This window comes from Dipteris shenzhenensis, chromosome 15, assembly GCF_047967505.1.
Source record: "Dipteris shenzhenensis isolate YYH24624 ecotype China chromosome 15, Dip_SZ_1.0, whole genome shotgun sequence".
NCBI classification, from domain to species: Eukaryota; Viridiplantae; Streptophyta; class Polypodiopsida; order Gleicheniales; family Dipteridaceae; genus Dipteris; species Dipteris shenzhenensis.
Window position 1 is genome coordinate 37,142,312 of NC_141610.1, and position 72,089 is coordinate 37,214,400.

The 72,089-nt window shown below is 41.9% G+C and overlaps 1 protein-coding gene and 1 pseudogene across 2 annotated transcripts; both read left to right on the plus strand.

Annotated features, from left to right (window-relative positions):
* Positions 1 to 5,920: 5,920 nt before the first annotated feature.
* On the plus strand, positions 5,921 to 12,032 carry LOC147893755 (BTB/POZ and MATH domain-containing protein 1-like). 2 transcript variants are annotated; one of them, XM_087386492.1, is made up of 5 exons: positions 5,921 to 6,526; positions 6,620 to 6,968; positions 11,045 to 11,324; positions 11,439 to 11,623; positions 11,774 to 12,032. In XM_087386492.1, the coding sequence occupies exons 1-4, from the start codon at positions 6,108 to 6,110 to the stop codon at positions 11,621 to 11,623; spliced, it is 1,233 nt and encodes a 410-aa protein (XP_087242618.1). In that variant the 5' UTR covers positions 5,921 to 6,107; the 3' UTR covers positions 11,774 to 12,032. The 2 variants fall into 2 exon arrangements, with proteins under 2 accessions (XP_087242618.1, XP_087242617.1); XM_087386491.1 differs by having other exon boundaries at positions 11,439 to 11,619.
* A 41,666-nt stretch (positions 12,033 to 53,698) lies between these two features.
* LOC147893756 (BTB/POZ domain-containing protein At2g24240 pseudogene) lies at positions 53,699 to 55,119 on the plus strand (annotated as a pseudogene).
* Positions 55,120 to 72,089: the final 16,970 nt, after the last annotated feature.

The following is a 72,089-nucleotide window of genomic DNA, read 5'->3' on the forward strand; positions in this document are numbered from 1 at the left end:
GTACATGAGAGAAGGGAGGCTTGTGGAGGTCGATGGAGGCATTCTGGAGGTTTGGAGGGAGTGGAGGCATTCTGGAGGTTCCGAGGAAGCGAAGAGAGGTTCGGAAAGAGGCGGAGGTTCAGAGAGAGTGCAAGGAGTGGAGACTGCCACACATCACACAAGATGTGTTCTGCAAGAGCTGCGAATGACGCAAGGGCAGAGGGTGGGACAGACAAAAAGTGGGACTGGCAGAGCACACAAAGGAGACGACACGTGGTGATGGTTGGGTGGAGATGATGGCGTGAGGACTGGGCAAAGTAAATGCTCCCCACCTAGATATGATGGTGGCCAGAGGCGTGGACTACGAGAGGCGAACACGTGGCAAGCATCGCGGTAGATGCGGGCAACATACTGCACGTTCGTGGCACAAGCAAGGAGGCTCAAAGGCAGGATGCTTGAGAGCCACGTGGCACAGACTCCAGTCGCACGGGTTGTGTAAATGTTGAGTGTAGACCCCAGAGCTGCGAAATGATGAGCCTCAATCACTCAGTGCTCACTGACAACTATTAATTCTGAGGCTCACTGACAGCACTAGTCCAAGTTCTGTGGCTGCACTGAAAGGCCACGTGTACACGCAGACGTAGGCGCAAGCGCGTGCACATGACATGTGGCAACAAACACATAGACGGGTCGTAGATAACATGTGGCGATTGGCATGACAAATGACATGTGGCAACTCGAGACGGGACAAAGGATATAGTAGAGAGAGAGAGAGTGTGTGTGTGTGTGGGGGGGGGAGAGATATATATATATATAATATACTATATGTATATCAAAATATATAATATAATATAATATATGTACTATACATATACATATCTATATCTATATATCTATGTGTGTGTGTCCTCTTTCAGTCTCTCTCACCTCCCTTATGTAGAGAGAGGGGGGCCAAGTGGCCACCTGGTCATTGGGAAGTGCAACAAGTGAACACGAGGGCCACATGGCGGATCGACATGCGGGGTAGGAGTCAGGACAGAAGTGCCATTAGAGAGAGAGAGAGAGAGAGAGAGAGAGAGAGGGGGGGGGGGGGGGGAGAGGGAGAGCGAGAGGGGGAGAGAGAGGGGGGGGGAGAGAGAGAGAGAGAGAGAGAGAGAGAGAGAGAGAGAAGTGTGTGTGTGTGTGTGTGAGTGAGTGAGAGAGAGAGAGAGAGGGGGGGGGGGGAGGGGGCAGAGAGGGAGAGAGAGAAGTAGGGGGAGACAGAGGGAGAGAAGTAAGGTGGGGGGGGAGAGAGAGAGAGAGAGAGAGAGGGAGGGAGAGAGAGAGGGAGGGAGAGAGAGAGAGAGAGAGAGAGAGAGAGAGAGAGAGAGGGAGAGAGAGAGAGAGAGAGAGAGAGAGAGAGAGAGAGAGAGAGAGAGAGAGAGAGAGAGAAAGAGAGAGACGTTGGGCAACCTTTGCATGGCTGCCATGTGTTGAATAGCATTGAGTGTAGGGGGTCTCAATCCCCAAATAATCCGATGAGGGATGCTTTGGAGGGAGAGAGAAAGAAAGAAAGAAAGAAAGAAAGTATTATTATCGTCCTCTGGGGGCCTGAAATCGACCCATGGGACCCAATGGAATGTTACAACAAGTCTCCTTCTTTGAAGAAGGGTGGAGTGGACAGCTAGCATGTTGCTACCTGTCTAATACATTGGTCACGATATGCAAGGACCTTGGTAATGTAATTGCCCAAGGCTGCGAGGTGAGGATGGGAAAGCAAGCTCTCCATACTGTTGTGATGCTGCGTGACATTGCTGAAATCTTCTCTTAGATGCTCATATCGCGGACATGTCAAAAGAACATGTGCCTCATTTTCCACTTCCTCTAAGTTGCATAGCTGGCAAAGTCTTTGTTCCCTTGATACTCCTTCCCATGCTTTTTTCTCCACTTCTAGGGAAGAAAAAAGCATGGGAGGGAGAGAGAGAGAGAGAGAGAGAGAGAGAGAGAGAGAGAGAGAGAGAGAGAGAGAGAGAGAGAGAGAGAGAGAGAGAGATGTTGGGCAGCCTTTGCATGGCTGCCACGTGTTGAATAGCATTGAGTGTAGGGGTCCCAATCCCCAAATAATCGAGGGAGGGATGCTTTGGAATTAATCCCCTTCCACTAATACACTTGTAATTAGCACATGAGACCCTTCATGAGTTTCCACACCCACAAGGGGGTTGGCCCATATTCTAGCAAGGTAAAGAGAGAAGGAGAGAGAGAAAAGTAGAGAGAGATAGAGATAGAGATGGAGGGAGAGAGAAAGAGAGAGAGAGAGAGGGGGGGGGGATTTTTTACGTAAATGCTTTGCCCCTCTATCACCATCACATAGCTACTCATCTACCTGAATCCTTGAGCAAATTAATCATAAAGTGAAGCGAGCAATCCATTCGAAACTTGAAATTTTATTTTGTGAAATACAAGCCATTTTAAAATCTCACCTTAAGACCGAGTAGAGCAGGTCTTTAACCCGGCATAGACGGGTTAGGCTACTCATGTATTGAATGGGCAGGCATACCCACTGATTATGGGATCACTGTCTTGACTGGGACAAAAAACGTCACCAGTGCCTCACGCTGGTGTCTGTACAAAACAACAATGCCTCTAAAGGGATGCAAAGCAACATTACTCTCAAGCTCACCAAGATTTGTGGTGAAAGTCGATCAGTCAAGGCAGACTACTCCACTGACTACAATATTGGATCAATGTATACCACAATATGTTCGATCTCATTGCAGGTGACTGGCGTAGCATATTGAATTTGCAAAATATGACCAATATAGGATGAGCAGTTGCTGCCATAACTGTGAAGAGGCAGCTTGAGGATTCTAGCCTATCTTAAAGAGTTCCAAATAAAACTATATTTGCATTTCTCCAAACAAATATAACACCTGACTTGAAAGGCATCACTGCTCACACAATAGTCAGATGAACCATTGTGGGAACCTATTCTAGTAGGCCTTTATGGCTAATTAGCATCTCGAAAGCCTTTTATAGCGCCTTATTTGTTATAAACGTAGGATGTTTGATAACTTTTGACAGGTTCCTTAACCAAAAATTGAAGAGTTTGACACCCATTATGACATATAGAACCCCTTTGGTTCTGAGTTATATTTCCCAGAACTTTCTTTACTCATAGCACTCGTATATTTTTGGCCAGTATGATTGCTTCTACCTGACATACCTTTCACTTGAAGATATATATGCTATCTTCTCCCCTTATTCATGGAAAGACCCTCTAGGATATTATGGAAGAGATCCTATAAGTTAGGAAGAACTCATGGGTTTCATTATATGCATGTGTTGATTAGGAGTCATGATTGTTTAAGCTATATTGCTTTATGCTCTTATGAAACATAAATTCATTCTAAAATTATTGCTTTTAAATTTATCCTAACACTTCTTATGCAGGATAATCCTCATGATGTAGAAAATGGGTGACTTTGTGGGATTACACTGTAGATTTATTAGCCTAACCTTTGGAATTCCCCTTGATATTTTTAAATCCTTTGTGGAGAGGCAAGTTTTCCATGACATGAAATTTATTTATAAGGTGCCATGGATACTTGTTTCACATGAAGGTTTCACTCGGCTCCCCTTTCATGTGCCACTCTTCTTGCTTTTATACTTTATGCCATCCCCCTAGCCTTGGTTGGATAAGGATAACCAACCATGAAGATTCCCTTAGAGATGTGAAAAGAAAAAGATCTTACTGGCCGTGTGAGATTGTATGGGGATTGATTAGAGAATACCTTTTCTAAAATGTGTATGAAAGCTCTTTATATTTTGGTGGATCTATAATAGGGATGCATTTAAAGTTTAATGGAGATACTCAAGCATTTTTGTTATGAAGGATGCATTTATGTGTTGGATAGAGGGGACTGAGCATTCTCATTATAAAAGTTTGATGGAAATATAGAAGGAAATAAGGATAATTGTGATATAGATTAGAGTCAAGGAGGAATATTGGCACTTTCCTTTAATAATATTTCATTTAAATAGGAAGTGTGTGTGTGTGTGTGTACACACATACACACACACACACACACACACACATGAAGGCCCTCACGCACGCACACATGCACGCATGTGCACACACAGGCACACATGCACGCACGCACGTACGCACGCACGCACGTGCGCACACACACACAGCCATCATCTATGTGGATAGATGAGAGGGGGAGCACATTAAAGGCCAAAATTTGCCAAATGCCACCCACTTGTTGCATGGCGCAAGTTAGTTGGCCCCTTTACCTTGCTAGTTCCACACTATGGGTGTGCCTATGGATTCTCAAAATTCTTTATGAATTGGGAGATTGCATCATGCAACTTAGAAAACATAAACGAGCTAATATTGGTCCTTGGAATGCTGAGGTGCTCTAGCAATGGCATCGATATGTTTCGTATCATTGGAAAGGGATGTTTTTTGTTTTTTTTAGAAACACATTCAAGGACTTGGTAACTCTTTCGATTTTTTGACACCTTTTCGCTTATGGGAAAGTAGTTTCCATGGCCTTACACTTGATCCATAGTTTAATGTTGGCCTGTGAACTTCTCCCTCTCCAACTTGGGTTTGTCCTGGACGTAGTTTGCGAATCCACACACACGCGCGTGCATGCGCACGCACGTGCACACACACACACGCATGCACACACACACACAAAGGACCAACTACGAGGGACCAACCGCTTGTGGCTGACATGCAATAGGTGGGCAGATGCCTAAGCCGCCTAAGCTGTCGCCCACTGCTCCGTAGCCTATAGTTTGTGTTCTCCGGCCGTACACACACATGACCTACTATGAGGGGCCAACCGCTTGTGCCGTACATTGACAGACTTCTCGAGGAAATTGAACGCAGGCATTCACCTCAGTGGGCGAATGCCCCAACTACCTTAAGCTGCTGCCCTGCTATGCTATAGCTTGGAAGGCATGGAAGGGGATATATTCTTTGTACTCCTTTACTTTAGCTTGGAAGGGGATGCAGTCTCTATTCTCCAATGTGAGTACTCCCACATGCAAACATGGCCAACTAAGGGCCAGTGCACACGCTCCACATTATGCGCAGCCAGTCATGGTTTGCGCAAAATTCGCGGAGAAGTGGTGGCACACAAATGTGCGAAATGAGCGCTTGACTTTTGAAGGTGCCAAAACAAGCACTAGAGTGCAATTACTCATTCAACCAATCAGGTGCCACTGCATAATGATTTAGAACCTTGCAGCTCCCACTGCACACAGGTCCATAAACGTGCACATGTGACAGGGAGACTAAAGAGCCAATCTATTAATGCCAACTAAGGCTTAGCAAAGGCTATCTAAGTCCTCACCTATTGCTATCTACATTTAACGATCTTCTCTGGCTCTTTAGAAATAAAACACGTGAACTGAAACTCCATTTCTCTGCCGGGCACCATGACTAGCTTGTGCAATGGCCCTAGGAGGTGCCAACCGCCCGTGGCCTATGATGAGAGGCAGCTCCCGAGGGAATTGGATGTGGGGAGAGATTCCGGGAAGGGGATGTGCTCGAGTACCACACACACAACTACTTATGCCAGGAAGAAGGTTGGAAGGAAAGCACCAAGGGAAGCCTGTAGGCGATCGACGATAGCCGGGAGCCTGTTAGGCGGCTGACCAAGGTCTGCCAAGGTCAGCCGCTACGTGCGAGGGGTATTTTCTAATGTTGACAGGGAGGCCGTTCTTCCGGCAGTGAAAGTGATGAGAAAGCCAATTCTCCCGAGGTAGAAGGTTGCACGGGCTAATGGCGACCTCGACGAAGGTTGACCAAGGTCCGTCAAGGTCAGCCGCCGCGTGGCAGGGGTCTCTTTTGATGCTGACAGGGAGCCCGTTTGTTCGGCAGTGAAGGTGACGAGAAAGCCAATTCTCCCGAGGTAGGCGGTGGCAAGGGCTAGTGGCGACCTGGCATAAAGTTGCTTGTTGGCCAATCTTGTTTGCTTGTGTGCATGTGAGCTTGTGAAGAAATATATACACAAGCTCTGTCTCTTCTTTTCTTCTTCCTGTGTCATCATCTTCTTCTTGAGTGCAGGGAAGAATGTTAGGGTTTACCATGGATCCTTCTCCAGAGTAAGCTATCTTGTCTTGATCATCCATTTATGGCCCTGCTCGATCCCTCTGCTGCACCAGCTCCCTTGCCAGACTCCGCTTCCTCTGTAGCTCCCCCTTCCCGCTCTCGCTCCATCACCGAAACCATCAATGGCTCTCACCATTTCACCATCCATGGCTATTCCCTTGCCAAAGGCATGGGTATCGGTAAATACATCGCCAGTGAAACCTTCTCCGTCGGTGGCTTCCAATGGGCTATCTATTTCTACCCCGATGGCAAGAATCAGGAGGATCAGTCCCTCTACGTCTCCGTCTTCATCGCCCTCGCCAGCGATGGCACCGACGTCCGTGCGCTCTTCGAGTTGACGCTGCTCGACCAGAGTGGCAAGGGCAAGCACAAAGTGCACAGCCATTTCGACCGGGCCTTGGAGAGCGGCCCTTACACCCTCAAATATAGGGGCAGCATGTGGTAAGCGAGGATTCTGTAATGTTTTGTCCATTCTGCACATTTTTTTCATGCTCTGTTGCTAATGGTTTTGCGCCCAATGTTGCGGACTTCCAGGGGCTACAAGCGTTTCTTCAGACGCGCCGTATTAGAGACGTCTGACTATCTCAAAAACGATAGCCTAGCCATTAGCTGTACGGTAGGCGTGGTAGTATCTTCTACTCAAGGCCCAAAGAGGTATTCCATTCCTGTGCCAGAGTCGAACATGGGACAACATTTTGGTGCTCTCTTGGACGACGGCGATGCTACGGATGTAACATTCGTAGTGGGATCGGAGATTTTCCGGGTTCATAGACTCGTATTGGCTGCTCGATCGCCCGTTTTCAAGGCACAACTCTATGGGCCGCTTGCGGATCGCAGCAAAGATACTCTCCAAGTCGAAGATATAGAAGCTCCGGTTTTCAAGGTCTTGTTTCTGTTGATGCATTTTCCGTGGATGCTCTGCGTATTGCTTTCATGTGGAAGGCTTTTAAAAAAGGCATCTTTTCTTTTTCAGAAGATTACTTTGTGCGGTAATGTCTTCGACGTTTAGGATTTTAATCAGGAAAGAAAACCGTGTGATGAGAATCGAGATGTGCGTTAAAGCACGTAAGACAGCAGTATGCGAATCACTCTCTCAATCGTGTGCAGGAGCCATACTCAAAATTTCCCTTTAATTCACAGTTACTCGGTTAAGGATAAGTGGGGAATAAGCCACATTTTGCTTTCGCCGGCTATCAAACACAGTGGATAGAAGAATGTCACCCTTGCTCTTCCTTGTGGTGTAAATTCTTTGGATGATGCATTGTAAAGCCCAAGCCCCTTGGTCCTTCAGCTTGCACAGTCTAGATGTAGTAGGTTCTTCCATGCTTGTATGCATTAATGCTCTTGTTTCTGAATGTCTGCACATCATAGACTCGGTAGGACACCCCTTATTTGTGGAAATTTTGATTAGACCCAAAATTGTGGCTACTTCACACTATAAATTTACATGTGACGGTTCATCAATTCATCTCATCAAAGACGCCTCAACCATCCAGCCTCATGAACTTCCATACTGGCTGTCTTGTACTCAGCTTCAGTAGATGCTTTCTGCTGCACCATGTCAAAGCACCTGAACCAAGAGAGGTTGAGGCATCCATCACGTCGGCAGGTTTTGATCCATGGCAGGATGTAGTAAACCTGATGCCCTCAATCCTTTTTCTGCTCTCACTGCAAGACAAACAACATGCCTGAATGTGGAAGCTCCTCCTTTCTCGGCAATGAGACAACCCGTCTGTTTGAAGACGGTAACTTGGTCTCAGATCTCCTTGACTCCGACTTAACGAGCTTTACTTGAAATTCTTAGCTATCTTTGGTTGACAACCGGGTTCTGATACCATGTCAGAGAATAGTCATTTGCTACAGCCAACTTCTCTTGCACAGTGGAATATGCATTTGTGGGAGAGAGCACACTACTTTACTCCAAATACCAACTTGCTCCATAGGCATTCGGTTTTGATATGGAGAAAGCGCACACAGATGTACATCAGAAAACAGTCTCATGTATAGATGTCCAAAACCAAGCACAAAACCTGCCAATTTTGTACCAATGCCAACGAGAAACACACATCAAGTTAGGGCACCAAAACTCAGGCCCTGTTTGCTGAACCTCCTGCTATAGACTTCTCTTAGATCACCACGTGCCTCAAGCAGGAATCATTAGCTGCTCTAGTTTGGTCCTCCTGCTCACCCTCCTGCTTTGCTGTGCTGGGGAAGATCTGTCTCTGTTTTATCCTCTGGATGGCCCAAGTCTCCTGGAGTTTGAACTAGTGAATGCCCCCCGAGGGGGCCTGTAATAGGCTTGGGCTCTTTTATAGGGCTGGAAGCGTTCGGACCAGATCTCTGTGTCAGCTGACCTGTCCAAAGACGGGACAGACCCTGTCTCCATACTGCTGCCTCTGCCATGTGGCAGCCTGCCACTATTCCAGTCCGTGCTGGACTGTTCTGACGCTACCTATTGTACTGCCGACCAGTACATACTATACTACTGGCCAGTACATGCTGTACTACCGGCCAGTATTGTTGTAGTGTTGTTGTACTGGTGTGTTCAACCTGTACGGCTGGCTGACTAATTCTGTAGACTGAGTCTGCCCTTCACCTCCGGAGTGCCGACAGAAACTCAGTACGAAGACTTTGTATAAATGGATGCTCAAGTATGTGTGGGTGTGTGGATTTGTATGTGTGAGAGCATATTTTTATACTATGGTCTACACCCACTGTTGGGCGCTGATGACGTCAGTGGGGATGTCATAGTAGCTAGTCCCTGCTATGCATGATGGAGTTTATGGTTTTCAACCTTGTGAGTGACTATCATGAGATTGAAACTGCACTATGTTGTGTTTTTAGAGGATGAGTTTGGGAATGTTCCTGGATTCATCTAGGTATATGCTTCTGCCGTATTAGCGGACATGCAAATTTCACCTTGTGAAGTTTTCGTCCAAGTTGCGGCCTGCCGGTATTGTGATAATTCTTTCTATCTTAAATGGTGCGTTGCCCTATCAGCTAGATTTAGATTTAGATGCTCGTTGGGGAGAGACTAAAATGAAAATGTTTAGACTTCACAAGCAGTTGTAGCTTGAATGAAGAGATTTTGGACTACCTTTTGATTAGCCTTCTCCTTTAGTGCTAGCCTTCATCATGGCTGAGTCTGCCCTTCACCTCCGGAGTGCCGACAGAAACTCAGTACGAAGACTTTGTATAAATGGATGCTCAAGTATGTGTGGGTGTGTGGATTTGTATGTGTGAGAGCATATTTTTATACTATGGTCTACACCCACTGTTGGGCGCTGATGACGTCAGTGGGGATGTCATAGTAGCTATTCCCTGCTATGCATGATGGAGTTTATGGTTTTCAACCTTGTGAGTGACTATCATGAGATTGAAACTGCACTACGTTGTGTTTTTAGAGGATGAATTTGGGAATGTTCCTGGATTCATCTAGGTATATGTAGCTGCTGCTGTATTGCGAACTAGAACATGAGCTATTGCCGACGAGTACTGTACCTTCTGTACCAGCCCAAGTACCTGGTGCTCCACTTACCATACCTCCTGTGCAGCCCACCTGGATGCCTACGAGCAGCTGCCTACAAGCAGCCCTATGAAGGATGTTCTGTCCATGCCCACATGGCAGCCTGCCTGCTGACCCCATGGCCAAACCGGCCGACCTGTAGCTGAGCACCCAGCCAACTTGGCATGCCCCTGTCAACAATCAGCGACCATACCATGACATGCATCAGTAGCCACGTCAATAACAATGTAGGATGCCATGTCAATGCTGTACAGGTCTACGTAACTATTTGACGCTAGGCCCACATGGCTGTCTGCCACATCAGTACCCCCTGTAACTCTGCCATGTTGTCTGGCATGCTATGTCATCGCCTCGATCTGGACAGCGATATGGTGTCTTGAACATGCAGCCCTTCATAGACTAGCCCAATCCATGGGATCTTATAGACTGTGACTAGTACATGAAGTATTGCCAACTTACTGCTGTTGTTGGCTGCCCCTGCCCAGCCTGCTACTGGCTCAATCCCTGCTGGACTGCTGACCCTGCAATTCTGATGCTACCATTTGTACTGCCAACCAGTTACTATACTGCTGACCACTGTTTTATCGCTGTGTTGCTGTCCCAGCCTGTACGACTTGTTGACTAACTGTGTAGACTGTACCCACTGCTATTTCACACAGGCTGGAGGACGGTAGTATATTGCAGGCTGACCACAGAGTAATGAAGCTGATTGGACTCCTCAAAGTATCACTGGAAGGATCGATTGCAGTCTGATGACTGTGTGACATTGATCGGTACGAAGAATTTGTTGCATCACACAGCAGCCAGGTGAAAAGTGTAATAGCTGGGGTATTCCTAGTCCTGTTTAGGACAGGCCATAAGCTTGCATATAGGGTAGCTTGCGGATGAATGGAGCTGAATCTGGAAGACGTTGCGCGGGCCCTGCTTGAGAAAGTTGGAAGCTTAAGCCCCCATTTTTTCCGGAGTTATAACTCTCGGCAGATAGCCGAGTATGCAGCAGACAGACCTTTTTGATCACACATTTTTGTGTGGTGTGCATGTAAGGGTACAAGCTCCTTTTGAGACATGCATTGGTGTTTAATGCCTACATGATTAGTTCAATTACATTTGCTTTAGTCAAGAAACTTGTGCCTGCGGTATGCATGTCAATTTGCATGCTTATATGTTGGCTGAGACATTATGCATGCGCGAATTATGATTTTACTGTTAGGTACATGTGACCTCTTTTGTTGCATGTGCTAGTTTTAGAGTTGTGTGAGGGTATACAATGGTGCATGGTTCCTTAGTCTTCAGTTCATCTCCTTCATGTGGAATACTAGAGTGATTTGACTCCCTTGAACCTATACTTGTCTTGGATTTTATATTCTTTGTACATGCTGGGTGATCATATTTTGTTTCGTGACGGTTTGGAGCGTCCATGCTTTTTTTTGCAGGCGATGCTGCACTTTATATACCGAGATAGTCTCCCTGATACCATAGAGTTGACAAGTACCTCATCTCCTTCCAGTTGCAAAGTCGACACCATGATGGCACAGCACTTACTAGCTGCAGCAGATCGGTATGGATTAGATAGACTGAGGTTTATTTGTGAGTCAAAACTGTGCAAGGATGTTAGTGTAGAGAATGTGGCCACAACTCTTGCCCTTGCTGAGCAGCATCGTGCGGTACAACTCAAAGCAGTCTGCCTCAAGTTTGCTGCTGCAAATCTTGCAGGTACAGATCGATCTTACACTTCTTTAAGTTCTAACCAATCAAGATAAGAACTATGCTTTGACGTTTGGATTCTTGTCTTTGCTTGTTAATATAGTTGTCTTTGTTGTGGCACAGCTGTGATCCAATCTGATGGTTTTGAATATCTGCGAGAAAGCTGTCCTTCTTTGCAAGCAGAGATTCTCCGCACAGTTGCTGGAGTTGAAGAGGATAGAAGTAAGAGTGCATGGGCTCAGCTCTCAGATGGAACAGATATTAGTGGAAGAAGGGTGAGGCAGAAGACATCTTCTGACAATTGGTAGGTATGTGTTGCGATGGAAGAGGGAGTGCCTCATAAATTGTTCTGAGTCTGAAAGCTTGGACAAGGCATGCATCGTTCTGTATAGCACTAGCACTAAATATACGTTGAATGTGAGTAAACTCTTTCTGAACAAGGCCTGGATGAATTTCAGGTTTAGATGTTTGAAAGCCTAAGGCTATTCCTGCCAGTAAGACATTTGGAAATAGCAGAAGGGCCATGTTTGGAAATTCAGCAGCTATTATGAACTTGTGTAAAATGTCCACGCTCATGCCCTATTGTTTTTATCCAAAAGAAGGAACCGAATGGCATCTTTGGAAGATCTGGTATGTTTTGCAGAGGCTATTCCCAATATGAAGACATTTGGGAATGGCAAAAGGGCTATGATTGGTAATTTACTCAGCTGTTGTGAATTTGTCCAAGGTGTCCATGTTAATACCCTGTCATCTTTAAGTATATTCATCCAAAAGAAGGAACTGAGTGGCATGTGTGGAAGATATTTGTGTTTGTAACTCGAGAAACTATTTGTCTGACTTGATGATAAATCTCAGAGTAGTGCTGCTTTGTCACATGGTGCCTGCTAAACCTATGCAGGTGCTTTCCCTGCTATGGTTATGTAATTCTGCTTGATGTTACCAGTGTCACAAGATATTCCTCCTGTTTGAGGTTTAGCTTAAGTATTTCCATCCATGGCATTGCTATCACTCTTTTATGGTTTCAAATTTCTCATCACGTCTGTTGTGACAGCATTTGTTTCCTTAATATCCTTTGAAGCATGTATTTTGTGGGCTGTGATGGAGCACAACTTGATTCACCATGAAATCATGCGTCAAAGCATTTCAAACAACTTCTATAATGATACTCATCCGAAGTGTTCCGGAGGACATCTCATCGTCCTTGCTCCTTTAAATTTGCCTTGGTCTCAATTGTGTTTACTGCAGGATCGGAGGGTGCAGTCTTGGTACGTCTCTTGGTCGTAACTCTGCGTCGAAGTAGGGCCACTGTGATCCCTGTCGATCGGGGGCTCCGACCCTAAACAAGGAGGGGATGTCCCCAAGTATGATCTATGAGTCAACCCTCTATCTGAGCTGTCAGGTCACAAGCTCCGGGTCAAGGTCATGTCAACGTCTCGCCTCGTGGGCGTCTATGTGATCTGGCTGAAAGAACTCCGTGATAGAACTCTGAGAGGTATCAGTCAAGGAAGAAGTCTACTCTTGTCTCCATGGGAGTATCCTATCTCGGTGTCTAAGCACCTCATGAATGAAACCATCCAAACATTGTTGGTTTGGGTAGGAGAGGAATTGGGCTAGAACCCCATCACTATCTTTGAAGAGGCACTACAAATGCCCTCTTTAGAGAAAGCAAACAACCAAAACAAGAGGTAGGGTTCTTTAGCACATCCATCAATATATATCGATGGAGCAAGGGATTTTGCATATACCGATGGAAATAGGGTATGCAGTCGGTATATATCGATGAGACAAATGATTTATCTAAATTTGATGAGAGCGTTTGAGTTATTTCTGAACTTTTTGGATCTTGACTTGGTATTGTGTTGTGGTTTTGGAGGTGTATATATGGAGAGGATGAGTGGAAGTTGATCGGATGAGGGGCCAATGCACGGGAGCATGGAGTGGCTTAAGGGGAGGTTGCATTGTCCTTGCACACGTTGCAAGCGAGAAGTTTGACATTAGCATCATATTGTCATATGCCACGTGCAAGCGTATGGGGAGTCATCAAAAGTACCAACTGTTGGTGGTGCTAGTGGATCATCGGTAAGTCAAGAGTACTTGAGTTTGTGACTAATATTGCATAAGTATTGCACACGCTAACCTTGTATTTACATGAAACCATTATATAGGATGAGGAAGGCAATGATGGAGCACGTGCACCTGCACACCTGGAGCCTGAGGATAGTCTCCCTAATGTGTCAGATGATGACGAGGGTATGGTGGGCATGATGGAATCTATTTTTAGAGGCACGAAAATAGAAGATGTTATAAAAGATATCTACAAGATCAATTGCTTGAGAACTACCACTATAGATGAGAATGGTTTGAACACTTCCATTGGAAAAACGAGCCCAGAATTGCAAATTTGTGATTTGTACATAGCAAATTTGTGATTAAACCACTTCTAAAATTTCCCCCCTCTTTTAGCATCCAAGAGAACATGTCTAACAAAGTCCCTATATAGCTACATGATCTACCTTTGCATTACAATTGCAAGGTGGGCTCTAACTTAAATTATATTTGTGATTTCCTTAGATGTGCTTCTAATAGTAGCCTCTCTTAAAATTTCTTATCATCCAGAGCATTAGAAATTTTCTCTTCCATTTCATTTTAGAAGATCATAGATATCCCCTAACATAGATACTAGTTGTAGACTAAACCATCATGTGTTGTCATGTGAGATATCTTTGTCAATTCTAAGATGAGTTCAAAGAAATTCGTGTTTCTCGACATTGCCAAAACACTCCACCAAGTCAGGCTATAAGCATGGTAAGGTGCTAGAAATAGCATGTCCCAGACACACTATTGTGATTTGAGTAGTAAAGCATGCATATAAAGAGTCTTCTATTATAATGTCCCATTACTAAAAGATGATTTGTAAACTCTTTAGTATCTTTCTTTTATGAAATTGTATCATCAACTCATAGATTGATTTCTTATGATAGATATCACATACTACATACTATTTGTATCTAAATAACTAGCCACCTTACCTTGCTTTCACCCACCATCAATCATATAAACATAGAAGTTGTCAAAGAGTATTGCCATTAAGTCAAGAAGATGGTCTCTAAAGATCTCAATCATGAACCTCCAAATGGGTTTATGTGTATATGCTCCACAATTGATGAAGAATGACATCTCTTGTTGATTTGCTTCACTGATCAAGATTTCATTCTACCTATTTAAACCCATCCATGGATGTTTACTGTATAATGAGTTTTTTTATAGCGAGTTTACGAGTTTTTCTAGAATAACAATAAAAAGAAGGTCATGCCATAGCTTGTACCAAGTCCTCAAGTGTGCGATGCCATCACCATCTTTTTGTTCTACCCACAATTCTTTCATTCTTATTGCCAATTTGATGAAGATGTTGCACAGTTTCGAGTGGCACTCAGTTTTTGTACACCAAATCTTTGAGCACTTGTTACATCAATTCTCATCGAAATCCAATTTGCCTCAAATATTGAGTTTTTGGAGTGCCTTCTTCCATTGTAGGTCCAAATTTTCCTTCTTAGCTTTGCTCTTCTTCAATATCATTAAAACTCCTTTCATCATCCTTCTTGCTCCAGGTGACATCTTCTTAGCTTATCCTCTGCTTGAAGTGTGGGCAAGTTCTCAAGTCACACTTCTCTCAATTTGTATTGACTTTATAATTGTTTCTTGAGCTACAGTTATCACTGCAAGGTGCTTGAGACCATAAAAGCTCAATTCTTGTTTCCTTTCTTCTCATAGGTAGATTATGTCTATGGTCTTCTCCTAACACGTGGATTTTTTGTTCTTCTTGGCCTTTACTTGTCACCATCACGGGTGGGATCTTTAACCCTTCTTGGTCTTCTCTTACCATGGGGATTTCTTTCTCATCTTCTTCAAGATTGCCTACAAGCTGCTAGAATTCTTCATAGCCTTCTCCAAGGCTATTGCATCCTTAGCAAGCTTTTATCTATCGCCACCAAGATCAATGAGGATTTGCCAAGATACTACACCTCCCAAAGATCTCTCCATGGGCCTAGGTTCTGCCTTGTCGCCACTTGCCCTTGTTATTTCTCCTACTCTAGAGTGGTTGCAATGTCTTTGGGAACTTCAAGCATTGCAATTTCATGTCATCCATGACCTCAAACAAGAATGCAACACATCAAGCTGAGTATCTTTACCTTGTCCGTTGCTCATCGACAAGAAGAGCTAAAAACCATTTCACTATCCGAGTCCATGCATTTGTCCATTTGTTAAACCCTGAGTAACCTGTTATCATCTAATCTAATTGAGCAACTTATGGAATCAATCAACACAATAATCAACAATTCCTAGTCATCAATGCACTTCTAGCTTCATCACACCATAAATGCAACTCAAAAAATCATCCCTTTGTGATCTCCAAATGTTAATAAATTATTCCTCCATAAGTTCTACTCTTATCTATAATCGTCTCACTCGTGCTCTCGATGCAACTCCTTGCCTTGGAAGAAAGCAAGGCAAGAAAATCATGGACAAGGAGACTCATTAAATAACATCTATGAATTCATCCTAAATAGACAAAGTGCTTAATGAGTGCATGCGTCATAATGAAGGAGAAGTTCTATTCTACTCATCATTGCTTGTCTTTTGTTGCTCATTCTCTATTGCTTCATGCTAATTGAGATATAAGTGAACAAAACGTGATGAGAAACTATCACTAGATTAGTAAAACTTCCCTTTCACCGTGATGCTTGAAGTGCACCATTTTGTGTAGACCAAATATTCAAAAAGTTATTTGCCAAGGTTTTTTGTTAACAAATTCTTTTCAACCTTCTCTCCAAAAAAAAGCTATGTACACAAGGTTGAGGGTATTAGATGCAAAAGCAAATACTATTGAGGGTATTAGAGGCAAAAGCGAATACTGACCAATTAGGGATAACCCTTTTTATACTAGTTCCTTTTTCCCAAGAAACATGGGATGTGGAAAGCTAGGTTAAGGGCGACAACACTCTATTGCTGACCTCATTCCTCCACTTCCACAGCCTCATCCATCTTGATGCCCTGCTGCTGATGCTGATGATGATGACGGTTATGATGATGTTGATGTTGATGCTGAGATTGATATATATAGTCGAGATGTTGTACTTAGGATTTAGTATTGCCATTTTGTATTTTTTTGCATTCTGCATTAGTATGGATGCTCGTTTAGTAGCTCCACTACCACAGCTCATTGTATCAGGTTTTTCATAGTCTCATAAACCCATCGGTCTTTTGAAGACTTTAATATACTTTCTTTCTTTCTTTCTTTCTAGTTTTGGTTGTTTGCTTTTCTCTTTTGCTCTAGTTTCTTTCTTATAGTAGGGCTTTCTCTTGCAAAGTTGCTCTTGCTTTGTTTTATAAGGGGAGCCGGTCGAAACCGCAATCTTACGCTCCGAGGTCATCTCTCATTATTGAGCTCCACGTAAGGTACTTTTATTTTTCTCTCTTATTATTTTATTTTACGTTACAATGGACATTTGCTAGCACCTTAAGTGCTAGCAAATGTGATGGGCATAGGAAACACTTATCTTCCTCTCTCTCTTTGTCTCTTTCTCTGGTTCTTCCTCTCTTTCTCTCTTCCCCTTCTTCCTCTCTTTCTCTCTTCTTTCTCTTTTCTCTCTTCCTCTTTCCCTCTTCCTCTCTTTCTCTTTCTCTCTTCCTCTCTTTCTCTCTTTCTCTCTTGCTCGCTCTTTCTTCGCTTCTCTTTCTCTCTCTTTCCCCTTCTTTTCCCTCTCTTTCTCTCTTTCTCTCTTCCCGTTCATTCTCTCTGTCTCTCTTCCTCTCTTCTCCTTCTTCTACATCCTCTCTTTCTCTGTTGCTAGCTTTCTTTCTTTCTTTTCTTCTCTCTTTCTCTCTTCTTACTCTCTTTCTTTCTTCTTTTCCTCTATTCTTTATCTTTTCTACTTATACTCTTCTCTTATTCTTTCTTTCTCTCTTGATTCTCTCTTCAACTTCTCTTCGTTATATTTCTTCCTACTTTCTTTCTTTCTTGCTTCTTTCTTCTTCTACCTCTACTCTCATTACTCTTCTTATACTCCTTGTTCTCTCTTTTCTACTCTCTTTCTCTATTCTTACTCTCTTCTTTCTTCTTTCCCTCTCTTCTTCTCTCTTTCTTTCTTCTTTCCCTCTATTCTTTATCTTTCTTCTACTCCTTTCTTTCTTTCTTTGTTCTTTCTTTTCTACCCTCTCTCTCTTCTTACTCTCTTTATTTCATTCTCTCTTTGACTTCTTTCTTTCATTCTTCTTCTACTTTCATTCTTTCTTCTACTTTCAATCTCTCTTCTACTTCTCTTCCTTCTTTCTTCTTCTACCTCTACTCTTCTTACTCTAGGCTTTAGGTAGGGAGAGTTTTTCTCACCCAAGGACCTCCACTACTAGATCAATGAGATGCGCAAGATTATTGAGGATGTGAAGGGACTTAAATTCATTGCTCATAGGAGGCACCCAATGATCTCATATTTTCCCAAGAGGATATTCGTAGATTGGCATAGGTAGGTTAATACAATGAAGGATGCTCTCATAGTGGCACTGAAGGAGATATTTCCAAACCCCAAGATACAAGTTTGATGACGATACATGAAAACTCGCATTGGCCTGATAGTGTGACATTGTAGGTCGGAGATAAGAGATAGGCTTAGGGATGGAAAGGGTAGGCCTTTGTGGGTGCATAAAGAGGTTTGGATGCTTGCCAAAAAAGAGTTCAGAGAAATGCCAGACATGTGGGAAAATCAAAAGAGGGTGTCAAGGAGATGTTTGGAACACTATAAATGCTTCGCACCTCCGGAGTGGCAGAAGGGCAAGCCATTAGTCATGGCTGGTAAGCTATTTCTCTTATATTTTATTGTTCTATTTGTTTAATTACCTATGTATGGCACTTCATCAACTCTCTTAATTTGGATCCATAAGAATCTATGCTTGGCTGACATCCTACAGACAAGAGTATAGACAAGCATGGGGAGTAGGAGCAAAGACATTCTTTAAAGACATGGACCATAGGGGATACAATGTCGATTGAGCTGTGGTGGCCACTCATCATGTAAGTCTAGCCCAATCATCATTGTTCTCAAGCATGTTTGATCATACCATTGATCTTACATGTAAGATGTAATCTCATTTTTAAATTGTTTCATTCTTAGGGTGGCCAGTTCAACCCACAAAAACCTCAGGCACACTGAAGAGGAGGAGGTTGTAGGTAAGAGCGTGGGGGGGAGAGAGGCTGAGGGATCAGGCAGAGGCAGGGACGTGGGTGAGGAAAGACCAAGTGGTTTGAAGGAGGATACGTAGTAGTTTACCTTGTATTTAGCATACCTTTGGCAATTTTGTACTACCCTCTTCGAAAGGGAAATTTGTATTAAGACATGATTTGAGAGTTTTAGGCAATTTGGCACGTTTCTACCTTAGATGGCATGTTGTAATACTTACCTTCTAATAGAACACATATAATAGTAAGGCAAAATGGGGCTAAAACAAGCCATGTTCTGCCCCACCAATTTTTTCAAAAGCTTCTGTTAGTGTTGATATATAACGATGGCTTACCAGTGTTGGTATATACTGATGTTTTACTAATTAAGCTATCTTTAAATCTTACAATAATTTCTCAGAGGACTAGGTTGGAACTAATTAATGGGAATTTCCCATTTTTTGCTATATGGGGGACATATCCCATTTTTTGCTATATGGGGGACATATTCATATTGCAATAGCTTATTTGTGCTGGTACTTTGATTGCTCACATTGTCATGATATAACTTAGATATAAGGAAAAGTTCTTAGATAAAAGTTGATACACAATACAAAGGATCGTAATTACTACATGCATTCCATGGCCTTATTTTTGGCTTCTTTGCCACAATTCCTTTCTTGAGATATAGTATGGTCAATGGTCAAGGAGAGTTGCAAGATTCACACAAAAAGTGCACTCAGGTAGACTGAATGAGATGCTAGATTCTTTGCAACATTTTTGCCCACTTAAATGGGGTGGGCCTCTTGGTTATATATACACACAAAATACTGGTAATGGCCACAAACTTTTTGATAGTGTTTGAGACAATGGGTGATACTATCCTTACTATCCTTTCTATTTTTCATGCATTAGAAAAGCTCTGTCTATAATATCTAATGCATTCACAAAGGCATGAAAATCAAGCATCCAATCTGGTGGTTGCAATACTCGTTATTCAACTAGCATTTTTTTAAGGATTAAAATGTTTGTTCTTGTTATGCCTTGTATATATCTATTATGTCCATGTCGACTGTGGCATGTGGAGGTATTTATTCTCCTAAAATGGATGCTATATTTATTGCAATTGGAGGATGACATCCCTATGATGATAAAACACAAGATCAAAGAGATTTGCTTCAAAATCAATAGATGAGTGAATATGATCTACATGCACAAGTGACAAAACCAATGGTGGTTTCTAAAAAATTGTGACTAAAAGCGCAACCAAATAAGGCCAAAATTTCTCTACATGGTGGAAGAGGTTAATGGGAAGCTATAGGGACTGAATTTAGACATCCCATTCAGATACGACTCTCTTGTATCAGATGAAACAACTATCAATGATCTCATGAACCATCAGTACTTACTACTAAGAAAGAAGTTGATCCATAGGGTAGGGTCACATTTACAATATTGAGACGATATTCATTGTCATAGCAAAGTAAAAAACTACATGAAATAATAGACATCTATCCAAGAATGTAAATTGTAGTACACAAAAGTAGATAGGAGCTAAGCATAAAGTTTCTACTAAATTGTCCTACATTTAGACTCTATAGTGCCCCCTATTGATCTCTATTGGGCTTGGAGGGTCACATAGTGAAAAGCATAGGATCAACTCCTTGTCAAGGACAATGACCCATATGTATAGAACTTGGAGCAAGAAAACAGTCATGTGGTGAGTAGCCACTAGAGCAATAAATCATGGGAGGAAGAGTAGCCACTAGAGCAATAAATCATGGGAGGAAGGTTGAAGCCACCCAATGTGAGTTTTTAGCCACAAATTAGTTGAACTCTAAACTCCAAGAGCTCACCAAACAAGTCATTTAGATCCAACCCAAAGCTCAGCACTCACAGTCCAAGGCTTGCTACTTGCTACAACATCAAGTATCGACCAACAAAGTAGCCACTACAAGAGCGAGTGTCAATTAAAAAGCTTCATGCAACAAAGCAAAAGCCAAGGACAACAAGAAGATGAGCCTCACCATGATCTCCATCCAAGATGTTCGATAAATAGTGAAGACTATAGGCATATTCATATATCATAAGCCCTAAAAGAATAACCTAAAAATAGATAACCACAACTTAATGCTAAGACGTGACCATTAAAACCCTTACACGATCCCCATAAAGAGAAAAATCACTCATCGAACACCTAGGCTTGTCTCTGGTAGGCCAAAAATGGATGCATGAAGATGAGCCTTGGAGAAGAAGTCGCTCTATCAACCTATGGCAACAAATGAGGTTTCAACTAGCTGAAGGGGTTCCAAATCCATCAAGGAATCTATACAAAGTTTTGGTTATGGTAACGAGAATCATTTTCATACTCTTTGTGATGCAGACAAAGTTTTTGCCTAATAATGGAGTGAGTATGAGCAGAGAGTCAAGGAAGAATGCTCCACCATTGTCAGCTATTTTATCCTGGAACCAAAGCTGTGCAATAATAAGAATAAATAAAAGGGGTGTTTAGTAGTCATTATGGAGGTAAGGCCCTAAAAGTTATATTGCTATAGGAAATGAATTGCTATTTCATTAAACTTTTAATCACCCATTTCTTGGACCATGTCCTTGACATTAGTGACATGGCTCCATATAACTTATCTCAACAGCATCAAATATCGTTGAGATGGAGGGGTCAAACAAAGTCAAGGGGCATCTATTCTCCAAGATCTCTAACATATAGGTAATGAATGTTGCAATAAGAGAAAACCATGCTAGGGTCTCTTGGGTTAGCATAGAATGAAGGGGTGAGTATGCTTGTGAGTACGTGGTAGTTAACATGGGTAGTTGGGCTACAACTACACCCAGGGGGGCCACTATGTACAAACACCATATAGCATGTGCGATCAAGGGGTATTAGAAAAAACCCCCACCTATGGGTTTTTATAACCTATATACACCCCTTTTGTAAAATTTAAGATGATTAAAGTATCCCTTATGTATGAAAATTCACTTCTTGAATTAAAAAATCGCTAATGTTTGTATATTTTCTGTAACCCCATAAAAATATAAAACCCCTTTTGTTGATCGCACGTGCTATCTTACATATTTCTTAGTGACCCGAGTCTTTATGTTATGTAGAGGAGTCTTTTTCAATTTAGAGGATTCTAAATTTATTCAAATTTTCTTGAAAAGTGCATATAAAATGAGTTTTGGAGAGCATAGTAGTCTAAAATTAGTGAAATATGTGTTATTAGTCTCCTTGATGCTTGCATGTTTGGTTTCAAGCTTTGTCTTTATGTGAAGAAACCATGATAGAGAGAGAGAGAGAGAGAGAGAGAGAGAGAGAGAGAGAGAGAGAGAGAGAGAGGAGTGCACACGATATAGCTACTTATACATCATGTTGTATTGAACATAATCATGAATATATACATGAGAACCCCTTAGCATTAGGGTTAGGGTTTTCCCCTAATGCCCAGGTATTCTCGAATTGAGGCTCCCTTAATCCTTGCAAGTGTGTGTCTTTTTTCTCTTCAAGGGCATTGTTGATGTACATTTTTGAGTGAAGGGATCATGATGGAGAAAATAAAGATTGATGCCATTTAGAAGATAGAGCCATTGTATGGAAGCAAGCTTTCTTGTTTGCAAGATTTCTAAGTCTCTATAAGAGGTTCATCAAGAAGCTAGCTAAGTGGCCAAACTACTGCATAACAACATACAATGCAAGAAATAAAGTTCAAATGGAACAATGAATGAGTCGAATCATTTTCAAATTCTATAAGAGATTGTAGTGAAATCACTAATACTCACAAAACCTATTGGAACAAGATTTTGCATGTGCATGTTGATGCATTGGGGATGGCAATTTGATCAATTTTGATTCAATCCGAAGGGAGCATGCACATGCATTGGGGATTGCAATTGGGTCAATTATGATTCAATATGAAGGGAACGTGGATGACCCAATCTCTTTTGCAAGACAAATGTTATCAATTGTAGAAAATAAATACTCCATAACTAAATGAAAAGACCTAGGAATGACACACAATGTTCAAAGGTTTTGGCACTATTTGCTAGGCAATCCTTTCTTGCTAGGCAATTATTTCATCTTCTTTATGGATCATTGAGCATTGTTATAATCGATTAATAAAACATTTATGAAACTTAGATGATAAGTGGATGCTTCTATCATGCAGGAGTTCATTTTCAAGATAATTCATGAGCTTGGTTCCCCCTGGATTCATCTCATCGTGGGGTAGATTATTAATCTCACACTAAAGATCAAAGATCCAAAGAGGATGTCGATGATAAGATACCCCCAATGCAAGGTTGTTTTGTTGTGTCGATGTGTGAAGACAAGCACGAAGAAATCATTTAGTATCTCCCCACATCAATATTCCTTTATAGTGCTTCAACAGATGAGAGGTGAAAGAATGCACTTAAATTCTAGAACTATACATGGATCACAAAAACCTTTATGATATGATCCTACAAAGATGCAACCTTCCACATAACAAGATGATAGTAATGGTGGTTGCAGGTCATCCAACGAGTGCAAAGAGGCCATTTCTCAACGAAAGCCACAATGAGGAGGATATTGAATGCTAGGTTGTGGTGGAGTACAATATATGCAAATGTAACAAAGCATTACAAAAGGTGTGATAAAGGCTAGCAAGTGGGTAAACTAAAGGTTGAATATCATATGCCACTCAATCCCACATAGCCATGGGAACCCTTTCAATAGTTGGGCTTAGATTTCATAGGTCCATTCAATGTTGCAATGCATCCAAGTGGGAATAACTACATCATTGTGGCCACCGAGTATGTACCCAAATGGTCTTAAGCAAAGGCTTTAAGAGACAACAAAACATCAAGATTCTTTTGTGAGAATATCATATGCAAGTTAGGATGCCCTATTTAATCAAGGGGTTCACTTCAAATTATGTGATTTGTGTAAGTTGGGCATACTCAGCGAAACCATTTTCAAAGAAGTTGTAATGGTCGAGATATCCAAGATTGAGGCTACCAAAGATATTCTTAAGCCTATCACTTTGCATAATCTTTGATCACTCATTATTTTGACTAGCTACTACATGCAATTCACTAAGGATTTTACTAGAGTCAGTAAGCCACTTTATGAATTAACAAGAAAATAAACTTGCTTTCTATGGAATGAGGAATGAGCACAACCATTTTTAGAACTCAAAGACCATGATGTGAAAATGCACATTTTATAAGACTCCATGCAAAAGTAAAGGGATGGATAGGTACATATATAGACCACGAGTTCAAAAAAAGAATTTTTATGGACTATATTGACAATGATATACATGAATTGAAAATGAGATGGTTTACAAATGATTAAAAATGAATATTGCATGACTTCAGGATTGGAATTTTATGTGTGTCTAGATGCATATACTATAGCTTATGGTGCCATCTACCATGCTCATATGACATAAGAAATAATTTACATGTGCTATCTACATATATTATAAATATGCTAATCAAAATCTTGAAATTTCGAGAACTTTTATTACAATCTCTCTTGTTATCCATACCACGTTGTAGGTCATATTGATCTCATTAAGGTGATGTAAAACAATTTAATCCAATTTTAGGAGCAAAAAGTATAGCCAATCTACCAATTCAACAAAGAAAAATCTCTAGCAAGAGGAATCTATGCATAGGCACAAATTGAGTAAGATGGTAATGCCATCTTGCCTCAATTTACACCATGAATTATTGCACTAGTTTCACACTCATCCCCTCTTTTTTTCGGCCCTTGTCCATGCAAGCACAAATTAAGAAAGGTACACTATTGTATGCCCCAATTTATGCCCACACATACATTTCTTCCCCCATAGTTTGACTCTGTCCAAAATGGTAAACTAAATTCGCTCCTGAACTCAAATCTAGACAATTCCCACATCATTTCAATGGAAGAAGATGGTCTTGAATAACATATGATTTTGAACTTGAGTATATTATATTTTTATATTTTAAAATTTAAATGGTCTTTTGAATTTTCACTCATGAATTTTCTTTCATTTACATCATTAGAGTTTTATTAAGGATTTGAATTATGGAGATTATTACACATTGCTAAGAGTTGGAAACATGTGCACATAAATAATTTCATGAATGATCACAAGTGAATAGTTTTTTGAATTCCATTACTTTACATTTCATTTCATAATCAGCCACATACAGTTTGCCTATGCTAAAGAGGGGGGGAAAATTCAATGTGAACAAGAATTCTAGTTTAATAGCTAGCTACAAAATTTTACATGCTTTTAGCTTAGAATACTAAAAGGTGTCCTTAGCTCTAGAACTTGTTGATATAAGTATGAGATTGTTAGTATGTCTCCTTTATAGCTTGTAGCAATCGATATCCACTATTTTACCACAAGATAGCCAAGATCCATTGTTATGACTCTAAACATTTCTTTTAACTCCTGGTGTTTTGTATTATATTGTCAAAGCTACCTATTTGTTGTTGCCAATAAATTATAAACTCTTTTACAATGATCACAACATCAATATTTACATCTTGGTGAAAATTATACTCTTCTACAACGATCTCAAAAAATTATAGCAGCGCTAAACTTTACATGTTGTCACTAGCTTATTTAAAGGGTTGAAATGAATGTATAAATGATTTAACATAAGTATGTTGAAGACACTATATCTTTAGATTATAATTGTGACATGGCTTCCTTTAGAAACTCATATTGGGTTTTCTAGTTTGTTTGGGTCCTTTAGAAGGGTAATCAATTGGAGTGCTGCTACTTGTTCAAACAAATGGCATAAGGGTTTTTATTATGTCAATAGGCATGAGCTTTGAATTGATTCATATTATGCAAAGCTATCTGACTTGAAGCGTTGAAAAGTTAAGAATAGAGTTGTATCTTTTTTTTTTGGCAAAGAAATATGTTCTCCTCTAAAGAGCAAGATCTAGTATGCATACAAAAATTCCACTGCTCAGAGGAGAAAAACAAAGATCTAGTATCCACAAAGGATAGGAGCAAAAGCTCAGATTCATTGGTATGATCCAGTAGTGCTTTGATATCAGGCACTGCTCCATTTGTTGATAGGAAAGGTTGCTTGCATCTCTTATTCTGAGACTAGGATTTCTCCTTGTCAAGGTAGAAAAAACAAAAATTGCTACTATTGACCTGGTAACAAAGGAGCAGTGTGACATAGGAACATTGTGCCAGAGGAGGCTCTTTAAACTGAGGGTTCTTCTTTAACAAGGAACAGAGATGGTAGGAGTTGTGCTTGCAGGTCAACCCCAGAATTGGTACACCTTTTTGGTACACATCCCTGCATCCCTAATGTGGTCTTCAAGTTCTGCCTGCAGTTGTGAAACCTGATCATTATAGTTATGGAACTCTTGGTCCAACACGAATTTGGCCTAGAGCACAACAAGTAGTGTTCAGTTTTAGTAGGAACATATTGTAAGAAAATAATACAACGTCTGTGCTCAATAGATAACAGCATCTCGTACGCAAGAGAGAAAACAAGATAGTATGGAGAATAAAAAATTTGATTACTATAAAACTGATACAATAGATGGCACTGCCTCCCAACTGTGCACTCCTGTGAAAGAAGCTTCGATGGCGTGCTGGAAACAATAGAAGACGGAGGCTGGATGCTAAGGAATCACGGTTGTTGTAGCCAGTGATGAAATGGGCTTCACGGGCTTGCTCTTATATAGCCACTAGTCGTAGTCGGTTAGGCTCAATCGGGTGACCGACCCAGTTTGCCCAAAATGGTCGACTGGGGGTCGATCTGAAAATAGGCCACCGACCATAAGATAGAATCGGTGCGCAAAATAGAGCAACTAACCTACGCTGTGCGTTCAGCCCAGAGCCATCCGAGATCATCTGAAGCTCCAAACGGACCCCGCAACTTGAGAGTGGGCTACCCCGGGAAATGCTCCATCTACCCTCAGTGCGGTCAATCAAGGGATGCCTTCCCGCACTTGCATGTAGCCTAGTTGGCGGTGTGCCAACTCTATCTGAAGCCGTCTAGCCATCAGGCCACACATGGCCCCCATCTGCTGGTGTCCAAACTAGGACCTACCGGATAACCGAGCTACTCAAATGCCTTCTCCTCATATGGGGGGCTTACAAGTAGAGTTAGTTGGTTCCTGCGTAGTTACACGAGAGTGGAGCATTGATATCTAACACCCCCCCTCAATGTCCACCCACAAGTGAACTTACTTTTTCGGCCCAATGCCAAGTCGATGAAGATGCCTCTCCAGCAAGCCTCTTCCAAGAGCCTTTGTGAAGATGTCTACAGCATTCTCTGTAGTCGGACAATACACCAAGTCGACCTCTCCATCCATGATAAGCTCACGTACAAAGTGATATTGAATCTCAATGTGTTTTGTGCGAGCGTGGAACATCGGGTTCTTTGTAATCGCCATGCAACTCTGATTGTCACATGATAACTGCGTAGGCATGTTCTGCACTGCACCCATGTCGCCCAAAATCCTCCTCAACCACACTGCCTCGCAAGAAGCAAAGCATGCAGATTTGTACTCGGCCTCGGTAGAAGAAAGAGCAACTGTGGGTTGCTTCTTGTTGACCCATGACACAACTCCAGATCTAAGTGAGAAACAGTACCCTGTCACTGATCTCCTGCTGTCCACGTCTCCTGCCCAATCCGAGTCATAGAATCCGGTCAAGATGTTGCCCTTGGTATAGGTGATGCCATAATCAAGTGTGCCTTTGATGTATTTCAGCACCCACATCCCTGCCCTCCAATGGTTCTCCCGGGGCTTATTGGAAAACCTGCTTAGTACACCAGTCGCAAAACTGATGTCCGACCGTGTGTCTACAGGTAAATCAAGCTGCCCGCAAGCCTTCTGTACTTTGCTTCGTCCACCAGTGGTGATGAATCCTTGTTTGAGAGCTTCGCGTCAACCTCCATAGGGGTACCAACTCTCTTGCACTCAGCCATGCCAAATGCCTTCAGTATCTCTCCAGCATACTTTAGTTGTGAAATGAAGATCTGTTTCGGCTCCTGCCAAACTTTAATCCCCAAATAGAAATGCATCAGTTCGAGGTTTGTCATTTCAAACTCTCTTCCTAGCAAATGCTTTGTCTGTGAGATCTTCTCTTCATGGTTCCCTGTTATGACAAGGTCATCCACATAAAGGACCACGATCATACACCTGCCTCCTTCTCTGAAGATATACAAATTTGCATCAGATGGGCTCCTCCTAAACCCGTTTTGCAAAAAGTAGGCATCAATTCGCTGGTACCATGCTCGTGGGGCCTATTTCAGCCCGTAAAGTGCCTTCCTCAGTTTGCAGACTTTACCTTCTAAACCGGGGATCTCAAAACCTGGTGGTTGTTCCACGTATACCTCCTCCTTGAGATCTCCATTCAGAAAGGCGGATTTCACATCCATCTGAAACATGGGCCAACTTCCCTAGGCAGCTAAAGCCAAAACACTGTGAATTGTGGTTAGTCGAGCTGTGGGAGCAAAAGTATCCTGATAATCAAAACCATGTACCTGTGCAAATCCTTTTGCCATGAGCCGAGCCTTGTACTTATCCAACGTGCCGTCGGACTTGTACTTGGTCTTGTACACCCACTTGGTTCCGAATACCTTGCGTTTTGGTGGTCAATCCACAAGGTCCCAAGTGTTGTTCTTCATTATGGAGCCATACTCCGACTACATAGCCTCCATCCACCTATCATCGCCCTGTGCCTCTTCAAGACACTTGGGTTCATTAGCACGGATCACTTCTGTCATCAAAGCATAGTTGACCAAGTGTTCCTGCGCCCTTCTTTGCTCCTCTAATCTCTTGGACCGGTGGTGTTCGGATGGTTCCTCCTCAATGGTTGGAGGTTCTTTGCCATCCAAAAGCTGCTTTACCCACTTTGGGAATGGCCGTTGCCGTTGTGTTTCTGTAGGCTCTTCTTCATCTTCTTTGTCTTGAATCCTCCCAAGCACCGTTGGGAGAGTTCGGTCTGCTATTGGTGGCGGTACTGGATGGATATCTTGGTCCTGGTTGTTTGGGAAGGAAGCATCCTCCTCCAATTGATGCGGCTGTTCTAAGAAGACCACATCGTGACTTACAATTACCTTCTTGGTAACAGGGTTATAGAGATGGTAACCCTTCGCCTCTTCGCTGTAGCCCAAGAAAATACACTTCCAGCTCTTCGGTTCCCATTTGGTCCTGGTAGTATCAGGGACATGCACAAAACAGTCACATCCAAAAACTCTGAAATGTGCAGCTGAAGGTTTCTTACCAGAAAAGGCTTGCAGTGGAGTCATCCCCTTCACAGCCTTCGTGTAGCTACGATTCAGGATGTAAACTGCAGTGTTACATGCTTTAGCCCAGAAAGACTTTGGCAAATCTTTCCCTTTCATCATACTCCGGCCCATTTCACAGATGATGCGCATCTTGCGTTCTGCTACTCCATTTTGCTGTGATGTATGTGGCGGGGATTTTTGCCTCTTGATTCCCTGACTTTTGTAGTAACTTTCAAATTCAGTTGATGTGAACTCTCCACCTCTGTCTGATCTCAACTTCTTCACCTTCCCGTTTCTTTCTTGACCATTACATGCCATTCCTTGAACCTACTAAAAGCCTTGTCTTTAGTCTTCAGGAAGTATATCCATATCCTTCTACTATAGTCGTCGATCAGCGTCATGAAGCAGTAGAAACCACCCAAAGCTTACATCTCCATCTTTCTGCAGAGATCCGTGTGAACGAGCTCTAGAGGAGCCTTTGCCCTGCTGGCCTCTTTAGGAAAGGGATGCCGATGCTGCTTGCCCATCATGCAAGCTTCACATACATCGAGCAGATCTGAAATTTCTGGTAGGTCTACAATCATTCTACTTTTATGCATCTCCTTCAAAGAACTAAGGTTTAGATGACCAAACCTCTCATGCCACAGCTTAGTGTTCTTCACATCTGCTCGAGCACTAAAAGCTGAGAGTTCATAAATGTTGTTGTGCCGTGTACCTTTACCAATGACCTTCCCTTGAAGATCCAAAATATGTGCACCATTCTTATCGAATTGAACTTTGAGGTCCCGATCCGTGATCGCGGAAATGGACAACAAGTTCCTCTTGATATCGTGCACATAAAGAACATCGGACAACTATTTTACAACTCCATTTGACTTGAGAGCAATCGTACCTTTTCCTTTTGCTGGACATTTTGCATCATTGCTGACTGCTACCAGGATGTCATTCCCTACCGGCTGTAGAGAGGTATACCAATCCTTCCGACTGGTCATGTGGCATGATGCACCACTGTGAATGATCCACGGTTCATCCGCAGGTACATGAACTGCCTCCGTGCAAATCTCCTCAATTGCGATGAACAGCTCTATTGGTACTGCCTGTTCGCTGTTGCTGGACTCTTTCTTTACTCCGTTCTTCTCATCTGTAATCTTCTTTCGGCACTCATTCTGCTTGTGCCCTGCCTTGTTGCAATAGAAGCACTTGATCTTCTTCTTTCTCTTTTTATCATCAGAAGAAGATGGGTTACGAGAGTCCTTACCCTTACCTTTCTTTGATCTGGTCTAGAAAGTCGAATCTTCTCCAGTCCTTGTCTTTTGACGCATCTCCTCCTCCAGAAGCATCGCGCTGAAATCCTCAAAGTTGAGGGGCAGATTTCTATTCTACGTATTCAGTGCCGTAACAAGACCGTCGTACTTTGGTGGGAGAATCGGTATGCACCTTCATGCTAGATTCTCACTGGTGATGGTGATACAATCGCAGTCATCTGATCGCGTAGATTCTTCACCCTGGTGATGAACTTCTTTGCCGCTTCAGACTCAGACAACTTCTAGTTTGCGAGTTATTTTGAATCTGCGTCTGATTCGTGGTCTCAACTGATTTTTCAAGACCGTCCATGCCTCCTCCGCTGTGGTGACATGTTGAATTAACGCCATGACGGAATCACTAACACTACAGACAATAGAACACAGTGCATCTGCATTTCTTCTTGTCCATGTGAGAATCTCATCCGCAGTTGGTACTATCTGTTGTCCTGCATTGGTTGGATCTGGTCTCGCAACCGGCCTCACGTCCACCCCAGTAGCAGTGTCCCAAAACTCGTATGCGCTTAGGATGGTCTTCATCTTGAACTTCCAGAGTGGATAGTTAGAGCCGTCCAACTTTTTGCTTTCGCCGAACGGTGGGATTCGTAGTCTTGTGGGTTGGGCCATCTCTCACAATCTGCTCGCAAACAGAAAACATAGTACCAAATCTTCTTGCTAGAGTCCAGGCTCTGATACCATGTAAGAAAATAATACAACATCTGTGCTCAATAGATAACAGGATCTCGTATGCAAGAGAGAAAACAAGATAGTATGGAGAATCAAAAATTTGATTACTATAGAACTGATACAATAGATGGTGCTGCCTCCCAACCGTGTGCTCCTGTGAAAGAAGCTTCGATGGCATGCTGGAAATAGTAGAAGACGGAGGCTGGATGCTAAGGAATTAGGATTGCTGTAGCCAATGATCAAATGGGCTTCACGGGCTTGCTCTTATATAGCCACCAGTCGTAGTCGATTAGGCTCAATTGGGTGACCGACCCAGTCTGCCCAAAATGCTCAACTGGTCCCGAAATAGGCCACCGACCATACGATAGAACCAGTGCACAAAACAGAGCACTAACCTACGGCCTCTGTTCGGCTTAGAGCCATCCGAGATCATCTGAGGCTCCAAACAGGTGCCGCAACCCGAGAGGGGCTACCCCGGGAAATGCTCCGTCTACCCTCAGTGCGGTCAGTCAAGGGATGCCTTCTCGCACTTGCATGTAGCCTAGTTGGCGGTGTGCCAACTCTATCTGAAGCTGTCCAGCCATCAGGCCACACATGGCCCCCATCTGGTGTCCAAACCAGGACCTACCGGCAGATAACCGAGCTACTCAAATGCCTTCTCCTCATATGGGGGGCTTACAAGTAGAGTTAGTTGATTCCCACGTAGTTACATGAGAGTGGAGCATTGATATCTAACACATATCTTTCATACCAATTAAAAAAGATATGATCAACATGCATGACCTCTTCATTGAATTAATGAGCATTTTTGGAAGTGCAAATAAACCATACTGCATGTGCCCTAATGTATACCCATGTAGCATAAGGAAGTTTGAGTGCATCTCCCACTTGGATAGACCTCCAGTTTATTGGTTCCCCTATCCTTAAGTGAATAACTTTCCAGACCTTTCTTGCTCTGGGGAAAGCTATAAACAAATGGAAAATGTCCTTCTTGATACCAAAACAATATTTGCATGTACCATCTCCCTTACCAATCCTGAGGCTCCTACAATTAGTCCAGATAGCCTTGTGCAGAATTAGTTATAACAAAGGAGACATTTTCTCTGGGATTCTTCTACCCCAGAATCAATTCAAATTTGTTACCCCATTTCCTTTTAGTGTTAGCACTGTTCCATCTGGCATCAATGCCTTCAGAGTGGGGATAGGTAAAAGGGATGAACTGCCTACCTAGCCAAAATCTCTAGAGAAGTTTAGGACCCTTCCCCCTTTCCAGGTGATGTCTCCCTTCCACAACTATTTTCTTCTCATAATCAACTCTTGGTCTACATTATTGAATCTGAATTCCCTTCTTATCTCAAGCCATGTCTTCCACTTGAAGTTGGTTTTGTCCCACACATCTCCCTAGCATGATAACCCTTCTTTGAAAGATGCCATGCTTTCAGGAAGTCCTCATCACTTAACTGCTGTTTGGTGAAGAAGACAGACACCCAAATTGAATCTAAAGCCATGAAGCTTCCTTTTCTAGAGAGGATAATGTGACTTTTGATCTGCTCAAAGGCCCACCATAGAGTTTTCCAAAGCTGGCTCCCCTTGGTTGTGTAGGGTTTTGGGTTGCCTATGGTTGAGAGAAGAGGAAAGTCCTTCCATCTAGGGGCCCTGTAAGGTCTAACATACTTGAAATTTCTAAGAAGAAGGTTAGCCTAGTCACTTTCAAGAGAAGTGATGGCTTTTATTATCCATGTGGCTACTAATTTGTATGCTGCCAACTATATATTAATAACTCCCAAACCTCCTAGGAAGGATCTGTAGATTCTTATAAACTTTTCTAATCTTGTTTTGGAAAGACACTAGCATGAGATAGAGAAAATAGCTATTGGGTATATGCAATGGTTTAGCACTATGATCCTCCCTACTAAGTTTGCATGCAACCCTTTGAGTCTGTCTATTTTTTTAAAAAACCTTTCTAGAAACCATTCCCACCTGTCTTTCATCTTAACTTTGAAACCCATAGGGATACCTAATAGTCTGAAGATGTGTCAATGAGGAATTCTCTTGCAGCCCATCTAATCCAAAAGGTTTTGGGAGTCTCTAGTTATCAGGGCATACCCAGTTTTTGAATGATTTTTTTTAGATCCAGATGCCATACAAAAGATGTCCATACAATCCATAGCTCTTTGTATATCTACATCTGTGTTTCTGATGGTGAGAGTGGTGTCATTTGCAAATTCTTGGTTAACTAGATGCTTTCCTAAAGGGAGCTCAATACCATTAATTTCACCCTTTGACACTTGGTCTTTTATCAGCCATCCCAAGGCATCAGTAGCTATGGAAAATAAGAGAGGAGCCAAAGGGCATCCTTGTCTTATGGATCTTTTCAGCATGAAGCTCTAGGACATCTCTCCATTAACACACACCTTTGCTAAGGCATTGGAGAGCAGTAGGGCAACAAAGGAGGTGAACTTGGTTCCTAGCCCCAAGCTATTAAGGGATTGTAACAGAAAGTCCCAATTTATCCTGTCATTATATGGCTTATCAAAGTCTATTTTTATTAAACAAATCTCTTGATTGATTTCTTCAGCATGTGTGTAGCAACTTGATAATTGCCTCTAGAAGATATCTATTTTTTATAAATCCTTTCTGTTCGTGTAGAATCTAGTTGTCCATTTTACTCAATCTCAAAGCAATGGTTTTGGCATAAATCCTATAGGAACATTTTAACATGTGAGGGGTCTCCAATTTTTTAGAACTATCTGTCTCTTTCTTTTGGGATGAGCTTTATCACACCTCCATTTAGGTGGTTTGTAAGAAAGCCTTGATCATCACTCTCTCTCCAAACAACCAATAAAGAAGGCCCCACTATGTTCTTGAAAAACTTGTAGAACTCTACAGGAAGCTCATCTTCTCCAGGTGTTTTGCCACCATCAGCCATTGAAAAGGTTGCCTCATTAAGTTCCTATAGGGAGAGATCATTTTCCAGATGCATTCTATCTAAGTTAGACACTTTGATTTGTTTGACTGTTTGACACCTGTCTCTAGCCTCCAGGACCTTGTCATTTGTTGTGTCCACTGTACTCATCAAGTTCTTGAAATGACTGATAATAATGTCCACATTTTCTTCTTCTGATCTGGCCACCTCTCCATCTTCCTTCTGCAACAAAGGAATTTCCTCTTGGTGCCTCTTTTTCTTGATCCTCATGAAATTTTCCTTGGTTGGTTTGTCTACCTTGCCTGCCAACCATTCCCTAAAATAAATCTTGGCATTATGAATTTTAATTTGCTCTTGTATCTTGATTTCCTTAATTTTATCTAGTAATTGTTACTAGGCATTAATATCATTCACCCTTGCTATTTGTTCCAGTATTTCAATCTCCATATTTAGTTTTTCCATTCTCCTTGCTCTGATAGCAACTTTGTTTTTTCTGGCTTCCTTCACAATTTCCTGGACACTCTCTATAGCATCTTGCCAACCCTGACAATATGAATCTACCGCAGAGAAAGAAAAATTCCATTTCTCTATAATCTATTTTTGCATTGTCTGTAGCTTGAACAAGGATGGATCAGCTTTAAACCAAGAATTTCCTTTTTCCCCCATTTCCCAAATCAATACAAGCTAAAACTGGCTTGTGATCTGACAAAGTGAGAGAGGAGAAGGTTAATTGTTTGACTTCTAAGGCCTGATCAATTAGAGATTGGGCAATGTACACTTTGTCTAGTCTGGCTTCTCTCCTTAGATTGCCTATTTGTCTATTGCACCATGTGTATCTGCTGGGTGTCCCAATGTCAACAACTTGCAACTTTTCCTTGAGATCTTCCTAGATTTGTAGTTCAAGACCCCTAATTACTAAGCCCTTTTGCATCCATCTGTCTTTAGAGTTCTCCACCATATTAAAATCCCCCAAGATGACACAGTCACTCCCCAAATTCATCATGAGTCCCATGTGGCTCTTCTATCCATTGATCCTGTTTGGGCATATACTGACACTACTATAAAAGAGAACCTTTTCATCTTGCATTCTAGAGCCAGCCATCTATGATTTAGGTCCTGCAGATAGTTGATGATACAATCCTTGTTGTGTGAAATTATACCAATTGCAGTGCCTCCTCTACCTTCATCATGATTTGTATAGTACCATATTCTCCTATTGTCAACATTTTTAAACCTGCTTTCTAAGGTGTCATTGATAACTTTAACCTCTTGTAGCTGGGGGAAAAGAGTTTTCCCTCAGCCACTTGGCTAGCTCCTGAGTCAGCCACTCGGCTAGCTCCTGACTCCTCCAAGGGTCAGTTAACCCACAAACATCGAATGTGAGAAATGTGTATGGCTTATTTACCATTTTTACACTTTCCCTTTTTTGCCTTGGGGACAGGGCGTTTGGGTGGGGCACTCTAGCCTTTGACTTGAGAGATCCTTCTCTTGTTTTGGGAAATGGCTTGAGGTTTGACAGGGGCTTCAAAACTCTTATCCTGTTTTTGTGCAAGAGGAAGTTCTTCCTCTGATTCCCCAACATCAGATTCACTCATACTAGCATCTAACTGGTTAACATCCTCTTGAAACTCCATGGACTAGCCAGGCTTCAGCCTCTTCCATTTTGGCATTCTATATCCATTTCTCTGTTTCCTGATCAATGAGTGCCTCAAATGCATTGTTGGTGGCCAGTGAAAAAGTAACTCTTTCTTTCTCTTGTTGAACATTAGGCTTCCTCTGTTCCTCTGCTTCCTTGACTAACCCCTTATTTACCCCTGCTTCTGCACTTTTCTCCAAAGGTTGATTATTTTGTCTACCTTTGACAATCCACTTGGGTTTGGGGGGGTGACTGGCCCATTGTTGAGATGGTTCCTGAGTTTTCTTAGGTATGTTCCTCTTTAGAGGGCAACTTTTAACTGCATGAGATGACAATCCACAAAGGAAGCAGGAATTGGGAAGGTTCTTATCAAATAGAGGCTGTTCCATATATACACTCCCATTTCTATTTACAATTACCAGTGTCTCTAGGAGTTCCTTAGCAAGATCTAACTTGACACAAACTTGGGGGTGACCTCTAGGATTAATGAATTGTTCCTTCTCTACATCTATGACTTGTCCTAAGCTTCTGCAAAGGTTAGGAGCTTGGTTAACCAAAGAGAAAGGAAGGTCAGGGAGCTCTACCCAAACATGGATAAAAGTGGATCTAGGCTTATTAGGATTGAAGTCCTGAGGCCAAAACTCAAAATAAAGAGGTTGATGTCTTATGGTTAAGAGAGCATGGTGAAGGGCCTTCCAGGCCATATCCTCTATCTCAAATTAAAAAAAGAAGAAACCTCTTCTCAAGAATCTAACACTGGTGACCACCAATCCTTTTCTCATCCAATTATTTCTAAGCCACCTTTCAAGGAAGGCAGCTGGAGGTCTAGGTCCTACGAGATATCTTATGAGAGCATGAGATTACAACCACTCTATGTATTGCTCTAATCTATCTTCATCAAGAAAGGCAGCCACTTTACCTTTAAGAGGTAGCTTCTCCATCTTCAAGCTGTTGATTCTCCTGCTGATGTTGTGGGTCTTCTGGTGCATGTCCTTCAGCTTCTCCTCTGTAGATTGCTGGCTTCATCCTTCCACTTGCACCCACTGATCACTTGGTCTCTCTGTTTGCACAATCATTGGAGTTAGTAGTGGGGGAGTGTGTTCTACCTCCTACGTAGCATGCTTCTCTGTGATCGTTGGGTAGGGGCTCTTGGAGGGCGACTACACGTTCTCTTTCTCCTAGCTTGATATCCACCTCTTCCTTGAGGAGTCTACATCAATATTGCTTGGCCTTCGACTCTTGTTTGTATTTCCTCTAGGTTCTTCTGTTGCTCCCCAGTTCTCTCCATTCGGGGAGGTTCATTGATTGAAGGGTAATATTACATCTCTCACTTGCTCCATCTTGCTCACCTTTTCTGGCAGAACCAGGAGCACGACATGTGAATGGGGGGTGAAGAGACCTCCATAGAATTATTGGACAATGCTTGTGTACGAGGGCCTTGCTGATAATTTGGGAAGTCCACTGCCAGAGGTTGGAGATTGGGATACCGAAGTACCAGCTCTTCTTGGCTCATGCTCTTCAGAGGGAGAAAAGTTCGTGTTTTTCAGTGGTGGGAAGTGAGCAGAGTCACCTCGAGCGATATCACCTTTAGGATACCATACGTCATTGTCAAACTGGTCATCATCAAATCGATGTAAAGGGGGTGAAGTCACGTCAAGTGTACATTGAGTGGAAGCTAGATTTGGATGAGGAGCTTTTCCTCCTGTGTCTGTCCCCATCTCCTGAGTGATGCCTTATTGCTTCCCAGATTTAGGTACTTGTATTTCACTTTCGGATTCTTTTCTCCCCTTGGTTGTCGGACATGGTGTGATCTTCAAAAGAGTTGTATCTTGTTATTAGAATGTTTTGTTTCTCCAAATGCCACATAAGTTTTTAGAATTACACTTGCCATATCTTGACACAACTATGCACATGCACATGCACATGAGCGCACACCTGCATGCACACCCCCCTTTGTATGAACAACACAACAAAGAAATGCACCTAAATGTACTAGGAGGATCTAATATATCTAAAAAAATTAACAAGGGGTAAAATAGAATAGCTTGACCCAGTGGTGTTGTTGTCTTTGATATATGCCTAAATCAATAACTAAGGTATATCAAATCTTCGTAAGGAGAGTCATGGTAGGGTGCTTACTATTGTGGGGCTATTGTGGCTTTGTATATTGGTCCTTTTGTCTTAACTGTGAGATTCTTTCTTTTTGGATCATCTTGCTCCTTTGCTAGAGCACAACTTAAGCTCAAGCTTGGCTCCATGGAATTCGTTGTAGCCATGGAATTTTGAGCATTTCTTATAGTGGCTTGATAATCATTCCAATTTGCACATTAACTTAGCCCTAGAAGGTATCCTAGAGGCTAGGGATCAATCACATTTAGGATCATCTAGGTAGATGCACCATTCTTTCTATAATACCTAGTTACATGTTGGATGTTTAAATGGATCATGCTAAGGTGTGCATATCCAAGCTAGCCAAACTAATTGCAATGCTTGCTAACATTACAAAACTTTCCTTCTCTATTTTTTCTAGTTCCTATTATTATTTTTAGTTGCTTTGGCTATCCATTTGCTATTGAGGCCTTATTGGTCATCCATGTATGTTCAAGACTCTTTGTTTACTTGCTCTTAGAGATTCATAATCTCTTATCTTATGCCTTTTCTAAAAGATAACCAATTTTTAAAATTTACAAAACTTATTTAGAGAACTATTAAGATCCATATCTGCGTACTTGCCTACTACTTAGGGCTTATGTCATCATTCACACTATTTTTATCATGACAATTTTAGAAAATTTGATTAAACAGACATTATCAACTGTGATATATTGCTCACCTACAAGAAATCTCTAGTCTCATTTGTCTTGCCAAACGCTCAACGAATGAAGTGGATACAGGTGAACACATCACCAATGTCCATCCATAATCATCCATCACAGATGAAGCAATAGCAAGTGAGCATGAGATATGCTCCTCATTTAGAATGTTCCATCCAGGGATTCCACCCTTGATTCCACTCACTATAGATCCTGTAGGAAGGTCAATCAAGCAAAAATCCACACTCCATGCAGCATTTTTTCCATTGCGTGACTTCTTCATGCCACCAAGTTCATGGTAAAAATTTCTTATGATTTGAAAAGCCCCATCGTACTTGTATTGCTTAACTTCTTTTCCAAGTGATACATAATCATACTCCCAAACTTTGTAGTTTTCTTGTGAGATACGAGTTGCAAATGATGAGAAAGTGGACAAAGAAACATAAACCATATCCATATTACACACTTTCTTGCTAACAAGAGACTCCTCCTTTTGTGGATCATTGTCTACAATAACAAAGAACCCTAAATTAAATTTGTAGGAAGCTTCTAATCACTTTGAAACATGAAAGAAAGAGTTATAAGAAAATAAACCTGTGTTAGAAGTGCCCGTTGGTTTAGGTCTTCCACCTCGTTTGTTATTTGGAGTCACATGACTTGCCTTTTGCTTTTCTACTATTGCTTTTTGCTCCTCTTCAAGCCTCTTCTTTTGTGCCTCATCCATGTTGCCCGACGAACCCGAGTTTGACTTGCACTCACCTTTTAAATGGTGATCATAAGTTTCCTTCTCTTCCTCGATACATGTTCCAGCCTTCATCTCGATCCACCAAGGGCAGTGCTTCCTTTCCCACTCCGTAAGCAATATATGACCATCCTTATGCTTATTCTCTCTAAAAATATGAGAGGTGTACATGCAATAAGTAGCAGGTGCAAGCATAGTCCAAGCCTTGCAAATGGATGGTACCACCTTAAGACTCTTATTTGCAGCCAGATAATGGAGATACCTAAATGATCTTTAGGATAATATAAGAGAATGCAAGGTATTACAAAGATATCTTTCCATTGAAAACGAAAGCCAAAACGCACCTGTAAACCAATCGTCTGCTGGCATTTGTAAGATCAACTTGCTTGGATGGAACAACAGCAACTGTCATCAATGAAGCTAAAGGCTCAAACAAAAAAGGCCTGTGTCTCACTATAATGCCATCAAAGTATTCCAGAATAGAAGGACTGTCTGGAAGTGTAGCTGCACCCTCAATGCTTGATGATTTCATCACTTGGTCAAGCAATCGCCCAGCATCTACCAACACATGGTCCATCCATACTTCTTTTGCAAGCCAAGGTATGAAACCATGGTCAGTCATAGGCATCCCATAACTCTCCTTTAGATTGTCATCTACACCAAGAAGAGAAAGGATAGATAGTTGCTTTGCCTTGGAACAGGTTGCAATTGATACTTGGTAAAGCTTCTCCAAAGTGATCTTCATTGATGTATCCTCAAATGGTAAATTCCAAAGGATATTAAACCACTCTTTGCCATGGGAAGGATTGACTATTGAAAGCATCTACCAAATAGTAAAGTTTTAGAAGAGACTTTGATACACACAACAAACCATATATTAAGGTTTTCAAAGTACAAACTAAAAATTTGCAAGTTGTAACTATAGATTTATAATTTTCAAATCATATATTATGGTTTATGAGTTGTAAAATTAGAATTTAAAAACTATAAATTCAAATTTGCAAACTATAAATTCAAATATCTGAATATAAAACATAGAATTTTGTGGACTACAAATTCAAATTTGTGATCTATAAATACAAAATTTGGTAAATTGAAAACTTACCCGTGTAATTTTTCTTCGATATGTTGCTCCCACAGTCTTTTTAATCTCATGAATCTTGGACTCTCTCTCATCCTTTGGCATGGAAGAATGCAATTTCTTGCATTGAGCCTCAAAATCTGATTTCCATTTCCCCTTTCAACATAAACAGATAATCTCATCATAATGTTATTGGAACACAAAGCAAAGTCACAAAAAAAGAAAATATATAAACTAAAGAACTAATACTTACAGCAAATACCATCCTCCCAAGAATAGTTTGGGTGAGGGGATACCACACCCTTCGTCCACTTCCAACCTCTTTCTGTCTTGCCAACTCAATAGCTTTTTTCTCCTCCTCACTAAAATCCTGAGTAAAATATTGAGCATCACAAGATACGAGTGTCTTGTGTGGTACAAATAATCCTTGAGATTAGTAACAACAATTGCATCTTCATTAAGCCTACAACCATTGACTTAAATGGATCAAAATTGGTTTCATTTACAAGCACTTACCATCTCAATATAGTAAACATAAACAACAAGTCTTACAAGTTAAATCTTTGTAGAGCAGCAGCAAGCTTAAGCTCATCCTTTGCTTCCGGTTCAATAATTTGAGCTTGCACTCTAATGTGTCTAGACTTGATATTTGTGTAAAGCTCTTCTATGCTTTCCATCCAAGATGTCGTACGATGATTTCCTTCCCACACGAAGAACATTTTGTTTGATAGAAAGCTCCATGGTGTGCCAATTATCTCTGATTCAAACTCATCATTATCTAAGCTCCAATTCTTGTCCCAACGTTCTCTTGTGACATCATCAACATCCTTGGAAGACCCATCAGGAATTTTGATAGATAGAATAAAAGATCCTTTTGTCGGAATGTATCCCTCTGTTTCAAATGCTCTTTTCAAAATGGTCAAATCATTCCTAATTTGACGCACAACTGGGTTTATGAGACAACGACACAAGGGAATTCGAGGAGGTGGAATTTCTTTAGTTACTGTAAGAAGCTCTAAAATATCTGCACCTGAAGGTCTCTCAACACACTCTGGAATGATATCCTCCACATCGTCTTTAACTCCTACTTTGTTGGATGGATCATCTATAGTTTTATCCTTGTTGTCCTCAGGATCCTCAATATCATTTTCAATGTCAACTTGCTCAAGCTCCTTAAGTTCATTCTTGACCTCTGACTCTTGCTTCTTCCTTTTGCCACCTTTCCTTGTGATAGGACTAGACACATCACGTTTCTTTCTCTACACGTTTGAAGAACTCAATTACAAGATTTGCAAAAATGCAAAGGTGAAATGCAACTAGAAAAAGAAAAAGAAACCAAACTTACTGGAGGCATTTGTTGCACAACTTTCAATAAGCTCACCTGCACAAGAAGAAAAACAAATAAATGACATAGTGAAACCATCTTTGAAATGATTAAATGAAAAATGACAGAGTGTAACCATCTTTCAAATGATTAAATATGCCATTCATAGTTTTGCCAATGGAAACATCTTTTAAATGATTGAAAAAAATGGAGTTCCTCAATACATTATTCTAAAGGTATGAACCGATAGCTATTACATGTGTGATCCACAAGATTTTGAAGAAGTTTGCACTACATAATAACTGTGGATTAGCTGTGGATGATGCAGTTGTGTGCAAGTACTCACCCTTCACAACGACTGTAAAGTGGGCAAAAAGACAGCCAAGCAATCGTCGTCGGGCAAATAGCTTCCTTACGTCATCGGGCAAATAGCTTCCTGAAATTCAAAAATTTGGAACAGGACTCTTGTCAAAGTTGAAGGGAATCGGATTTTGCATTCGCCCAAACAAACACAAACACACAATAGTTTCGCCAGCGAAACTAGTCTTCACTAGTTTCGCCAACTAGTTTCGCCAGCGAAACTAGTTTCCGGATGGGCCGTTTCCTTTTCGATCGATTCCATCGCCAATCAGATCTCGCAACCCCCCATTAGTAGTAGATACACAAAGTATACATGCGTATCAACCCTTACTATGCTCTCGTGAAACCACAAAGTAAGGGCGACCAGTAAAAAAGCTATCGAGATAAATAAGTAGCGATGCATTCAGCTCAAAATGAGGAGTCAGAGCACCTGGAAAAGGCTTGCAATGCTATAAAATCTGGCAGTAGAAAATGAAAGAAGATACTCTAGTACCTGGTTCGGATCCACTGCTTCCAACCCCTCTGCCGTCTCCACTATGGACTGGCTACTTGAATTGAAGGCCTTGAATAGTGTGTTGGCTCAGCTCCTTGTCGATGTCTGTGCGGAACTCCAAGCAATTCCGAAATGGTCTTTTGGAGTTAGATACTCCCATCTTTCAAAAAAGCCATGCGTAAAAGCTGATGTCTTACTATCATAGTACTACTGAAGGTAGGGTTAGGGAAAGGAGAAGGAAGAGGTGGGCGGAAACCTAAATTATGAAAGCCAGGGGCAGGAGGAAGAGAGGATAGGGGTACCTTCCATGTTCATGCCGGAGAAAGGAGGGGGGGAAGGGATGGCGGAGGCGAAGGAGGCAAACTTGGAGGGGCTATAGAAACGGGGAAAGTGCTATGGTGTGAAGCTCGAAGTCTCCAAATTCAACATTGCCTTGCTTTGTTGTGATGCAGAGTTTCTGGACATGACAGAAGAGCACGACGAATAGAACTTAGTCGTCCAAACAGAAACCTTCCTGGAGAGATTGCGCAAACAGACTTTCAAGGATATAGTGACAGTTTTAAATACTTGAGAAAATTTGCTACTCATGGTGGAAGATTTGAAGATCGTGAGCAGATGCGTAGAGTGGGCAGCATCGAAGGCACTGAAAGACCAAGAAGTGTTGACACTCTTGGATTTCGCGAAAGGAGCCAGAAATCAAAGTAGTCTGATTAGCTTGCACGATTGACAGACGAATATCGGCTGCACAGATTGGTCGACCTCTACCAGAGAGTGCTGGCAGCCATGAAAGCGAGGGGGCTGACGACTGAGCAAGTGGGGGGTGCTCTTGTGCAATATGTGCACAGATCTCTGAAAGGTCTGACGAGGAAGCATGTGGGAGTGTGGGATCCGAGCATCTGGAGCAAGCTGAAATTGCACAATGCGTCAACGGCCATGGAGCACGAGCAATGAATTTTGGTAGGAGGATTCAAGTGGGGGTGAATGCGGTGGTGATGGGGCGGAGGGTCGAGAAGGAGGGCGGTGGTGATGGGGCGGAGGGTCGAGAAGGAGGGCGGAGGGTCGAGAAGGAGGGCGGAGGGTCGAGAAGGAGGGCGGTGGTCGAGAAGGAGGGCAGTCGAGAAGGAGGGCGGAGGGTTGAGAAGGAGGGCGGTCGAGAAGGAGGGTCGAGAAGGGTCAAGAAGGAGGGTTGAGAAGAAGGCGTAGGCGGAGAAGGAGGGTCGAGAAGGAGGCGTAGGCGGAGAAGGAGGGTCGAGAAGGAGGGTTGAGAAGAAGGGTCGAGAAGGAGGCGTAGGAGGGCATAGGCAGAGAAGGAGGGTCGAGAAGGAGGCGTAGGCATAGGCGTGGGCGTAGGCATAGGAGGCCGGAGTCGTCTTCACTAGTTTCGCCAGCGAAACTAGTCTAGCGAAGACCAGTTAGTCTTTGCCAGCGAAACTAGTCTAGCGAAGACTAGTTTCACTGGCGAAACTAGTGAAGACTAGTTTCGTTTCGCCAGCGAAGCTAGTCTTCGCTAGACTAGTTTCGCTGGCGAAACTAGTTTCGCCAGCGAAATTAGTGTTCGGACCTTGCCTGTCTGTCATGAGCTTCGAGAATTCCGTTTAGCTCGCTTGCTGGGCCTTGCCAAATTTCGTCCCTCTTTCCTTACACCGCCGTCCCGCCTACTCCATTATTTGCATCCTTCCTTGAGTTCCTTCGACAATTTCTGCAGTCCATCTCCTTGTCTTAAGCCATAGCTGCCTCGTTCTCTGATTGAATGATCGAATGCATAGCTTTATCGTTCTCTGATTGAATGATCAAAAGCATAGCTGATCTTTTACTCCTCCTCATCAAGCTTCATGCTCTTCCAGTAGCACCTTTCCTGCGAAACTAGTGTTCACTAGTTTCGCCAACTAGTTTCGCCAGCAAAACTAGTGCCAACGAAACTAGTCTTCACTAGTTTCGCCTCTTTCTCTACCTCTGCCTCCCCTTCTCCCTCTCCCTCTCCACCCTCCTTTCTTCCACTTCCGTTTCCCTTCGACCTTCCTCCTTCGCTTAGTTTCGTTTTTTCCGCCCCGTTTAGTTTCGCCAGCGAAACTATAGTTGTGAACTCCAAATGAAATGGCCTCCAATAGTGTTTCGCCAGCGAAACTATGATGTCTTTACTTTTTCCTACCACCTTCAATCCATTAACCTTCTTGAGCTCTATTATTTCATTAGATCTAATGATGGCATCATGTCCATGATTTTTCTCTCGCAACTATTCCATCCTTTGGTATGATTGTTTTTAGAGTAAAAATTATACTAGGGATACACACTCATTTAAGGCCTCTTCGGCAAAGGTATCCTAAAGATGATGTTTTCCATTGTTTAAAGTAAAGTACTGACATTTTGATATTTTTCATTGCTCAAAACATTGGGCATGAGATTTTAAAATATTATATGATTGAGAGCCCTAATTTGGCCCTTATTCCTTTGGGCATTGGATACTACTCGGTGCATCTAGTACTTGTCAATCGCAAAGAGTCATTAGCCTTAGCCTACACAATCTATTAACATAATTGATTAGAACACACATAGCATACATCCCTTTAGTGCTATTCAAAATGGTTTAAAAAATGCCCATAGCGTACTACTTAAATTTTGTCGCCGAAACTGTAAGAGATATAAGCAACAGCTCCCATAAACTTGAAACTTGCTAGTGTAGTGAAATTGACAAACCCTACATCCAAGCTTCCGTCAGCACCTCCCATCCATTCTTTAAGCTAGTTGCATCTGCTAATATAGTTTCGCCAGCGAAACTAACTTGTAGTGGTTCTTTTTCATGTGCATTAGCCTTGGAAAAATCAACCTTGAGTAACATGACTCTTTTATGACTCCCCATCCTCTCCATCCTAGAGAAAGTTTCAATGAATGATAAATGGGGTGCCAACTTGAGTGCTTGGAATGTGGGCAGTCAGACTAAATGTTGTGAATTGATTATATGAGTAGATTCTTCTGAATTGGCGGTTACAAGGACTTGTGTGCTTGGGACGTGGCGGTGGCAATGAATGTGGTTATATTATGAGTTTGATCGTCTAGCTGATTTAGTATCAAAGAACAATGATGGCCTCTTTCTATGCTTTTGCACTACAAGTGCAGAGTTGGTCCAGTATAGAGTTCGAAAGGAGACAAGTGCGTGAACTACTGTTGCTCACATGCTTACTCACTTGTGCCTCGTTTGCTAGCAATAGATCTCAAAACTGGTAATGACTAATTTTCCTTTCACTTGAAGGAAGGGAGATTGTGTTCCACAAGCTCCATGGATTTTGCAATTGTGTCCAATGACAATAGGTCGAAGACACTGCAAGTTGCAACAACTAATGGTGTTGCATGCATTAGTAGGGAATACCTTCACTTAGCATTTGGACTTTCACCGAGCTCAATCTCTTTGCATCAACTACTTGATAGCAAGTGTGACAACTTGTCCTTTGAGGTTCCCTTTGTAGGTGAGGAGTCCTTGTTTCATCTTGACACTCAGTTTGGAACCACCTTCATTGTTAGAGGTGTAAAGCTTTTGACAAAAATCAGTAAGGAAGTGTCGGATAAAAAACAAGTAGATGAACAATCCGATAAGACCATGAGTTTGGTTCCTCTCTTGAAAAACCTTCCTGCAAGAAGTGCACTCAAAAAAGCTATGGACATTGTAACAACAATACAAGAAGTTGATGCACTTCCAGTAAAGTATGATGGCAATATTTTGTTTGAGCTTCCCGCTTCGGACCTCCCTAACCGTGCTGAGGGGACAGAAACCAAATACGACAGCCATGTTTGGACGGATGATATAACAAGTAATATGACAGGATTTGATGGTTTAGTTAGAATTCGAAGATGTGGTCGGCATCTACAATGCAAAAACATATTTTGTCCTTACTTGGAGAGAACCAAAGAGGCCAATGAGAAGCATTGGCAAGGGAGACTTTCACGAGTGTGTCCTCAAAGATCATATGTTGGCGAAAAGAGTACTCTTAAGTGTTTGCATTGTGGTGCTCGTCCTTTCTGCGAGCAAGAGTGCCCATGTAGGCTATTCTTATGTTACCCACACCCCAAGGGTGATACACAATTTAAGAGGTGTGTTATACACTCAGGGTATCATTTGCATCCCGTTGGTGAAGGAAGTTCTAGAGGTGCTATGAAGGAAGTTAAGGCTAGGTTGACTAAGCTCATACAAAGAGATGGGATGGGAAGACCTAAAGCCTTGCAAAAAACATTAGCAAAAAAAATAATATTGGATGCCGTCATTCAAGATGATCCGAAAGCCATGAGTGATGCTGAATTGACATCATTACTAGAGAAGATTACTCCAACTTTGGACAAGAGAAGGTATGTGCATACTTGTCCTTTTAATGTGATTAAAAGTACTCAAGTTTTTATGAAAAATAAGTAATGGGATTTTGATGCTACATGTTCTTAACTGTAGGCTCGCACGTTGGAAAAGGGAGGCCCAAATTGAAAGTGGATCCTTTGCAGATGGTTATGATGCTCTTTTACAACTGAAAAGAAAGTGTGTATATGATTATTTTCAGAGCATGGTGTTCCCTGGACAACTTGAATTTTCTTCATTTGAAAGATGTCATGTTTTCAAGATGTCTACCAAGGGACATGGTAGTGGTGTTGATCTAGTGAACAAGATGAGGCCAGGTGGAGAGTTAGGATCGTGCTGGGTTTGCTTTGATTTTGTCAAACGTATGCATGATTGGAATACAATGGCATGCCATGTTTACAACCCTTTTGTTCAAGAGCTACAAACTATTGCTATTGGGGATTTCAAGGTTGAGGATACAGAAGCCCAGATCCTTTTTTGGGAAATGTTAAATAGAGTCATGGAGAAGGAGGGATTCCCAAAGCCTCAATTTAAAGGGTTTATGGCTGATGAGGCACAAGCAAATTGGCGTGCAATTAGAATGGTATTCAATGGTGATGCCAATAAGGTGCTCAAAGAAAAAGAGAGATCTTGCTTATTCCATTGGGAGCAAAGCTTGGAAAACCATGCTAAGTTCCTTCCATCATTTGATCGTGAGGAGTTCAAGCCAAGGTGTAGACAGTGGAAGAATGCTCCATCTCAAGAAGCTGCAGACATCGAGTTGAAAAACCTCCGTTCGTGGTTCAAGAATCATGCACATAAGAAGGACATCTCCATTTTAGAAACATGGATTGTGTGGTGGCATGCAAGAGTGGCTCATTGGGGAGAATACATTCTCAAGGTAGGTCTATTGTTATTTCATTCACAACTTTATTGTTTTTTGATTATTGGAAACTAATCTATGTTGTGGCACAGGGCATGGAGGGATCTGACCAGTTTTTAGTTCCTAGAGCCAACCTTGCAGAGTCAGTCCATGGAAGTTGGTTGGCATCGAATGACGGAGTGAAATATGTCACACTAAAAAATGCTTGTGAGACAGATATGACGGGTGCTTTGCTGCAAACTGCAAGATACACAGAATATCTAAAGGGACTACACTTGGGTTGTGGACCTAGTTTGGAAAAGCTATCTCGAAGGCACTCTTATGGGGACATAGGGAGCAACTCATGCAAGTTCATTGATCTCAGTAATGAGGTGGCTAGCAAGGTGGATGCAACTATTGGAGGTCAAGATTGTATGGGTGATTTGAAGACTGTGAGAAGGAAGCGGTCAAAATCTTTCTCAGAAGCAGTGTATGCAAATGATTCACATCATCCAGAATACCAGTATGTAAATCAGCCAAGAAAGAGAAAACAAAATACCACACCAATCTTGAAAACAAATCAATATGTTGAAGAAGAGGTAGTACACAAGACTATGTGGGCTATAAGAAGAACTAATGCAGGTAGTGAGGTGAGGTGTCAAGGATACTTAGAGGACAAAGGAATCAAATGCCACAAATTGATAGATCACAAGGGTAGGACGGGAAAGAGAGGTATTCCTGCACCTAGCTTTTTTGGGAGAATCAACACCAAAGCAGGCATTCGAAGGCAATTGATTTGGTTTTGTGGGGATAACATGGACACCATCAAATTGCATTGAAGGAAAACCACCTGAGGTGCCGAGGGAGTGGCCTATTGAGAAGGGGACAAGCCTGGATGAGGAAGAAATGAGGTTAGTAGTAGCTGGAGGATTTAGATTAAAAAAGCAATGCACTAGGGCCAAATCTGCTGATTTAACAAGTAGACCGAGCACAAGGGATGGCATGGTTGTGGAATGGGTAACTGAGGTGACATGTGAAATGAGAACAAGGATAGCTAAGTCTATTTCCTTGGAATGTGTTGTTCACAATGTTAATATAGTTGTCCCTAGAGAGCATGTGGAGTACCTAGTTTCCACTCCAGGATCACGTAGAAAAGGGAGCAAGTACAATGTTGTGGTTTCAGTGTTTCCATCATGCACATGTTTGGACTTTATGGGCCATTCTCAAGGGCAAAACAGATATATCCCATGCAAACATCTGTATTACATTTATATGCAATACTTGGGTCTAGATGAGAAGATACACATGTTCATTCACCAATCTGCACTAAGTAGGCAAGAACTCTACCAAGCTCTACCTGCTTGCTAAGAAGGGCGTTTATCTCTACTTGTGGTTATATCAAAGGAACTTGCATAGGTGCATACAAATATTGTATGACCATTGTAGCTTGTGTTGACTTTTTGGGTGCATTTTGATAGTCATTTGCTTGACACAATATAGCTTTATGTATGTAAACAGTATTTTGTTGCCCACAGCTTCTTTAAGAGTTGTGTATGAACAATGTATTACTCACCACACTATAGTTTTCGGTGACCTTTTGGTGTGTTTGAATGGTCCTTTATAGAAATCTATCCATGTCTCTCAATTCAATCTTCCTAAGATTCTAGACCATTTGACTATAAATTGTTTGGAAGAAATATTATTTTTACTTTATTTTTTTGCACATGATGTTTATTGAAAAAATATATATATTGAAGGTATCAAATTAGACTTAACTAAAGGTCCACTGCTCAGATCGCTCGTACGTTTTTGCTCGGAAAATGCTCGTCCCCTGTAAGCTCCAAGTGCTCATTACTAGTAAGAACGCAAATCTTATTCACTTGCAAGTCTCCATCAAAGCAAAATCTTAAGTGAGTATCTTATTCAATTTCCTATGAGTGTCCATTTTCATTTGACTTTTAATCTCAGGGGGTTCAACATATGTAAGTCCTCTACATCATGTGCGTTCAAATCATAATTTAAAGAATCCTTATGTGAAATTTTCATGAATAAGACATACCTTTTTTCTATTCAATCTGTGAATACTCCCTTTAAATGGCATCCTTTTGTATGTAAAAAAAAAGTGCCAAAAAAGATTCTATTGGTCACATCTGCTATGGTTACATATGTATGAGTGACCCCCCCTGAGGTTTAAATACACACCAAGACAAGTCTTCAAATACTTCTGAGCATTTGCATTCGAGGCTAACAATCCAAGAAAGTTTTTGATCAACATATTGTTTAATAGACTCTCCACATCATCATCATTGCCCAAGCTCACTTCACTACCTAACCTTGGTTAGATCCTAAGTATAGGTATTAACTCTACCAAAGTCACATAACCAAGCCCAACCTAGCCTAATATAAGGTCTCTAATCAAAATACCATGGTTTATTTTTAAGTCCACGCACACCCAACCTTTAGGTCCTTAGTGTTCCTTTAGGGTTCACCCTTAATCAAGGCCCCATCTTTTGCCCAATTGACATCCAAACCATGCCCAATTCAAAGTGTGGTCTAATATGAATAAATTAAGGTTACCATTGATATTTTAAGGCTACTTTATTGGTGATCATTACTTGGTACTTCCTCCCTTTTAGGATTTTCTTTCTTAAACTGATTTTCTTCTTTCTTCTAGCTTTTGTTCTATTGTTTGAAGTGATGGAACAATAAAATATGCTTAGGCCTTTTTTAGGAGTGCATGCTACAAGTTTAAAAAAACCAGCAAATTTTCTTGTGAGTCTGTAGCCCTAATCTTGATAACTGGTCACTATCTATCCTTGTTATCTATCTCAAGCAATGGTAGAAATACCTAAGAAAACCTTGTCAATAGTTCCAATAAGGACTTAGAGACAAGGTAACCCCTTCCCACAAGCCAATGCTATCTTCATTAAGCCAAATCTAAGGTAGCCACCACTGTTGCAAAACAATGAGGGCAAGACGAGGGCCATAACAATCAAGAGATTTGATAGACATGTCAAAAGTGTTAAGGATATTTTGGAACCCACGTAATGGCACTCTAATAGGTAGGTGAAAAATCATTGTAAGCACTGGTGGGTGATACGTACCATGCAGTTAGAACATTGTGTATATAAATAAGGTCATCGAATCCATATAGTTAGGGTCATCTTGTTGGCAATGCAAATTGTGTGAATAGAGTGTGGCCAAAGAGCCATGTATATTAACTTGCCAATTTGGCTAAGTAATACAAGAGATAATCTTCTAATTCATTGTGTACACTGTTCTCATTTTCTTTCATTCTATTTCTGATTTGAGTGCCTCCCCTTTCCCTCTACACCTTGTTCTTGCTACACTCATTCACCCTCATTGATTGCAAAAAAAATAATCATCTGACCATCTAAAAAATAGCTACCTAGCTTGCACACCCAAAGAAAATGCAAAGGCACAACATGACTAGCCTAACCAAAGTGCTAGCATACAACAACATGATTCAAGCAAAATTTTTTTGGTGATCTTGCTAGGGAATGAAGTGGTTTGTGCTAGAGATTATAGTGATGGGAAAAGTGCAAACCATGGAACCATATGATCATTAAAATTTGTCCATTGTGTCCCTCTAGTGGTCAGAAGATCTAATGTTACTTGAAGATGCATCCAATTCTTTGAGTTTGTTGGCTTAAGGACTTGAGCATACATCGGATCCCCAAGATTTTTACCTAGCTATTCTTTATATGTTTGAAAGGCATCCACTTTGCTTCATAGTTTTTATTCATTGACAAAGAGGATGCTGCTCTTTAGGGGAAATCTTTCCATGCCTCCAGACCTACTTTTACGGCTCTTTCTCCCTTTCTCAAATATTTGCAATTCAAGCATCAATGGGGCATGAGCTATGAGATCCTCATAAAATGTCTTCACCGTGATCTTAAGCATTATATGTGCCTATTTGTTTCTTAAAGACCATTACTATTAAGGAATTATTTCCAAGAAAAAGAATTTATTCAGCTCAAAATAATAGAGTACAAAAATACAGTCCATACAATAGAGGTGGGAGAGCTAACTCAATTCCTACCCTCTCTAAAGTTAACCAAGGGTAGGACAATACTCAATAGTATTTTATCAAAAATTGAAAAATGATTCTAAACATTTCTTCTGTGTTTTTCTCTTGTCATGGCATGGTAGGCAATTAATATGGTGTCTGTATGCTTCTCCAATGAGCTTTTTAATTGCAACAACTTAAATATATGCTATTGGAGCTAGAATTACCACGTCTAGTGCCAGACTTGCCTAGTAGTGTTTTTTTCCATCTTGTTAGACATATTACACGAGAAGGATTCTTTGATCTATCACTATTTGACAACTCTATCTTGGGTGGGGATTGGTGGATTATTAGGAGCTTAACCTTGAGGGCCTTCATGGGTTTACTTGGAATGATAGATGTTGTTATTTTCCTTGGCAGCGTTGGCCAAATTTTGTATTTATCTCCTGTTTTGTAATATAGGCCCAATAGTTTTTTTCCATGTTATTAGACATGTTCCATGAGAAAGAATCTTTGATCCCTCAATGTTTGAGAGATGTTGTTGTTTGTTTTCCCTAGGGTAGGCCACTAGCAAAGTGTTGTTTGTTTGTTTTCCCTAGGGTAGGCCACTAGCAAAGTGCCCTCCTTTAGTTTGCCAAATTTTGCATGTATCTCAGTTTCTTATCATATAAGCCAACAATTTGTTTTTTTTAAGGTCCTTACTTAAAAGGTTGCTAGTCGACTAACTTTATTGTCATGATTCATGTAAATTGACTAACTTTATTTTTTTAAAAGGTCCTTACCTAAAAGGTTGCTAGTCGACTAACTTTATTGTGATGATTCATGCAAGTCAAGTCAAGGACCATGTCAAAATGACGATGTCAAAACACGCATATATATATATATATATATATATATAAGTGACTCTTTCTATGGCCATGAATGTCATGACTTTATGTACTATACCTTTGCTCAAAAACTTGACTTTGTCTCTTGACTCTGAGTCATGAGATGGAGTTACTCTTGACTCCTAGTATGGACTTGGAATATGACATTATATAAAATATACTATATATGTGTATCAATTTAATAAAGTCCCTGGCCCATGGGCCATAGTAAAAGTCATTAGTCAAAGTGGAGGAGTCAAGTCCATGTGTGTGGTGTGTGTGTGTTTACCAAAAAAAAAAAAGTGTGTGTGTGTGTGTGTGTCAGAGTCACTAGTCACTAGTCAAGGAATCAAGAGAGAGAGAGAGAGAGAGAGAGAGAGAGAGAGAGACTCCTTGCCTAGTGACTAATAACTCTTATATATATATATAGGAGTCACTAGTCACTAGTTAAGGAGTGAGGTCAATGTTAAAATACATATATATATAATATGATTATTATATACCCAATGTGCATGAGTCATGGTTGAAATAGAGATTTCAGTTGCCTTTAATCTAAAGGGATGTAATGTACGTGTTTTTTTTTAAATCTTGATGATTTTTGGGAAATTTTAAGATTTAATCTGAGTGAAGCTTTAGAATTGCCCTTAATCTTCAAGGTTTTGACAAATGTTTTTTTGAGCACTTGTGCTAAGAATCTCATTTGGAGTTTGCTTTTCTCAATTGAAATTGAGAAATGTCGATTGGGATTGGAGGTTCTCTTTTATTTTAAGGGATAGAATGTAAAATTGATTCTTACGGAGTTAATTGCCCTTAATAATATTAAGGGCTGAAAAACAATCTTTAGGCAGGTAGCATTGTGGGATGAAATGAAAATTTCGCCTCTCATTGAGCCACGTGTCTTGATTTTAGATTCAATTTTAAATATCAACACTAAAATTTTGTTTCCCTTCTAACTTCCTCTCCTTTATGCATGTCGTGGGATCCATCCCTATGCCTCCTTCGCCTTCATTTCCTGCTCGTCACGGACGATACCTCTCTTCCCCCCAATACTCACACCATCGAAGAGATCTTCAAGGAATTCCTCTGCTTCGATCTCTGAGGTTTGGGTCTTAAAAGAATATATATGGAGAGAGTATCGAAAGCAGTCGGAATGTACTCACTCAAACAGCTTGCAAAAGAGAAGGCGGGCATAGAGTGAAGAATCAAGTATGAGGAAGAAGCTGCAACAGCCAAGATGAAAATCCAATCGCGATGGCTGTAGAATAAATTCTTAGACGTGCTGAAAATCCGTGCAAGATTGTATCTTGGGCACCGAGGCATAGCTTTCAAGAATAGTGACATGTTCCCTCAATGCATTGCATGACTCGGTTCCATCTGATTTGTATCAATCCTGGCGATTCATCTTGCCCTGCCTTCTTGGTTCCACTAAGCGATCCTCACTATTGGCTGTTGAGGTCGAGTGCTTCAGCCTAACAGGACAATGTCTCAGCCCAAAATTTGGCTCAATGTTGGAGGGAAGCTGTTCGTCACCAGCAGCACCACACTTGCCAACTTGGGATGCTGTCCGCCATGATCGACGACAATTGGCGGGTGAATAGGGACATTGTGAACGAGGAGCTCTTCATAGACAGAAATCCTGTGTATTTCTCCGTACTCCTCGACTTGTTGAGAACGGGTGAACTTCACATTCCTCCTGGGATGTCCGAGAAAGCTCTCCTCAGAGAGGCTCTCTTCTATGGTATTCTTGACCACGTCCGAGCGGCTAAATGGGGTTCTTTAGATGGAAATAGGCTAGACTGTGTGGCCTTTATGAGAGGAAGGGCAACTGGGGAGGCCACCGCCATTCGGGCTGCCCAAGATGGTAGCTGCTGTGTGGTACATGGGGCTATGGTCCATGTGTATGATTGGACTATGGAGGAGCAAGCATCTCTTACCCTCAACTACGTGAATGTGAATGATGTGGGTTTTCTGAACCCTCAGAGGATGGTTATATGCACTTGTGAGAGAGGGGACAAAGCTGGGGGAAATGGCTGTGTTTAATGTGAAGATGGGGAAGCCAAAACACAAATTTCAAGTGTGTCACAATGGCCAAGAAAGGAATTGCACCACAACAGCCCTTGCTAGTAGTGATGGCCATCTTTTTGTGAGTTATAGAGGTTGCGACAATGAGTATGGCATTGGAAGCTGGGACCAGATTACAGGACAGCAGGTAGATTTCTTCTATGAAGACCCTTCTTGGCCCCTTGGAGATGCTTGTAAGCTTCAATGGCTTCCATACAACAAGTTGTTGTTGGTGGCTATGCTATACCCCCGCATTGATGATAGCTTTATAAGTCTTTTGGACACAAGATCAAAGAGTGTCGGATTCTGAATCATCTCTTATTATGGATGAGAAGGTGGTTATGGATACTGTGGCTATGGAGGAATGCTGCACATTGTGTGTAGTGAATCAATATGACAATTTGGGTTCATTGACATGAGAACGAGCAATCAAGTTGTCAAATGGATGGATTGGTACCAGCCAGGGAAGATTTCTGAATCAGAGGAGCATTGCTACTCTAAGCTTGCTGCATGGGGCTCCCAGCTCTTCGCTAGCAAAAATGATAGCGTATATGTATTTTGCAGTCCTGATTGGGATGCTGCATGAAGTGTAGAGACTGCAAGGTTGAGAAAAGGAGAGGGAGGTGCAATATCTGACATTGCCATTGGAGGAGACACGCTCTTTGTACTGCACAATGAAGAAGATATATTTGATGTATGGGAAACGTCAATAGTATCAAACATTATTGATACTATGTCATTTTGATGACAGGCCAGGACAAGGATTTGCATATTCAAAATCTGGGTCTATGCCATGGATTCATGCCACCTTTCTACGTAATCCCCCTTGCCTGATTTAAGTCGATTGGATATGCAAATGTGAATTCTTCAAAGAGCTGTTGAATGCATGGAAGGATATACCAGTATCTTTCTAATGCTGTTAGTGATTGAAACTCCATATCTTCAATGTGACAAGTCTAAAGATGCAGAAGTACATTTTGTTAACCACCTCTATAAGCAAGGAACTAGGTGTATGCTCATTGCAAATTAGCTTTCGGATGTCATTGCCATTACCTGTATGAAGCTTCATCAGAACTGCTTCAGTTCAACAGAAACAAATGGAGTATCCTGGAGCTTCAGTGACAGGTCATGTAATTGACCACTGTGTGTTTTCTCTGAACGCTGGGTTCAGGTTTGCTATCAATTCCCTAAGATATTCTTATGTCTTAATTTTACAATAATCAATCTGGAGCTCTTAAGCTGGTCTCACGATGTCATTTCTTGTGCTAGAAAGAATCTGGGGGACCAAGAGCTCTGTTTGAATAGGTCTCAACCCAGATTGACTAGGTATAGCTTTGCATTTGTGAAGATAGAAATATATGAACTTTTGAGTGATGGGGGATCTGAACAAAGTAGTTTTGTGCAGTATTTAGAGTTTGGGAAAAGACCACATCGATGAACATGTCTCTCTCGTGGTGGTGGATGGTGTGATTCTCTCAAGCACGAACCATGGACTTCGGATAAAGAGGTGGGAAGTGAGTGTGATTGCTTCTACTCTCCTTGATGTGGAAAAATGACAATCCTTTGAATTTGCCTTGTATTGTCTAGAATTTGACTACCGGCAATTATAGCTCTAATGGTGCTTTGTTGTTGTGGCATGTAAATATATGTTGTTTGGAAGCACAGGCAGGAGCAGGATCAATGGATTTTTGAATGTCTAGATGCACGATGTGGCATATCCCATCATCATAGGCCAGCATTATTGTGATTCAATGTCTCAATGCCCAGGTAACAAGGTCCCTCTCCTCTCTCTCTCTCTCTCTCTCTCTCTCAAACACACACACACACACACACACACACACTGTCATCCTGCTTCAACATGTATCCACTTGCTTGGTACTATTTCTTTTTGTTTTTCAATAGTATGCTTATTAAGAAATGAAATGTTTTCCTTCTGTTCAGTTACGGACAATGGGGACTAGGTCTAGCATTTGAGGGTGGACCCCCTTGCTTGGGGTTATGGGCATTAGTGACCCACAAGAGTGATGGCCTCCTTTGAGAGGGACATCTAGAAACCACACCCCACCCGAGTACCCAAACATGGGACCAATCAAATGCACAGATTGCATACCGACCTAGGAACCATTCAAGAGAATGTTCCCTGAGCTTTGGGTGTGGGCCTGGCAGCATGCCAAGAGTAATGGAGATACAAGATAAGACGACAAACAAATGAGCTCAGTATGGCTCAGTTATGACCTTAGAGTACGTCAATAGATAGTCTAAGCTGTTAGGAACCCGTGGGTGCGATCAGAATTAAATTCTGACAACTTTGAAATTTTAGGGTTTTTGGGAGTGACGTGGCAGCTGACACGTGGCAGACTGCCACATGGAATCTGAGCTGGCAGGTCAGACCACCTGTCCCACACATGTGGCAGCATGCATGGCAAGTGGCAGGGCATGCAGGCCAAGTGTTTGGCCCCAAATCTGGTAGATTTAGGGCAAGTGGTGGGCTGTCCTCTTTGGGACTGCAGCCCACCAAAAATCTGGGACAAGTGTCCACCTTCCACTCTAGGTCTAAGGGGGGGCTGAGCCTATAAAAGAAGGCCTCTTTCCTTCATTCCACACATGAAAATTTCGTCACTTTTCTTCTCCCTCCTTTTAGATGATGCTACAGAACCTCTCCAGCTCCTTGGGTGCAGCCAGCTTCTCCCCAAGCCATTCTCTCACCTCAGCAGCAGTTTCTCTCTCTACAACAGCACATTCTCTCTCTACAGTTCCAGCGCCTTCTCTCCAGAAATCTGCCCCCTCTCAGCTCTTGTGAAACAGCAGCAGCATCCTCTCTCCTTCACCTAGCCTGGAGCAGCCACAGCCCCTTTCTCTCTCCTGCTGCAGTCTTTCTCTCTCTTCTGCAGAATTTCTCTCTCTACTGTTCCAGCCCATTTCCCTTGCAGAAATCTGCCTTTCTGTGCACCTCTGGAACAGCAGCAGCTCCTCTCTTACATCTCCTCCCTTGGGATCAGCATTGGCACTCTCTCTCTACAGCTATCACTCCATAAAAGCTTTCTCTCTCTAGCCTACAGGCTGTTTTTCTAAGCTGTTCCCATTCCAGCCCCATTTCCACACTCCCCTCACCCAAGGTAGCTTCAGAGGCATCAAGGACTTCATCTACAAAAGGGTCAAGTCACGAAGGGAGCCTGTATTGTCAAGTTTATCTCATTTACAGCACTATTTCATGTTGTTTCTACTATCTTTCTAGAAACTAGTGCTTGTCTCTAATGTTGGATGTAAGTGGTGATTGTTGCAGGCTTCTTCCTTGTGGATTGGGCAAGCCAAGAGCTGAAACCTGAGCTTGGAGTCCTCCTTTTTGTTGTCTACCTTGTACATATGCTCTTGAGTCTTGTATCTAGGTCCTAGGTTTTCACTGAGTTCATCAGTTTGGAAGGTGCATTGCACCTTGGTCTTGTATCTCCATTTTCAAGAATAAAGTGAGCCTGGATAAGGGGGGGGCCCCGTCTTGGCCCCTCAATCATATTGCATTTTCCAATGATGTCACTTTGTGTTTAAGCTGTATAAGTCTTAATTCCAGCTTAATTGCAAACTCTTAAGTTCAAGTATATGTGTTTGGCAACTCGCAATCATCTCATTCAAATGCCTCTGCAAAATCCGTTGTCTGAATTGATAGAAAGCACCGAGTAGTTTACATTGGTATCAGAGCTTAGGCAGTGGTCCTGTACTCTGTGCTTTCTCTTGTTGAGTCTCTCCTTCATTGAGTTATCTTGTCATCATGGCAGCCAATGGACCTGACCCTCCTCCTAACCTGCATGAGTTGAGTGCTCTCTTGGCAAACATTGCTCAACAGGTTCAAGTGCTGGAAAGCAGCCAAGCAGAAACTCATGGCATAGGGCCCCAATCCCAAGGAAGAGGCCGTGCGGACAACACCAACTCCAACAAGGAGGGAAGATCATCCTCTTCTTCCCCTCCTCGAGGTAGACGGCGTCATCGGAGTCCATCTCCTTCGAGACGTCCACGGAGACGAAGGTATGCAAAGCATAAGGTACCTCTTGGAGATAAGCTCTTCAAGTTTACCAAGTACAAGGGAGAGGACAAGCCCGAGGTCTTGCTGGCCTGGATCCGAGACCTCGAGTATTTCTTTGAGGGGGACGAGTACGAAGACAAGGCGAAGATCCGGTTTGCCGTCCTGCACATGCAAGACCGTGCTTCACTCTGGTGGGCAGCTATGGTCAACACTGGACAGCAAGCCCACACCTGGAAGCACTTCAAGAAGAACTTGATGAGGCACTTTCTGCCTAAGGAGTTTAAGAGAGATACAATGGTGCAGTGGGACATCCTCCGCCAACGCCAAGAAGAGAAAGTCAGTGAGTATGTTGATCGTTTTTGGGATACTTTGTTAAAAGTTCAAGCATTCAGTAGGAAGGATAAAAAGGAGACAGCAAAGGACCCACCAAAAGAGCAAAAGTCAGCCAGCCAGCCTCCTTCGAAGAAAGCAGCCCGCACTTTCAGCTCATTGTCTCCACAACAGAAGCAAAAGTATTACTCCGAAGGGCGGTGTTTCAAGTGTGGCGATCGAGGCCACAACTTCTACGAATGCCCTCAAGCTGCCAAAAACAGCAGCAACAAAGAAGCAGCCCTCAAAAAGCCAGTTTTGGTAGTCAACAAGGTGGAAGCACCTCCAGAAAAGGGAGCTGTAAACGACACCCATAGTTTGTTGAAAACATGGGGTCAGGTAAAGGATCAATCCGCTTTGTTTTTGTTCGATAGTGGAGCTACTCACAACTTTATTTCTCATGAGATGGCACAGAACTTGGGGATAGCCCCAGAGGATAAAGGAGAAGCCTTGGAGGCAACTGCAGCCTTCAAGAACCAAGAAGAGAAGGTGTACCCCATCATCGGCAAGCTTCGGGTACACATCCAGGGGTACTTGGATCATCTACCCTTCATGGTGGCACCACTTCAAGGATCAGATGTAATTCTCGGCATGCCCTGGCATAAGCAAGTCAACCCCCGAATCGATTATGTGAAGAATATTCTAACCCTCCAACATAAGGGTAGAGATGTGAGCATTACAGCGGGAGTTTCAGGAAACACCATTCCTATGGTAAGTCATGCACGATCTCCCAATTTGCTTAAGAAAGGAGTGTGTTCTTTTCTAGTGTTTGTACGCGATAAGCAACCAAGTGAAGAAAAGTCAAATCATCTCACAAAAGAAAGATTAGATTTCCTTCAGGAATTCTCTAGTTGCTTCTCTCAGGAACTTCCTAGTCACCTCCCTCCTGAGAGACCAGAGGATCACAAAATTGACTTAGTTCCAGGGTCTTCACCTCCAAATAGACCCCCATATAGAGTTAGTCAAACTCAACAAGATGAAATCTTCAAGCAAGTCCAAGAACTCTTGGACAAGGGATTGATCCAACCCAGTAGTTCTTCTTTTTGCTCTCCTGTCTTACTAGTCCAAAAGAAGGATAAAACCTTCAGGATGTGCATAGACTATAGAGCCTTAAACAAACAGACGGTTAAGAATCGTTTCCCAATTCCTCGTATAGACGATATCTTTGATCGTTTAGGAGGATTTGAAATTTTCAGCCGTATAGATCTTAAGAGTGGCTACCATCAGGTACGAGTTGTACCTGAGGACATTCATAAAACAGCCTTCCGAACCACATTTGGGCTGTATGAATATATGGTAATGCCATTTGGCCTTACTAATGCCCCAGCCACGTTCAATCGACTGATGGAACGGTTGTTCAGGAACTATAGACAGTTCACTGCCGTCTTCTTTGATGACATCCTCATTTTCAGCAAGAATGAGGAAGAGCATAAGGAACATCTAAAGATTGTATTTCAAATCTTAGCTGAAAATGCTCTTCACATCAATGAGAAGAAAAGTGAGTTCTTTCTTCCTGAGATTCACTATCTTGGTCACATTATCTCACGAGAAGGTGTCCGTATGGACCCAGCCAAGATACAGACAATTGTAGAGTGGCCTGACTTGAAGAATGCCCATGAGGTAAGGTCTTTTCTAGGCCTATGCTCATATTACCGAAGGTTTATTTGGCATTTTGCTGAACTTGCAGCCCCTCTACATGATCTCACTAAGAAAAATCTGAAGTTCAGATGGACCCAAAAAGAAAAGGACTCTTTTAATGCTCTAAAGCATGCCCTGACTACAGCTCCTGTACTTATCATTCCTGACTTAAGGAAACCATTCCTAGTAGCAGCTGATGCCAGTGGCGATTGCCTTGGGGCTTCTCTTACCCAGGATGGTCATGCTGTGGCCTTTGAAAGCCGCCGGCTAAGAGATGCTGAATTTCATTATGATATCTATGAAAAAGAACTCTTAGCTGTAATTCATGCTCTCAAACTTTGGAAACATTATCTTTTAGGGATAGATTTTCTTGTAAAAACTGATCATGAAAGTCTTAAATATTTTCAAACTCAACCTCTGATCAGAGAGAGACATATGAAATGGTCTACCTTTCTGCAATCATTTCATTTTCAGATACAATATACTCCTGGAAAAGAGAATGTAGTGGCTGATGCCCTTTCTCGTAGACCACGGCTTCACCATATTTCAGTTCCCTATCATGATGAGCTAACAGCCCTCAAAGAATTCTATGAGGGAGATGCTGACTTTGCTCAGCCATGGGCACATTTGAAAGATGGAGGCACCCATCATGCCTACCACATCAGGGATGGCTATTTATTCATGGAGAACAAACTATGTATCACAAAGCAGCTTAGATCTAAAGTGATGGAGGAAAGCCATAACCCACCCTATGCTGGTCATAGGGGTATTGTGGCCACTTTTTCAGCCATGGATAAATTTTTCTACTGGCCTAATATGAAAAAGGACACTGCTGCCTACATTTCAGCTTGTCTCGCATGTCAAAAAGCTAAGTATGAGAGAGGAAAACCCAAGGGTTTACTTCAGCCCCTACCCATTCCTGAGAGACCATGGGAACACATCACCATGGACTTCATTACAGGAATTCCCAGGACCAATCAAAATCATGACATGATTTGGGTGATAGTAGATCGATTCAGCAAGCAAGCCCACTTCATTCCTTGCAGAAAAAATCTCAAGGCACCTGAAGCTGCCCATTTATTTATTAGACACATCTTTAGACACCACGGCATGCCCAAGTCTATAGTATCAGATAGAGACTCAAAGTTCACTAGTAACTTCTGGCAGGCTTTGTTTGAGAACCTTGGAACTCTTCTAAGTTTCTCCTCAGCTTTTCATCCTCAAACGGATGGCCAAACTGAAGTTACGAATAGTACACTCTTGGATTTGCTGAAATTTTATGTGCATGACCAGCAAACCTTTTGGGAGAAATTCCTTCCTCTTGTGGAATTTGCTTATAACAACACAATTCATTCCTCCACTGGAAAAGCTCCTTTCGAAATTGTATATGGTAGATCTTTACCAACTCCACTCATGCAAACAAAAGAGAAAATCTTTGCCGCTGATCAATTCGTGGAGGATTATGACTCTGCTTATGCCACGGTTCGAGCAGCCATTCAAAAGGCACAGGAGAAACAAAGAGCAGCTGCAAATAAAAGACGGAGGGCGTTTGTAGTGAAAGAAGGCCAATGGGTCTTATTGAAATTTGAGAAAGCTCGGTTAAAAACCAAAGTGGGCAAAAAGCGCATCTACTTCAAGCTATCCTTCCGATATTATGGTCCTTTTCAGGTGTTGCAGGTAATAAATGATGTCTCAGTCCGATTGAGACTTCCAGAGCATTGGAAGATCCACAATGTCTTCCACGTAAGCTTGGTGAAACCCTTCATTGGGGAACCACCTCAAGAGCCCACACTGGACGATGCACCTGAAGTAGAGGACACTGAGATCTTGTTGATCCCAGAACAAATTATTTTGCATAACTTCACTACGGGACGTCGAGGCACGACTCGCAAAATGTACCTTTTGAAGTTCAGAGGGCTCCCATCCACCGATGCCCAATGGGTGGACAGAGCTACATTTCAGGAGTGTCTTGAAATCCTGGATGCTTATGAGGAAGCATTTCAGTTGCGGACAACCGAATGAAAGACGGAGGGAATGTCATCCTGCTTCAACATGTATCCACTTGCTTGGTACTATTTCTTTTTGTTTTTCAATAGTATGCTTATTAAGAAATGAAATGTTTTCCTTCTGTTCAGTTACGGACAATGGGGACTAGGTCTAGCATTTGAGGGTGGACCCCCTTGCTTGGGGTTATGGGCATTAGTGACCCACAAGAGTGATGGCCTCCTTTGAGAGGGACATCTAGAAACCACACCCCACCCGAGTACCCAAACATGGGACCAATCAAATGCACAGATTGCATACCGACCTAGGAACCATTCAAGAGAATGTTCCCTGAGCTTTGGGTGTGGGCCTGGCAGCATGCCAAGAGTAATGGAGATACAAGATAAGACGACAAACAAATGAGCTCAGTATGGCTCAGTTATGACCTTAGAGTACGTCAATAGATAGTCTAAGCTGTTAGGAACCCGTGGGTGCGATCAGAATTAAATTCTGACAACTTTGAAATTTTAGGGTTTTTGGGAGTGACGTGGCAGCTGACACGTGGCAGACTGCCACATGGAATCTGAGCTGGCAGGTCAGACCACCTGTCCCACACATGTGGCAGCATGCATGGCAAGTGGCAGGGCATGCAGGCCAAGTGTTTGGCCCCAAATCTGGTAGATTTAGGGCAAGTGGTGGGCTGTCCTCTTTGGGACTGCAGCCCACCAAAAATCTGGGACAAGTGTCCACCTTCCACTCTAGGTCTAAGGGGGGGCTGAGCCTATAAAAGAAGGCCTCTTTCCTTCATTCCACACATGAAAATTTCGTCACTTTTCTTCTCCCTCCTTTTAGATGATGCTACAGAACCTCTCCAGCTCCTTGGGTGCAGCCAGCTTCTCCCCAAGCCATTCTCTCACCTCAGCAGCAGTTTCTCTCTCTACAACAGCACATTCTCTCTCTACAGTTCCAGCGCCTTCTCTCCAGAAATCTGCCCCCTCTCAGCTCTTGTGAAACAGCAGCAGCATCCTCTCTCCTTCACCTAGCCTGGAGCAGCCACAGCCCCTTTCTCTCTCCTGCTGCAGTCTTTCTCTCTCTTCTGCAGAATTTCTCTCTCTACTGTTCCAGCCCATTTCCCTTGCAGAAATCTGCCTTTCTGTGCACCTCTGGAACAGCAGCAGCTCCTCTCTTACATCTCCTCCCTTGGGATCAGCATTGGCACTCTCTCTCTACAGCTATCACTCCATAAAAGCTTTCTCTCTCTAGCCTACAGGCTGTTTTTCTAAGCTGTTCCCATTCCAGCCCCATTTCCACACTCCCCTCACCCAAGGTAGCTTCAGAGGCATCAAGGACTTCATCTACAAAAGGGTCAAGTCACGAAGGGAGCCTGTATTGTCAAGTTTATCTCATTTACAGCACTATTTCATGTTGTTTCTACTATCTTTCTAGAAACTAGTGCTTGTCTCTAATGTTGGATGTAAGTGGTGATTGTTGCAGGCTTCTTCCTTGTGGATTGGGCAAGCCAAGAGCTGAAACCTGAGCTTGGAGTCCTCCTTTTTGTTGTCTACCTTGTACATATGCTCTTGAGTCTTGTATCTAGGTCCTAGGTTTTCACTGAGTTCATCAGTTTGGAAGGTGCATTGCACCTTGGTCTTGTATCTCCATTTTCAAGAATAAAGTGAGCCTGGATAAGGGGGGGGCCCCGTCTTGGCCCCTCAATCATATTGCATTTTCCAATGATGTCACTTTGTGTTTAAGCTGTATAAGTCTTAATTCCAGCTTAATTGCAAACTCTTAAGTTCAAGTATATGTGTTTGGCAACTCGCAATCATCTCATTCAAATGCCTCTGCAAAATCCGTTGTCTGAATTGATAGAAAGCACCGAGTAGTTTACACACACACACACACATATGTATCTCTTGGACACACAACCTTGCAATGCATATCTTTTATCCATTCTACAGTGAAACCATGATAGCTCCCAATATCACCATGGAATAAGCGATGCAAAGAGCATGGCCACATTTGAGAAGGTTCAACGTCTTAGGCAATGCCTATAGTGAGTCGAAAACATGGAAAGCTGGGGACTTTAGAATTCAAGAAGCATAGAAGAAGGTAGTGCATCTCATCTTGAAATGAAAGCTCCATCGCATACTCTATGGAACAGGAACTCGACGACCAAACCTTATATAATATTAGTGTTTTCATGAAGGCAACCTACTCAAAGGTGCTAAGAAAGTCAAATTTTTCAAGAAAGACCTTCTATATCGCATCGAGATCATTCTTATTCGATGCTTTCAAATTGTGTTGGGATGATCTATTACAAGGTTGGGCTCTCTTACAATGCTAGCAGGCATTGTTTAGCTCTGCTATGTGTGTGTGTGTGTGTGTGTGTGTGTAAGATCTGTCTTCTAGGATGAATAGGATGATCACCAGTTTCGTAGATATTTGGAGATCGGCTATGTAATATACTAACATTTTTTGTAATCATTGGATGTAGGGAAGGCCATGCATATTCACGTCTATAGCTACTTTCTTGACATTCGTGGGATGGTGAGATTTCCATTGTTCATTGAAAATATATAGGTGAGCGGTTCTTTCATTGTCCAAACAATAATGTTTGAGAAGAGTTACATAGCTATTCAAGTAGATAATGATCTTCAAGCTATGAAGTTTCATGATACATTTTCAGGCATTCTTATATACAATGCCCACAATCTTTGTGGCTTCATGGAGGCCATCACCATGGTATCATGCAAACATCTACATGCAATTTACATCTCAGAAATGGGTGCATGGAGGAAAACCCAGCAACTTGATAAATGAGATCCCCACAATTGCAATTAATCCTCTTTCCTTAAGATTGCTTTGAAAATTTCATTCTTCTAGATTTTAGATTGTGTTCCCTTAGTTTCTAGTGTATGTGTGAGTTCTTTATACACATACTAAGAGCAGTCTCATCAGTAAGGGACGTTGCAACTTGCCCTCAATCATCTGTAGGCTTTGGTTCAATGGTTATAGAGTTATACAATTGAGGAAGAGTAAGTTCATGTTGGACTTCTAAAGAAATTTAAGTTCATAGTAATCCCAATTGAGACAATTTTTCCAAAGAAAAGACCAATTTATTAATGCAAAGAAAACAATACAAATTCTTCTTTTCTATAACGAGATGACGGTATGGGCTGAAGTATCCTGGAAACGTCTCAAGATACCTAGAAGAGTAAGTGTCATGGTTGCACAAATTCATCCAGAGTGGATATAGCAACCTATGACTGTACAGAGAATGCAGATCACGTAACAAAAGGGACCAAATGTAAAGCTTGTCGAAAAGCTTCAAACTTAGGCCACGGAAGAGTCTTAGTGAATAGATCTGCCAAGTTGTCCTTAGTGGGAACATAAGGCAACTTGATGTCACCACTGACCATCTCTCTCTGACATAATGATAATGGACCTCAATGTGCTTTGTGCGAGCATGAAACACTGGATTTCGTGCTATAGCCAAAGCACTCTTATTGTCAGTATGGATGGCGGTAGGAGCTGTTTGACCAACCAGAAGATCTGTAAGTAATTTTTGTAGCCAAACACACTCAACTGTAGCTGTGAAAGCTGCCCTGTACTCAGCTTCACAACTAGATGTGGCAACTGTAGCTTGCTTCTTGCTGAACCATGAGATGCATGAAGAACCAAGCATAAAACAATTGCCACTGTGGGATCTGTGTGTATCCTGGCAACTAGCCCAATCACTATCAGTGAACCCATGCATGATAAGTGAAGTGTCAGCCCTGTAGAGAAGGCCCAAGTATTGCGTGCCTTTGATGTACCTAAAGACACATTTCATTGCATGCTAATGCGGTTTATGGCAAGCAATCCTCTATTTTAGTTCATGGCCCCTTGTGCTGCATCTATTCACCTGCTTCTATGACGTTTGTCTCCTATGCCAGGGTTCAAACATCGTGGCTATCGTTATCGGTGGGAGGTTGCAAACAAGGATCTGTGGTTTTGTACTGGCTTTGGGCATCCTGCTCCCTGTTTGTGTAATAATCATGGACTTCTCCGTTCAGTTTGTGGTGAGTAGTCCTCTATTTTAGTTTGTGGCCTTCTTGGGCTTGCACTCTTAGTAATCCTCCCGAGATATCCTCTGGCCTTTGTCAACTTGCGTGTTCAAGCTCCAAAGAGTGTTGTGAAGTATCCCTGCCCCCCCTGCTACTCTCGATGCAGCCCAAACCAAGATGGATGCTGATCACTAGCCTCCCTGCTGTGCACAAGATAATACCTTGGCCCCATCAGTGGGGCCCTATTATGGGGCAAATGCCCACTTGATCTAGCTAGCCACAATCTGTGTAGATACTCGACAAACGAGCCCTATGCCGATGGCCTGCTACATGATAGGAACCTACTGGCCCAATGAAACTCGTTACTTCTTGCAAACTGCTCATGTCAATTATCTGCAGTCTACCAACCTGTCCTCCTTCTACAAAGTACCAAGCATCCTTGGTTTGTTTCAACCCGGTCGTTCTCCAACATCTGCAAACTTGAGCCTCAGAACTTATAAAGTGAGAGCCTTGGAACTGCGCATATAGCTCTTCCCAACTGATCCCTTTCTAGTAAATCTGGGACTTCTACAAGCTATCTTCAGAACTAACCTGTTATTGAGCTCCATTCAGGTCCCAATCCCAAGCCTTCCAAGGTAACATGTGATCCCTCTTGTTCGCTGTTTAGAATCATGCCATTGGTCCACTGCAGCCCGAGAATATTTTGAACAGTTTGCGCTATCTCAGTTGCGTGTAGCTCCCAAATGGTTATCTGGGCAACCCATCCATCGTGCAAGCTTGTATGCAGTGTCTTTAGACTGCTTTGACTCCTTTTGTAGCCCGTATGGCTGCATAGGGCAGCCTTCCTTAGCCACAATATGAGTCAAGACAGCTGCAAACTGTTTTGGGCGGAAAGAGGAGAAGATACCAGACGGTGGTGGTAATGGTATAAATGGATGCAGGTGGAGGGTGTACCTCCCACTGCTGTCATATGTATTTGCATCTTGAAAGCTTGTGGTAGCATCCGATCCATAGTAAAAGTCCAAGAAACACACCTTGAGAATGATAGAGTGAAATTGAAAAGAGGTCGTTTTGTTGGCAGCAACTTGGCTAGTGTGTATGCCAAGTTTGGATTCCTTGTGGGATCAAGCGATGTATTTTGACAGGCTTGTGCTCATGAGGTAGTCTTATGAACTACAATAATTGAAGCATATGTTGAACATGGGCTTTGTACGGAAGCGCTAAACTGTTTTGAACATATGCAACTGGGGAGTGTCTCGATGAGTGATCCTAGAGTTCTCTCCCTTGTTTGGGTTTTGCAGACCGTGCCTGGCCATGTGGCAAGCTGCCACTAGCCCAGGCTCTCTTGTCGTGAGCCTGACTTGCTTCAAGTCCATTTTACTGGCCCAATCCTTACCCCTTTCCATTGCATACCAACCCAAGCCACATCTGCCCTTGTACTAGCACTTGTGCAGCCTTAGATCTAATGCTCTGTTTTTGTGCAGCCATTGGTGCTGATCCATACCATAGGTATGTCCGATCCTGGCTGTGGTCTAGCAACTCCATGATGTTGTCTCCTCCGGACCTGCCACATCAACAGACTGAATCCATATGGTTCTTTTTAGTCTCCTCTCCCAAGTTGTAATAGTTCTGAGCCATCTATAGGAGTTGGCACGTGTTGGTTTACTGATTAAACATCATCACGAGGAGGTGCCTATGGTATGGATGCCTATATCGAAATAGAGCAGTAGATTCAAGGTTGCACAAGTGTAGGCAAAAATCATTGAACCGGAAAATATTACGTTTGACTCGTATGCCGGTATGGAAACTCTAGAACAAGGTTAAGAGATTCATGCAACTATGACTAGCAACAAATAGGAGTCACATGGATGTGTCCAGGGTTCAAAAATGGTGGCTGACGTTATCAATAAGAGATTATAGGCGGGAATCTATGGTTTGTTACAAGCTTTGGGCATCCTCCTCTCTGTTTGTATCATAATCATGGACTTCTCCATTCAATTTATGGCAAGCAGTCCTCTATTTTAGTTCGTGGCCCCTTGTACTATGTCTATTCAGTTGCTTCTACAACGTTTGTCTTCTATGCCAGGGTTCGAAAATGGTGGCTATCGTTATCAATAAGGGATTACAAACAAGAATCTATGGTTTGGTACTGGCTTTGGGCATCCTGCTCCCTATTTATGTCGTAATCATGGACTTCTCCATTCAATTTATGGCAAGCAGTCCTCTATTTTAGTTCATAGCCTTCTTGGGCTTGCACTCTTAGTAAGCCTCCCGAGAGATCCTCTGACCTTTGTCAACCTGCGTGTTCAAGCTCCAGAGAGTGTTGTGAAGTATCCCTGGCCTCCCTACTGGTCTCAATGCAGCCCAAACCTGAGGCAAGATGGATGCTGATCACTGGCCTCCCTGCTGCGCGCAAGATAATACCTTGGCCTCATCGATGGGGCCGTGTTATAGGGCAAATGCCCACCTGATCTAGCCAACCACAATCTATGTAGATACCTGACAAATGAGTCCTATGCCGATGGCCTGCCACATGATAGGAACCTGCTGGCCTAATGAAACTAGTTACTCCTTGCAAACTGCTCATGTCCATTATCTGCAGTCTACCAACCTGTCCTCCTTTTGCAAAGTACCAAGCATCCTTGGTTTATTTCAACCCAATCATCCTACAACATCAGCAAACTCGAGCCTCAGAACTTATAAAGTGAGAACCTTGGGACTGGTCCACATAGCTCTTCCCAAATGATCCCTTTCTAGTAAATCTGGAACTCCTCACAGAATCACTATCACTTTCTTGGGTGAAGAGATCTGGTGATAGAATGTTCAGGAGCCACTCTTGTCCGCACCTTTTGGCTAGCTCACCTTCCTTCACTAGCACCAGTCCTCCATCGGTTTCAGTCTGCACAGTGGGGGAGCTCCAATCTATGCATTGAGTGTTCTTGATCTCTTCAAGCTGATGTAGCTTTGAGTAGTCAAGTAGCTCTTATGTGCCAAGTTGCTCCTAAAGGTACTTGCGCTTGAAAACCTTGTGGAGGCAGCTTGGTGATTCAGAGTTTTCAATTGGCATTAGCTTGACGTTCTTCTAGCTTGTCCTTGTTGCTTCGATGGGTATGCTATTAATGCTTGCAATTTGAGCTGCTACACATGGGTGATTGCCAACAAACTCAAAGTTTTTTGTACTACAAAATTGATCCATTGAATTTTGAAAAATGCAAAATACTATGTACAAAATACAAAATCATATATTTCTAAAAACAAAGTACCATGTGCAAAATGCAAAGTGCTATGTTCTATATCCCAAACTCAAATTGCTACATACTATATGCAAAATGCTGTGTGCAAAATGCAAAATCATATGAACTCAAGGAAGGGCACGTTCCTTGGTCTTATAATTTTTGGAGAGGAAATGTGCCGACTCTCCCCCCACATGAATGTGTGGTTAAGTTTATTTGTTTATGTGTTGGATACAAAGTGCTATTTGCTAAACACAAAAATGCAAGTTTATTAATGCTAAATGCTAATTCTAAATGCAAAATGATATGTATAAAATTTAGAGTGCTATTTCTCAAATTCAAATTGCTACCAAATATATACAAAGTGATAAATGAAAACTGCTATATCCCAAATTCAAATAGTTAGAAATGTTTGGCTTAAGTTCCCCGTCCTTTGAGTTAGAATCACTATCACTTTCTTGGGTGAAGAGATCCGGTGATAGAACGTTCAGGAGCCCCCACTCTTGTCCACACCTTTTGGCTAGCTCACCTTCCTTCGCTAGCACCAATCCTCCATCGATTTCAGTCTGCACAGTGGGGGAGCTCCAATCTGTGCATTGAGTGTTCTTGATCTCTTTTAGCTGATGTAGCTTCGAGTATCAAGTAGCTCTTGTGTGCCAAGTTGCTCCTAAAGGTACTTGCGCTTGAAAACCTTGTAGAGGCAGCTTGCTTGATGTTCTTCTAGCTCGTCCTTGTTGCTTCGATGGCCATGCTATTGATGCTTGCAATTTGAGCTGGGTGATTGCCAACAACCTCAAAATTTTTTGTACTACAGAATTGATCCATTGAATTTTCAAAAATGCAAAATACTATGTACAAAATATAAAATCATACATTTCTAAAAATAAAGTACCATGTGCAAAATGCAAAGTGCTATGTTCTGTATCCCAAACTCAAATTGCTACATACTATATGCAAAATGCTATGTGCAAAATGCAAAATCATATGAACCCAAGGAAGGGCACGTTCCTTGGTCTTATAATTTTTGGAGAGGAAATGTGCCGACTCTCCCCCCACACGAATGTGTGGTTAAGTTTATTTGTTTATGTGTTGGATACAAAGTGCTATTTGCTAAACACAAAAATGCTAGTTGATCAATGCTAAGTGCTAATTCTAAATGCAAAATGATATGTACAAAATTTAGAGTGCTATTTCTCAAATTCAAATTGCTACCAAATATATACAAAGTGATAAATAAAAACTGCTTTATCCCAAATTCAAATAGCTACAAATATATGCAAAAAAATATATGCTAAACACAAACTCCTATGTGCCTATCATATTACCTTCTAAAATATGCTATGAAAACCAAACCCATGGCACTTCCTATTTAAAACTATAGTAAAGTCATAGTATTGAAGGACTCTTAATTCATAGCATATATTACTCGATTTTTTTCATTTTCAAAACATTACTAATTTTTTTCAAAACTCAAAAAATATTTCATGTATGAACTATTATTTAAAAATATTTTTAAATACGTCATGTTTTTAGTAATATATAACTCCAATTTTAAGTATACTACATAAATTTTCATGTATTGTTACTCTTATAAAATATTGTATTGTATTTCAAATATTTCTACTATTATAGTGCTCTTGTTGATATCATAATTAATTCTTCTCAAATCGCAAGTTTACATAATGCATCCTATAGATACATATTGCGGTCATCCAAGTGTCATGGAGAACTTGGCCAACTCAAATTGCAAGTTTACATAAATCTATGTTATAAATTCACTTTATAAATTAAGTCAAAATGGAAAATATTATTTAAAAATTTCTAGGAAATAGCACTAAATTCATTTATACATATTCTAGCTCAATACAACTACCTGCTCGAATCTAGTTTTCATGCTCTATTGCGCCGCTCTCTATCAGAATTTTGATTAGATTGCAAACCATACACAGGCAGACACAAATCAAACCACATATATCATATATCATCTAATTGATTCTAGTTTTTGGACGTCAACAACTGCTAACGCGGCATTTGCAAGAGCGAATTGATGGTTTTTGTTACTATAGCATATAGCCAGGCGCACGGTTGCTCGGCTATAGTAACTACGTGGATTTCATCGATGTGCATTGGATTTGTGTTGATTGGATCCACGGTCCGTTTTCCAAGGCTTTCATCTCCAACAGAAAAACCTTTGCATGGCTGCCTGGAATCCAGAATCGGCTAAAAAACTGATGCCAAACCTGAATTGATCGCTCAACTAATAGGCACGAGTGCGCAGGCTCGCTCTCGTTCACGAATGACCACGGCCCCATCCTCATGCAAGACATTTTCCACCGACTGCAGCCTAGTGGCAACATAGACGTTTTACCTTCCAACTTCACGTGCACATATGGCTAGACCAAAAAAAAGTTGGCCGCTTGGTCCCTCACACTGATTCCTAAAGCCTCATCCTTATATTGACATAGGGAGATGGGGTCCATCATCGGACCCTCACGATGCTTGAGCACCATACCCCGTATTCCA

Bases quoted from the DNA above. Each gene is read 5' to 3' on its own strand.
- LOC147893755 (XM_087386491.1), top strand. From the start codon at position 6,108: ATGGCCCTGCTCGATCCCTCTGCTGCACCAGCTCCCTTGCCAGACTCC. The intron at 11,325-11,438 runs GTACAGATCGAT...GTTGTGGCACAG, and splicing joins TGCTGCTGCAAATCTTGCAG to CTGTGATCCAATCTGATGGT. The intron at 11,620-11,773 runs GTAGGTATGTGT...GATGAATTTCAG, and splicing joins AAGACATCTTCTGACAATTG to GTTTAGATGTTTGAAAGCCT.